This window comes from Zingiber officinale, chromosome 5B (assembly GCF_018446385.1).
Source record: "Zingiber officinale cultivar Zhangliang chromosome 5B, Zo_v1.1, whole genome shotgun sequence".
NCBI classification, from domain to species: domain Eukaryota; kingdom Viridiplantae; phylum Streptophyta; class Magnoliopsida; order Zingiberales; family Zingiberaceae; genus Zingiber; species Zingiber officinale.
Genome location: NC_055995.1, coordinates 125,176,694 through 125,248,782, shown reverse-complemented (window position 1 = coordinate 125,248,782; position 72,089 = coordinate 125,176,694). Strand labels below are relative to the sequence as shown.

Here is a 72,089-nt window from a genome sequence, read left to right as displayed (position 1 = left end):
ACGAGCTAGGGTTGAGAAATCGTTCGGGCCAGACTTCATGAGTTTTATGTCAGAAATAGACCCAAGAACATTAAGTGAAGCTCTCTCTAGTCCCGACACTCCAATGTGGAAAGAAGCCGTCAATAGTGAAATCGAGTCCATCATGAATAACCATACTTGGGAACTAGTAGACCTTCCTTCTGGTACCAAATCACTAGGTTGTAAGTGGATACTAAAACTCAAGTATAAAGCTGATGGATCAATTGACAAGTATAAGGTCAGACTTGTAGCCAAAGGGTACAAGCAAAAGGAATGCCTTGACTACTTTGATACCTACTCACCGGTGACAAGGATTACATCCATACGAGTGCTGATAGCTATCACAGCACTGTATGACCTTGAAATACACCAAATGTATGTTAAGACTGCGTTCTTAAATGGTGAGTTGAAAGAAGAAATATATATGGAGCAACCCGAGGGGTTCGTAGCTCTAGGAAAAGAGGAAAAGGTGTGTCGACTTGTTAAGTCGTTGTACCGACTTAAACAAGCGCCTAAACAATGGCACGAAAAATTTGACAAAATAATGCTGTCAAACGAATTCAAAATAAATGAATGTGACAAATGCATTTATGTCAAAAACACACCTGAAGGTCATGTAATGATCTGTCTATACGTAGACAACATGCTTATAATGGGCAGTAATCATGAGATAATCATGAGTACAAAGAAAATATTGACCAAGAATTTTGATATGAAAGACACGGGTCTAGCAGATGTTATATTGGGAATTAAAATTTTCAGGACATTCGATGGGATAGTTTTGGCACAATCCCATTATGTAGAGTCAGTATTGAAAATGTTCAATGCGAACGATCTCTCTACAGTAAAAACACCTATGGATCTAAGTCAACACTTAGAGAAAAACCATGGTGAGCCCATATCACAATTAGAATATTCTCTGATAATAGGCATCTTGATGTATCTCACAAATTGCACACGTTTGGATATTGCCTGTACGGTCAACAAGCTAAGTCGTTTTACAAGTAATCCAAACGACACTCATTAGAAAGCATTGATGCGAGTTCTTAGATATTTGAAATATACTATGAACTATGAATTACATTCCGGAAAGTATCCTGCTGTCTTAGAGGGATATTGTGATGCTAATTGGATATCAGATACAAAAGATTCCAAATCCACTAATGAGTATGTATTCACAATCGGTGGAGGAGCGGTATCTTGGAAATCCATAAAGCAGACATGCATATAGCTCGGTCAACTATGAAATCCGAGTTTATAGCATTAGACAAAGCAGCTGAAGAAGCTGAATGGCTGTGAAATTTCTTGGAAGATATTCCGAGCTGGACAAAACTTGTGCCCACCGTACTTATACACTGTGATAGTCAATCGGCGATTGGAAGGGCACAGAGTAGTATGTATAATGGTAAGTCTCGACATATACGTTGTAGACACAATACCATTAGACAGTTGATCTTGAACGGAGTGATTGCAATCAACTATGTCAAGTCCAAAGATAATTTGGCAGATCCTCTTACGAAGGAGCTAAGTCGAGATCGAGTATACTGCTCATCGAGAGGAATGAGATTAAAAATCTACAACTAAAAATGACTGTAGCGGTAACTCAACCTTGTTGTCTGGAGATCCCAAGATCTTGATTCAATGGGACAACGAAGTTACAGAAGTTGTGTTACAGCACACGAGATATATTATCATTATCTCTATCCCAATCCTAGGATGAACTTGTGTTGTCCTACAACATGTAGTGAGGATAAACTTATGCTTTTAATGACTTCTATACCTTTATAAGGTGGAGTATGGTAAGATACTCTTGATAGAAGTGTCACCTATGTGAGTGTGAAAACTGACCATTTCAATGAAACACTCATGAATCCAAGATGGTATCCATGGCTAAAATGGAACAAACAATGAGAACCCAAAGTAAGTGAGATAAATATTTGTGTGGGTGTTATTGTCTTAGTATATACAAACAGCTGAACAGTTCAAAACATCACGTTCACTGAGCAACCTAGTATGCTCGATATCATTCCACTATGAAAGGTTCAAAGCCACAAGCTACCTCTCCCGATGCATTGACTTATCGATTGAACTCTCCTTAGATGATAACATGCATGCATTATTTTTCATTTATATGGGGGATTGTTAGAAATTATAAATGGAAAAATAATCGAAAATGTTTAAATGCCTTTTGGATTATTAAAGGGTGCATCTAATGAAGAGGTAGCATGCCTCTTAGGAAAGGATGCGATCTACATCACCCATTTTGAAATGGATGGATAAGATCTAATTGAACTAAGAGGTTCTTATACCCTTTCATATGTATAAATAAAGTTCCTCACATACTCATTCATTCACTCACTTCCTTCCAAGCAAAGCAAGCATTGCATTCTTGCATTGGAGAGTTCAAGAAGCTTCCTCGGTTCGGAGGTCTTGCGATTTGCAGTGCTGCTATTGCAAGATAAAAGTCGTTGTATCTTGGGAGACGATTGCCGTATTCCGTGAACATCATGTGCGGGACAAATTCGTCTTAAAGAGATAGAGTATAACTCTAGCCTCGACTTAATCGAAAATGATGGTATACCATCATTATACCCGCACTCAGTTTACATCAGCAATAAAGAACCTAACAATTACTTATATGGGAGATAATACTTTCTGAATTTGCCACGGTGACCAACGAAAAACTTTTGTGAAACAAAATTAATGTGTGTGTATATATATAGCAAAATTATGCCGTGAACTTCCGCTATGCAACTTTGCTACGGATATGTGCATTTGAGTTTTAATTTTTTTTTTTTACTTATGGGTATGTCATTAGGATTTTATCTTTAAATTTAGAGGTTGAATTATAATATTAAATATAAAAAAAATTACATTAAAAAAAATTAGATGTACATAAGATGTGCGATGTAAGGTTCTAACATATCACACATATATATTTATAATTAGTAATTTACTTGGGATGAAAAGTGATCCGGCGGTAAGATTAGGGGATCCACTTCCTAAAGGGTCTCAGCTTGAAGACAGATGGAGGGCTGACTAAGCGGTTAATGGTCGCGCCGAGTGGTTGAGTAGGTCCGAGCGGAACCAAAGATAACCCAGCCATGGGCTTGGGTTTCCGACGCCAAGGCGGGAGAACCGAATGGCCGAGCGGGGCGTCTGCCCGGCTGGGACCGAAGGGCCGAGCGGGTGGTCCGTTCGGCCAGGATAAGGGCGAGGGTACGAGGGTTAGCCGAGTGGCCTATTCGTTTGGCTCAGGATATGAGATGTCAGCAAAGGCATGGTCCTTCTGACAGACCCATACCTGGGCATGGTCGAAAGCAGGTGATTGCTTTGATTGGCGCGCCCAGGCTCCTTCGAGAGGTCTATATAAGGTCTCCATTTCTTCACCGGAGGTACGCAGGTCTTCATCCTGAGGCCACCTTTTTGTTATTCCTCGCCTAACTTGAGCGTCGGAGGGCCGTCGCCGAGGCACCCCTCCCGGCTCGGTTTTGCTGCAGGTTCGCCGGAGCACTCGAGGATCCAGCAGGGAGCGCCACGTGCCCAGTGTCCGTTGACTCCTGGTTCGGACAGGATCAAATTGGCGCCGTCTGTGGGAACGCACCTGTATCCGAACGGAAACGATGGACGAGGCTGGACGACAACACACGGTGGCGCTTTCAACAGAAGAACTCGACGCTCTGGTCAAGATGAGGGCCGCCAAACTTGTGGAGCAAAAACAGAAAGCAGCGGCCGGAGCAACAAGCAACATCTGCGTCGGGTGGCCGAGCGGAAGCACCTCCAGCAACCGTCGCATTCCATCGGGCCTTATTTCGCACCCCTGAAGCCGTACCGACTCGAAGAGATAGAGGATCTTCTTCCGATGAAATGCCTAGGCGAGACGACAGAAAGGGGAAAGCTCCCCGAGCGGACTCATCTCCCGAGCGGATCAATCGCTAATTTTCGGAGGCTATTCTACGAGACCCTCTGCCCAAGCACTACGTGCCTCCGACGATCGACGAGTATAATGGAACAACAGACCCAGATGATCATCTGGGTAAGTTCGATAACACATCTACGCTCCATCAATATACAGATGGAGTAAAGTGCCGAGTCTTTCTTACCACTCTCTCGGGATCGGCTCAACGATGGTTTCGGAGGCTGCCGGATGGATCCATCACTAGCTTCAAGGACTTCCGAACGACCTTCCTCCACCACTTCGCCATCAGTCGGCGTTATCAGAAGACAAGCGTCAGCTTGTTCGCCATCAAGCAAGAGCCGAGAGAATCGCTTCGAGCTTACATCCAACGATTCAACCAAGTGGCGATGGATATTCCAACGGCCACATCAGAGACGATGATAAATGCCTTCACGCAAGGCCTTGTGGATGGGGACTTCTTCCGGTCACTCATCCGAAAGCCGCCCCGAGATTATGATCACATGCTACATCAGGCTAACGAATACATAAACGTGGAAGAAGCGCAAGCCGCCCGGAAAAAGGAAACTCCAACCGAGCGGGCACCTATGCATGCCGAACGGAAACAACACGCCGCTCAGCAGCCGCCTAGAGGACCAAAGGCCGAAGCAGTCCGCTCCCCTCGTGGGGGGTCCCAAGTTCAAGAAGTAGCTGCCGCTCGGCCCAAGCCAAAGAAGAGATGGACCCCTATGTTCTGCTCCTTCCACCGGACGGATACGCATAACACGAAGGATTGTCGAAGTCTTCCCTTCATGGCTAATCCCGTTCCTAGAAATGCCGAACGACGGTCTCCTCCCAGCGACAGGAGACAAAGGACCCATGAAGCCGACCGGACCCGCCCCGAGAGGCGACATCAACATACGCCCGATCGACATCGTTCTCCAAGGCAGGAGAATCGCCGAGTGTCCAGAGAACGGTCCCGACCGTCCGCTCGGGAAGAGGAAAACAGAGGCAATACTTCCCGAGGCGAGATCAATGTTATTACTGGTGGGCCAACCGGAGGAGACTCCAACCGAGCCAGAAAGGCGGGCGTCCGACAACTCCAAATCCACGCAGTCGATTGCAGCCAAGAGCAAGCATGTGGACCGAAGATCACTTTCGGGCCCGGGGACTTAGAAGGAGTTGAAGTGCCCCACGACGACGCTCTGCTCATTAAAGCGGTAATAGCAAATTACACTATTCATCGCATATTCGTTGACACAGGGAGCTCGGTCAACATCATGTTCAAGAAGGCGTTCGATCAGCTGCAAATTGATCGAGCCGAGTTGCTGCCCATGACGACCCCGCTCTACGGGTTTACGGGCAACGAAGTTCAGCCGGTCGGACAGATACGGCTGGCTACCTCGCTGGGAGAGGAGCCGCTCAGGAGGATCGACTCTCCCTCGTCCTACAACGTCATTTTGGGACGACCGGCGCTCAGCGAATTCCGAGCGATCGTCTCAACCTTCCATCAGAAGATCAAGTTCCCCGTGGAGGACAAAGTGGGAGAAGTACGAGGAGACCAGCTAGCAGCTCGGCGATGCTATATCGAGATGGTCCGAGCAGAATCCAACTCCGCTCGGAAGGCACCTCGAATCGAGGTAAATGCCATCACTGAAAAGCCACCCTCTTTAATTTATGAAGAAAAAGAGGAAGTACATATTCACCCGACCCGATCGGAGGCTACAACTTTTATTGCCTCTGATCTGGAGGAGAAGCAAAAGGAGGAGCTGATCCAATGCCTCCGACGAAATCATGATGTATTCGTCTGGTCGATACATGAGTTGCCCGGAATTTCGCCGAGCATAGCGCAGCATGAGTTGCATGTCCGACCGGACGCTCGGCCAGTGAAGCAGAGAAAAAGGGATTTCAGTGCCGAGCAGAATGCCATCATCCGGGCGGAAGTAGAAAAACTTCTGGAGGCCGGCCATATACGTGAGGTGCAGTTCCCGAGCTGGATTGGCTGGCGGCAAGTGGAGAGTTTGCATCGACTTTCGGGACTTAAACAAAGCATGCCCCAAAGATTTTTATCCCCTGCCCCGGATAGATCAGCTGGTGGACTCTACGGCCGGCTGCGAATTAATTTGCATGCTGGACGCCTACCAAGGATATCATCAAGTGCGGCTCGCCCGGGAAGATCAAGAAAAAGTAAGCTTCGTAACGGCCGACAGCACATATTGCTATAATGTGATGCCGTTCGGATTGAAGAATGCCGGGGCCACCTATCAACGCTTGATGAACAAAGTGTTCAGGGAGCAGATCGGGCGTAATCTGGAAGTCTATGTGGACGACATTTTTATCAAATTCGTCCGAGCGACCGATCTCTTCAAGGACATGGAAGAAACCTTCCAAACGCTTCGCAAATATGAAGTCAAGCTAAATCCCCAGAAGTGCCTGTTCGGAGCAAAAGGAGGGCGTTTCTTGGGGTACATAGTGACCGAGCGGGGAATCGAAGCAAATCCCAGTAAGGTGAAAGCTCTACAAGACATGCCGCCTCCAAGAAATACAAGGGAAGTACAACGGCTGACTGGTCGGATAACTGCATTGTCCAGATTCCTCTCCAAAACTGCCGACCGGAGCCTCCCTTTCTTCAAAATTTTGCGTAAGGCCACTAAATTTCATTGGGACGATGAGTGCGATCGGGCATTCGAAGAATTGAAGACGTATCTTAATTCCCTGCCTGTACTAGCCAAGCCGATCGGGGGTGAGTCACTTTATGTTTATCTGTCTTCAACTGAGCATGCTGTAGGCTCAGCACTTGTGAGGGCAAGCGGAGAAGAGCAGCCGGTGTATTTTCTAAGCCACATTTTAAAAGATGCTGAATCTCGTTACACCGGGCTCAAGAAGTTGGCCTTTGCTTTGGTTCTAGCCGCTCGGCGCCTTCGACCGTATTTCTTGGCTCACACCATCATTGTCCGGACGAACAGTCCACTAGGAAGAGTACTGTTGAATCCAGAAGCGTCCGGATGGCTCATCAAGTGTACGACAGAATTAAGTGAATTTGACATCCAATACCAGCCCCGCTCGGCGATCAAAGCGCAATCCTTGGCTGATTTTGTGACCGAAGTGCAAAGGCCAGAGCCGGAAGCTATGTGGAGAATATACGTGGATGGGTCCTCCACTCGGCTCGGAAGTGGGATTGGAATATTGCTGCTCTCACCTCAAGAAGAAAAGATGCACCTATCCGTCCGGCTGGATTACAAAGCTACCAACAATGAAGCAAAGTATGAGGCCCTCATAGCCGGATTGCAGGCAGCCCGGCATGTGGGTGCCGGTCGGGTGACTCTCTATTCGGATTCACAGTTGGCCGCTCAACAACTTTCTGGCACCTTTGAAATCAACAGTGTTCTGCTTAAACTCTACGTTGAGGCCTTTGAAAAACTCAAAGCTACTTTCCGAGAGGTTCTTATTCAGAAGATCCCCCAAACGGAGAACCAGGCAGCAGACGAGTTAGCTAAACTCGCGAGTTCAATAACGCCAGTTACCATTCAGCAACCAATTGAAAAAGTACTGCTGGTGGCGCACGTCGATCGGATGCAAGGCCTCACGTTTCCAAGCGACTGGAGGACACCTATTATAGAATTTCTCCGTTCGGGCACCACACCCTCCGATGAATATGCAGCCCGGCTCCTCAGAAGAAGAGCCGGTCGGTTTACACTCATCGGAGATCAGCTTTACAAGAAAACTTTCTCGCGCCCGTTGCTGAATAAGCTGGATCACACATCCTCCGTGAAGTACATCAAGGATCATGCGGGGTCATCCGGGAGGACGCGTTGGCAAGAAGATCCTCTTGGCCGGATACTTTGGCCAACTTTACAAACAGATGCCGCTCGGACACACCGCCTTTCATGCCGTATCACAACTTCTCCCACCGACCGTCGAAGAAATGAAGGCGTCAAGCGTTTCATGCCCGTTCGACCAATGGGGAATGGATATTGTCGGCCCATTTCCGATGGCGGCGGGCAGAGGAAATTCTTACTAGTGGCGGTAGACTATTTCTCCAAGTGGGTGGAGGCCGAGCCGCTAGCAAAGATCACTGAACAAATGGTTAAAAATTCATCCGCAACACATCATTTGTCGGTTCGGCATCCCTCGCCGACTCGACAACGGGCGGCAGTTCACAGGGAAGATGTTAGAGGATTGGTGCAAAAGCTACGGCATTGAGCAACATTTCACGTCCGTAGCCTATCCTCAGAGCAACGGTCAAGCTGAAGTGGCCAACCGGGAAATTCTCCGTATTCTGCGCGCTCGGCTCGACCATTTGGGAGGAAGTTGGCCGGATGAAGTGCCGAGCGTCTTGTGGGCCATCCGAACGGCGCCAAAAGAAGGGACAGGAGTCACACCGTTCCATTTGGTATATGGCGGCAAGGCCGTCATTCCGGTTGAAGTCGGCGTTGAGTCCGCCCGGATCCAGAGCTACGATGATGACAACGCCGAACGGAGAAACATGGAGCTGTATTTGGTAGAAGAGGAGAGGGCAAAGGCGTCCGTTCGGCTGATGGCATACCGTCAGCGGATGAAGCAAAACTACAACCGGCGCGTCATTCCCAGGTCATTCCAGGTTGGCGATCTTGTCTGGAAGAAAGTCAAGCCGGTCGGCGACGTCGGCAAGCTTAAAGCTCCGTGGGCAGGTCCCTTAAAAATCATCGAGAAGCTCCGCTCGGGTGCGTATTATTTGGAAGATGAGGAAGGTCGGCAGCTAGATAGGCCGTGGAGCGTGAACCACCTCCAGCCTTACCGGGCTGGGTGAAAGGTGTGCCTATGTAAATCATCCTGTGTACTTTTTTTGACTGAATACTTGAAATGCAGAAATGAAAAATCAAGAAAACAAATATAAGGCATCGTCAACAAGGATCAAAGGCCCCGAGCTGCTCAGCCGGAAGTATATTGTACGAGCCAAAAGCTCAATTCCGAAGACCCTGTGCCGTTCGGCCAGGTAAACGTTGTCCAAATTAGGCTTAAAAAGCCCGTCTAATCCAGACGTTAAACCGGAGAGCCGCGCCGACCGGCTATAAATATCCGCGCCGTCGAGCTCCGACGTTAAAAATCGAGAGACGAGCCGGCGTCTATAAACGTCCGAGCGGAAAGTCGACGAGCCCCGTCGTTAAAGATCGAGAGTCGCCGACCGGCTAAAATATCCGCGCCGTCGAGCTCCGACGTTAAAGATCGAGAGACGAGCCGGCGTCTATAAACGTCCGAGCGGAAAGTCGACGAGCCCCGTCGTTAAAGATCGAGAGCCGCGCCGACCGGCTATAAATATCCGTGCCGTCGAGGTCCGACGTTAAAGATCGAGAGACGAGCCGGCGTCTATAAACGTCCCAGCAGAAAGTCGACGAGCCCCGTCGTTAAAGATCGAGAGCCGCGCCGACCGGCTATAAATATCCGCGCCGTCGAGCTTCGACGTTAAAGATCGAGAGACGAGCCGGCGTCTATAAACGTCCGAGCGGAAAGTCGACCTCCCGCGTTAAAGATCGAGAGCCGCGCCGGCTATAAATATCCGCGCCGCCGAGCTCCGACGTTAAAGATCGAGAGACGAGCCGCGTCTATAAACGTCCGAGCCGACGAGCCCCCCGTTAAAGATCGAGAGCCACGCCGACCGGCTATAATATCCGCGCCGACCCCGACGTTAAAGATCGAGAGACGAGCGGCGCTATAAATGTCCGAGCGGAAGTCGACGAGCCCCGCCGTTAAAGATCGAGAGCCGCGCCGATCGGCTATAAATATCCGCGCTGTCGAGCTCCGACGTTAAAGATCGAGAGACGAGCCGGCGACTATAAACGTCCGAGCGGAAAGTCGACGAACCCCGTCGTTAAAGATCGAGAGCCGCGCCGACCGGCTATAAATATCCGTCGAGGCCCGACGTTAAAGATCGAGACGAGCCGGCGTCTATAAACGCCCGAGCGGAAGTCGATCATCGCCGTTAAAGATCGAGAGCCGCGCCGACCGCTATAAATATCCGCGCCGAGCTCCGACGTTAAAGATCGAGACGAGCCGCTTATAAACGCCCGAAGCGGAAAGTCGACGAGCCCGCTGTTAAAGATCGAGAGACGAGCCGCGTCTATAAACGTCCGAGCGTAAAGTCGACGAGCCCGCCGTTAAAGATCGAGAGCCGCGCCGACCGCTATAAATATCCGCGCCGCCGAGCTCCGACGTTAAAGATCGAGAGACGAGCCGGCGTCTATAAACGCGGGAGCGCACACGCCACGAGCCCCGTCGTTAAAGATCGAGAGCCGCGCCGACCGGCTATAAATATCCGCGCCGTCGAGCTCCGACGTTAAAGATCGAGAGACGAGCCGGCGTCTATAAATGTCCGAGCGGAAAGTCGACGAGCCCCGTCGTTAAAGATCGAGAGCCGCGCCGACCGGCTATAAATATCCGCGCCGTCGAGCTCCGACGTTAAAGATCGAGAGACGAGCCGGCGTCTATAAATGTCCGAGCGGAAAGTCGACGAGCCCCGTCGTTAAAGATCGAGAGCCGCGCCGACCGGCTATAATATCCCCGCCGAGCTTCGACGTTAAAGATCGAGCCGGCGTCTATAAATGTCCGAGCGGAAAGTCGACGAGCCCCGTCGTTAAAGATCGAGAGCCGCGCCGACCGGCTATAAATATCCGCGCCGTCGAGCTCCGACGTTAAAGATCGAGAGACGAGCCGGCGTCTATAAATGTCTGAGCGGAAAGCCGACGAGCTCCGTCAAAGATCGAGTGCCGAACCCGCGACTGTGAACTTCTTGGACGGAACTAAGGACGCCAAATAACGAGCGTTCGCAAGTACTAAATTGATTAAGGCCGATCGGCCGTCAGTTTGTCAATACTTCGTATTCGCTGAACGCAAACAGTATGGCCAAGCGCTAAACGATTTTGAGGAAAACGAGCCAATCGATTAACCTGACCGGTCGCCTAGGGAGAAACACGTGGAGCCTAATTGATTCTACGAATGAGCATCAAACAGAATAAGAAGGGGCAATGAAGGGCAAACAAAAATACAAGTAAAAGAACACAATTATGTCGAACGGCACGTACAAAAGTTTTATATTCGCAAAGCGGATGAAATACAGAAAGTACTTAGAAGAGCTCGCCTCACTCTGGGTCCTCAAAATTAAAAAAGGCGTCCGGGATATCATCTATCATGGCCGCCAGGTCGGAGGCGGGAATATGCATTCCCGTAGGAAGGTGGCCACCCTTCTTCAAGTACGCCATGGTGACCTTGACCGCCTCGGCGAAAGTTGAGGAGACGTTGTCGCCGAATTTTGCGCCGAACCGTTCCGAGCGGAGGTATTCTTGGCGCGCTGCTGCTAAGCGACTCGGCTCTCCCTCCTTATATTTTTTGAGCACCGCCCGGGAGGCGGTTAAGGAATCTTGGACTGCCTTCAAGTCCATCTCAGCCTTTGTGCGTTCAGCCGAACGGACCTCCCGCTCGGCGTTCAGCTGAGCCTCCAGATCCTGGGATCGCTGATCTAGCGCACGGACATCTACTTTCATCTTGTCCAGATCAGCTATCGCTCGCTTCTTCCGGGCAGTAGCGCGTTTGGCATCCGCCTCGCGCTTCTTGACTTGGCCCTCTAGCCGAGCCACCTCTGTAGACAGGTCGGCGGACTTCTTCTGTTCGGCCTCGAGGGCTTGTTTCTCCCGCTCGGCCGTTGGACCTCCCGACACTTGGAGTTTTTCCAGGAGATCCTCCAACTCGGCTAGCCGATGGCTAGTGGCGATTTGCTCAGCCCAACGCTATAAGGGAAATAATAAAATCAGGAGCCAAACGGTAGCATGGCACGGGAAGAAAAATGAACGTACCTGAGTGGCCTGCTGCATGTTGTTATCGCCCAGCTGCAGGGCCACCTGAATCTGGGCGTCCTCGAAGAGCTTGGCAAGCGGACCCGTCAGGGTTATTTCGTGAACGGGGCTCGATGGCCGATCGGGGGACAATAGATATTCCTCCGATGGGAATCGGAGGGTGGTCTTGATGATCGGGTGGCCGGCCGGCGCTTCCTCTGACACGAGGACTCCCCTATGGTGGAAGTTTTGCCCAACCGTCGTAAGCGACGACGAGTCCGTGGAGGAGAGCCGGAGGGTGCGGTGGGGAGGTCACCGTCCCGATCCGCGACGGCAGTGATCGCGGCGACCCGATCGGCGCGTGGCTCGCCTCCGGGTCGGCGGAAGGTGGAGTCTCTTCGACGCTACCGAACTTCCAGGTGGATCCCGACCGAGGACTCCCGGGGGGCCGAGGAACAGGATCCGCCTCAACCTCCGTTGAGGCGGATGGGACAGCTTCTGTTTCGCCCCCCCCTCTCCTGCATCTGCCGGGCGGCTGGGGATGAGACCCCGCTCGGCGAGCTCTTTTTTGGTAGCCGCCTCAATTTCCACGATCTTCAGTTTCAGATGAGCGGTAGCCTTGGAGCGCCACATGACTTCAGCTGCAGTGGAAGAAATTAAAATCAGTTAGACAAAAAAAGGCTAAGGTAGTAAAGAGTCCTTACCCATGCGGTAGGGGAGATTGGCCCGAACGGGAGATAACCCAAAAATATACAACACCCCCTTGAGAAGCAACTGGTCGATCTTGTACCGCTGACCAGACAACCAGTTAGCCGCATGAAGGTAGGCCGGATTGCTTCTGAATTTGCCGAGCTCCGGCTGGGTCGGCACGGCGGTCTGCCATTTGGTTCGGAAGGCTGGCCGCTCGGGAAGTCGGATATAGAAGAAAAACTCCTTCCAGTGCTTGTTGGAGGTCGGCATATTATCAAAAAATTTAAAGCCTATTCTACTTTGGAAAATAAAAGTGCCCAACTCAGATTGTTTGGGGTAGAAGAAGAAGTGGAATATTTTGGGGTCAAGAGGGATACTGTGCAGCTTAAAGAGGATGACCACCCCACTCAGCAGCCTAAAGGAATTCGGCACAAGCTGGCCGAGCGGGATGCGGAAATAATTACAAACCTCCAAAATAAATCGATGGGTAGGAAATCTAAGGCCGCCCTGGAATTGGTCTAAAAAGAAACAAACGGTGCCGATCGGCGGGTCATGGGGTCGGTCGGTCGGGTCGGCTATAATTATTTCATGGTCATTAGGGATCCCATACGTCCGAACAAGACGCCGAGCCCCCTCTTCATCAAATCGACTCTCCATGGTCTGATACCAAGGGCCATGAACGTCAACAGCGGGTTCGGAGGAGCTTGCCATCTCGGAGAAGCAAAAAGATAGCAAGAAACCGAAGGAATGGGAGCGAAAGAGGCAAAACGAGTTGGGAAGACCTTGTAAACGAAGGGAGAAGACTCACTGAGAAGGAAACGGGCGGAAAAGATCACCGGTGGGATGGTAGCCGCCGAAAAACAGGAACTGGATCGTCGGAGGTCGCGGCAGCAGAAGAGGCAGAGGGACAACGCGCAAGCAAGCATGCGGCGAAGGAAGGAGACGAAGGCTTTATACGGCTGAGGTCGGTCGGCCTCCGCCATTGGATGCAGGTCACGAGAGACGAGGTCATCATCTAACCGTCCATTTCAAAGTAATCGGCGTCCCATCGTACGGATCATCACCGCCACGCAAGGAGAGCCACGTGGCGCTCTGTCACCAGGCGCAATTAAGGCGCCCATACCGCGCATGCTTCGGCTTAATGAAGAGGATTTGCGTGATTTTCGAGAAGATTTAGACAAGCAAACGTCCCCGTTGAGCGACAAGACAACCAAAACGAAGAGTCGAGCGGCTAAATTTGGCATGAGGGCCGAACGACTCAAGGGATATTATAAGCGACGGTAAAGCGACGACCGCCCGCTCGGACACATAGTCCAGTCAGTCGGACTCACTGCCTCCTTCGACTAGACTTGAAGGGAAGGCAAGTGATCCGGTGGTAAGATTGGGGGATCCACTTCCTAAAGGGTCTCAACTTGAAGACAGATGGAGGGCTGACTAAGCGGTTAATGGTCGCGCCGAGTGGTTGAGTAGGTCCGAGCGGAACCAAAGATAACCCAGCCATGGGCTTGGGTTTCCGACGCCAAGGCGGGAGAACCGAATGGCCGAGCGGGGCGTCTGCCCGGCTGGGACCGAAGGGCCGAGCGAGTGGTCCGTTCGGCCAGGATAAGGGCGAGGGTACGAGGGTTAGCCGAGTGGCCTATTCGTTTGGCTCAGGATATGGGATGTTAGCAAAGGCATGTCTGATAATTACGCCGTACACAAGAGTGCACGATGGAGGATCTCACCGTCACATCATGGAGAGGTTGGTACAGTAGCGGTATAACCTTATGGACGTCTTTCTGACAGACCCATACCTGGGCATGGTCCTTCTGACAGACCCATACCTGGGCATGGTCGAAAGCAGGTGATTGCTTTGATTGGCGCGCCCAGGCTCCTTCGAGAGATCTATATAAGGTCTCCATTTCTTCACCGGAGGTACGCAAGTTTTCATCCTGAGGCCACCTTTTTGTTATTCCTCGCCTAACTTGAGCGTCGGAGGGTCGTCGCCAGGGCACCCCTCCCGGCTCGGTTTTGCTGCAGGTTCGCCGGAGCACTCGAGGATCCAGCAGAGAGCGCCATGTGCCCAGTGTCCGTTGATTCCGGGTTCGGACATGATCAAAAAGTAAAATTATTAAAAATTTGTGTGTTTTTTTTAAAATGGGCTAATAATTCTAGTACTGTTTAAAAACAGAACGAGCTTTCCTTTCGTAATTTTTTTTTTCAACGACAAGAGATAACTAAAGAGATAACTAGGCCACCCGACAGCCCTACTTGCCTTCTTGTCTTTTTCTATCTTAGCGGTATATAAGCCAAGTCGTGCCTAAGTCAAAGCTATTTAACTTTATTTACTAAAGTAATCAAGTCGAGTCAAGAGTTTTAAAATAATTATTTAAATTTAATTTTATTTATTTATAATAAATTTGCACTTGAGTTTGAACTTGAACAGCTTAATTTTAGATATTATTGAATTTATAATCCAAACTTAATTTAAATTTAATTTATTTAGATATTATCGATTTCTTAATTTAAATTTATTTGATTGATTATTGATTTTAATAATTTAAATTTATTTATTTATTTTAAATTTATTTATTTATTTAATATTTTGATAATTTTTTATTTATTCATAAATATTAATAAATTAAATATATATATTCAAATTTATTTATTTAATTTAATAAATTATTCAAATTTTGATTTAATAAATTTTATATATTAAACAAATATAAACATATTCTTACTTGCGTCAAACACTCGACTCAACTGTCTTTTCTTCATTTTTCTGTTCCTCTAGAATTTTTTTTTATATGTTTAATTTCTTTGCTTCTTCATCCTTCCACATCTTGAGTAAACGGAGCCTTGTAACTTTCATAATTTTCAAAAACATACTGATTTCCGAAACTATCATGTTTCTTAAGAGCATCTCCAATATCAACTTTTTAAAAAATTTGTAAAATTAGAAAAAGTTCAACAAAAAAAAAAATTCTAATAAGTGGAAAGATAAAATTTGAGATTTTTATTTTAAGAGTAGATTTGATTTTTTAAATCTATTTTTTTTTCTTTTAAAGATGGAGTCATTAATCATTGAAAAATTAATATTGTATGTTTGATTTTTTAAAATCATTAATTATTTTATTTAATAGTTAAATTATACATTTCTTTTGAAAATAAATATATTTGATAAATTAAAAAAATAAAATAACTATAATTAAATTAAAATTCATAAGTTAATTAAATATTAAATAAAAATTATAAATTAAATTAAATTAAAAATAATGAATTCATTAATTTATTAATTAAAAATTATAAATAAATTAAATTAAAGATGAGAATTAAATAAAATATTAAGTAAAAATTATATAGAAATATTAAATGAAAAAATAATAAATAAAGATATATCATTTATAATATATACTCTATGAGGTTTTTTTTATTATAAAAAGAATAATAAATTTTTTTATTTTTACGTGGCATCACATATTTTAAATAAAAAAAAATTATGATGAAATTTAACTTAATCTTAATTGTCCTATTCAATGACTACTGTACATAGTACAGACCTGACGTATCTGATCATTTAATGAAGTCTTAAACATTCTTGGGACTCGCGTCCGTTTAATACCTGCAGCAGCACTTTCCCTTGCAAGTTGCAACTCTGCCAGTCGCATTCTACTTCCCTCTCCCCTTGGTAACATCTGTCACAAATGAATAATCCCGATCCAGACTAGCGCTTGCCTATAGTCACAGTCGGTCACTTGTACATGTTTTTGGCTAGTGTACATCTCTACGCTCGCTTACGTGTTCATGTGCCTTAAATGACTTGTTTCTCTATACATCTCTGATCTCTGCTAGTGAATGCTGCATTTTTATTTATCTTGTTCTTGAAGGTCTTGCGTTTGCAGACTGTAGCCTGTGGGACCTCAGTCACGATGGGATCTCTCTGCCTCAACCTTGTGAGAAAAGTGGCCTTCGCCTGCCTTACTTGCACCTTCGCGTTGTGTAGGCCTCTCTCTCCCTGTCTCACTTTAATTATTCTCAGCTTAGTTGGCTTTCCAGTTTGAGCTTCATATTGTCTGCGTGCAGGCGGATCCATGGTCGGGTTGATTTCAGGTGCTTTCAAGGGCCAAACTACAGAGACAGGCATATTCCGAGGCGCAGGGATCGGCGCCATTGTTGGTGCATTCGTTTCTGTGGAGTTCTTGGAGGCCTGGCTTCAAGGAGAGGGCTTACCAAAGGTCAGGAATGAAGAATCACACATCCTTCTCTCTGATCCCCAGCTATTCATTTGCACGCAAAATCAAAATTATACATAAAAAAAATAATTAAACTTGCTGAAATAAAGTTCTATTTTCAGATCCATCTGATCAGGATCAGCCACTGAAACTGACTAATTAAATATAGTTACTTTCTCGATGTCATTCTCTGTTTGGAAGAGGGTATTAGTCAACATCAAAGATGATAAAATATGAAACGATAAAATAGAAAACACTGATGATGCTGTTGAATCAGACGGCCGGAGGATGAAAATGAGAATGTTGACGGAAAGAGGATCGGTATCTGAGATTTGAAGATATGTTGTAGACTTTTGACCTTCGAGTGTAGTAAGGGAGAGATGGTCGAAGCTACTACCCATGGATCTATGCACATCACAAATCAATCGAACTAAAGTGTTAGGATCAGAACTAAGGAAGGGATCCCTAGCGCAGGTATTTCGACGCCCAAATCAAAATTAAGACAGAGCCAAAAAGTACAAGAAACAGATGAACAGTAGTATTGTAGTAAATGCGTATGTGAGCACATACCTGGCCAATGAAGTAAATCTTCTTTTTATACTGCCTCTCATAATATTCGTAATGATAAGACATCAGAGAATGTCGGATGTCAGGGCATGTGAGGTGATGAAGGATCTACAATAGATTTTTATTGGGTAGAAAAAAGTTCCGTGACATGCATGCAGCAAAGTATCGAAATATTCTCTGACGAATAGTCGTTATTTTCTGACAGGTGTTTGTGATTCCTTGATAGTATTATTCTCTAGCGATAGTCTGATCGGCATGGAGGTCGATTGGGAGTAGAATGGGAGCGTGCCCATGAAAATTGAGAGACTGAGCGGGAGGGGGTGGGGGGTCTGACTGGGAGTCGTGCCCATGAGAAGTGAGGGACTGAGCCCGGAGGTTCAACTGATGTTGATGCCGATCGAGAGTAGACTGAGAGTTGTGTCCATGAGAAGTGAGTGACTGAGCCTCGATCAAGGGGTTTGACAGGCTCTAGAGCCGATCGGAAGTAGACTGGAGCCGTGCCCATTAGAAGTAAGGGATCAAGCCTTGTTCAGGGTGTTAGTAATTAGCCCCAAGAGCTAATCATGAGATGATTATGCCTTTTGGATTACTCATTGAGTTAAACTCAAATGAACTCACTCATTGGATTGAGTCCAATTCGAATGAGACACATTGAATTAATGAGTTAGACTCAATGGATTAGACTTATTAGGTTATTAGATTAATGGTTAATCTAATATAATAATCTAACCCATTAAGAGAAATATAAAGAGACAAAAATCCTTGGTATTGATGGGATGAATATAAATAGGTATTGCCATGAAATTTTCATTAAGAGTTGATAAGAAATGAAAAAGGGTGACTCTTGATCTTCTCTATTCTTCCTCCTTCCTTCTTGGGCGAATTTGCTCTTGGCCGAACCTCTATAAATGGCTAGCAGTATGAAGGTGGTTCTTCTCTGAAGGCTTCATTCGTGTGATGAATGAAGGATGTGTTCGTATGGATATCGTAGAAGCGCGGACACTTGATCACGCTGAGATTTGCATCCAAAGAAAAAGTTACTGTCGGGATTGTGAAGGGCACGCAACAAAGGTATAACTCCTTTTTCGTGTAGAAACTTAGTACTTAGTATATGGTTTCCTTTCGCATGGATCTTCTGGAAAGGAACTGGATGTTTTCACTGCGCTTTCGCGTGTTTAGCGCCCTAGTTTCTTACAATGGTATCAGAGCCACTTGCGAAGACATATATTAAGTTTTAGAATTTTATATGTGATATAGAACTTGCATGAGATGTCTACTATGATCTACATGATTATGGGTCTCAGCTAAATAAGGTTTTGGCCAAAGAGAGTTTCGGCCAAACTAGGTTTCAGCCAAAGATGTTATCAACAACAAGGTCTCGACCAAATAAGGTTTCGGCCAAACTATGTTTCAACCAAAACTATTGTGAACAACATGATTTTGGCCAAAGGTTATGTGGGTAGTAGGGTCTCGGGTATAGCATAAACTCATAAAATGAGTATCCAAAATAAAATTTGCCCCCCTTGACCCCCGCCCGCTAACCGGCTAATGGGACCGCTATGGCGTTGCGGCTCATAATTTGTTGTTGAAATCATAGTAAATGTTGTGTCATAAAATATTGTAAATGTTATATGACATGGTGCATGGTTATGACCTTTAACCCCAATGTGATTGGATGTGTGTGTATGTTATAATTCATAATACAGTCTGCGTGTCGTGCCTTCATCCTTTTATTCTTGTTGTAATTTAGACTACACTCGAATGTAACTCGAGTTTATTTAGATTTTGTAATGTACAAATCAGAAAGGAGTTAGTCTACTGGACAATGGGTGAAAAGGGAGAAGGACAACAACACACGATGACCAAGAAAACGTTTGGAGAAGTTGCTTTGACCTAGGTTGACTTATTACTCTTCTTATTGGCTTGAGAAGATCGTAGTGATGGGCCATAACTATGTCACGTTTAAATTAGCATATATGTTGATGTATGCCATGATATGCCATAAATGTATGTGATGCATGTGTAGCTATCGTAATTATGTCCTTTTCATATGCCTACCAATGTTTGGTACTCACTACTACTTCGATCATTTGTAGTCAGGTTTGCCAAAGCAAAGTGACTCGTTTTATCTTAGTAGAGTGCGACAAGACAATTGTGATGTCCGACTATTGGACTTTGGGTGTGACTTAACTAAGTTGAGAACTTAGAGGCATATCCCATATGATGAAATTCAAATTATACTAGTCTTGGGCGATTAGCTAAAGCTAACTCAAGATGAGTTATAATGTAGATTTCATAAGATAGGCAAACGAACAAATAGTCTTGTTCACCTAAAGATACAAGAGTTACATAGGATGTAATTGGTAAACGTTGTCTACCTAAGTTGTACTAAGTCTTGGGCGATTAGCCAAAGTAGCTCAAGATAAGGTATAATATGGATCTTGTTCAATTGGTATGCGTTGCCTACCTAATGTATACAAGTCTTGGGCAATTAGCCAAAGCTAACTCAAGATGAGGTATAATGTGGATCTTGTCCTACTTGAATGTCTTTGTATTTGGGTTTAGAGCTAGTAGTGACTTGCTCCTATCAAACTTTAGAATTCAGTGGGAGAATCATTTAATTAAAGGCATAATTAAATGATCTGAGTATGATACTTTTCTACATTTTATTGTTGTAAATCATCAAGTCGTCTAGTACATAGAAGACACTATCTCTGCGATCTGTCCTTAATAAGGACAAGCTCAATGGAGCTAATTTCCTAGATTGGTATAGAAACATAAGAATAGTTCTCAAGAAAGAAAGAAAACTGTACATCTTAGAGTAGCCTATTCCTGAAGTACCCCCTGCTACTGCCACCAGAGTTGATAGGGATGCTTACAAGAAGCATTAAGATGATGCATTAGATGTATCATACCTTATGCTCGCCACCATGAAATCTGAGCTTCAGAAGCAACATGAGAACATGGATGCTTATGATATGGTTGAACATCTTAGACAATTATATCAAGGACAAGCAAGACATGAGAGATTTGAGATCTCTGAAGCACTGTTTCAATGTAGAATATAAGAAGGAAGTCCTGTAGGGCCATATGTACTCAAAATAATTGGCCATATGTAGAAAACCTACAACGATTGGGATTTCCACTAGGCCAAGAATTGACCACTGATCTTATCTTGCAGTCATTGCCCGATAGCTATAGTCAATTTGTCATGAACTACAACATGAATGAAATTGACAAACCACTGCCTGATATGTTGAGCATGTTGAGAACTGCTGAACTCAACCTTAAAAAGACAAAGTCTAGTTCCTTTTTTATGGTGTCTAAGGGCAGAGGCAAGTGGAAGCCTAAAGGTAAGAGTAAGACCCAAGCCAAAGGAAAAGGCAAGACTCATATACTAAAACCCAAAGGTGGAGTTGCTAAGGAAAGAACCTGCTTCCACTGCAGTGAGATTAGACACTGGAAGAGGAACTGCAAGGTATACCTAGAGGAACTGAAACGAAAGAAAAGTGAGACTTCTGCCTCAGGTATATATGTTATAGAAGTCAATCTATCTATTTCTTATTTACAGGTATTAGATATCAAGTGTGCATCTCACATTTGTACTAATGTGTAGTGATAGAGAAATAATAGAATATTGACAAAGGGCAAAGTGGACCTACGAGTAGGCATTGACGTAAGAGTTGTTGTTATAGCTGTAGGAGGATATTTCTTATCTTTGCCCATTAGACTTGTTTTAGAACTTGAAGAGTGATGTTATGTGCCTACCTTGACTAAAAACATTATCTTTATTTCTTGTTTAGACAAGTAAATTCATTTGTAATAAAGGACAAATGTTGTTCTATTTATTTCAATAAAATGTTCTACTGTAGTGCACATCTTGTGAATGTATTCTATGTTCCAGACTTTGGCAACCCAATCTATAACATAAATACCAAGTGGTTCAAGTCTAATGATTTGAATCAAACATATCTCTAGCATTATCGCTTAGTTCACAAAATTGAGAGTTACATATCCCAACTCCATAAGAATGGACTTTTGGACTCATTTGATTTTGAATCATATGAGATATGCGAATCTTGTCTTCAAGGTGAGATGACAAAGACTCCATTTATTGGACGCAACGAAAGGGCTATTGATCTGTTAGAACTCATACATACTGATATATGTGGCCCTTTCAGAATAGCAGTTGGAGGAGGCTATTATTACTTCATTACCTTCATTGATGATTTCAGTAGATACGGCTATGTGTATCTGATGAGACACAAGTCAGAATCCTTTTGAAAAGTTCAAAGAATTCAAGAATGAAATACATAACCAACTTGATAAGAGTATTAAGATGCTTTGATCATATCGAGGTGGGGAATATCTTAGCCAAGAGTTTCATGACCATCTTGTTGAGTGTGGGATCATATCTCAACTCACTCCACATGGAACACCACAATATAATGATATATCATAAAGGAGGAACCGTACTTTATTAGATATGGTACGATCGATGATGAGTCAAACAAATCATTCTATTTCCTTCTGGGAGCATGCTCTAGAGGCGGCCGCTTTTACATTTAACCACGTTCCATCTAAGGCTATAATAAAGACACAATATACAATATGGACTGGGAAGAGTCCCAAGATGTCTTTTATGAAGATTTGGGGTTGCGAGGCTTACGTTAGACGACAAGTCTCATATAGACTAGGACCCAAATCAGACAAGTACTATTTTGTTGGATATCCCAAGGAAACAAAGGGATATTACTTCTATAATCCCACACAAGGCAAGATGTTTGTTGCCAAAACTGGTGTCTTTCTAGAAATAGAATTTATTTCTAGAAAAACTAGTGGGAGTGAAGTCGATCTCGAAGAAATTAAAGATACACAAACTAGCACCAACACCTTGATAGAAATTGAACAGGTACCACAAGATGTTGTGGATCAGAATTTTGTTACACCATAAGAAGTTGTGGAACAACAACCTGTTCAAGTAGCACTAGCTCTACGTAGGTCTGAGAGGACCCGTCGTCAACCTGAGAGATATTCTTTTCTCTTATCTAACAACGGTGATGTAGTGCTAGTTGGTCTCAACGAGCCCACATCTTATCAAGAAGCTGTATAGGGCCCAAATTTTGAGAAATGGCTAGAGTCCATGAGATCCAAAATGGAATCCATGTACACTAACCAAGTATGGACTTTGGTTGATCCACCTGAAGGGATCAAACTCATTGGGTGTAAGTGGGTTTTCAAGGTGAAGACTGACATGGATGGTTATATGCATACCTATAAAGGTAGATTGGTGGCTAAAGGATTCAAACAAATTCATAGTATAGACTATGATGAAACCTTTTTATTGGTTGCTACTCGAAATATTGTACCGGTTGCCCTGTATAAAAATTTGTACAAGTCCTGAACATTTCCTAACCACCTATTGTGTTCTTTAGAAATTAAATTAGGAATCGCAAACGCAACTTAACATTATTGATTCCAAATTTAACTTATCTATTCTTAGAGGTTTAGACTTGGATCGCAAACGATACTTAACATTATTGATCCAAATCCACCTATGTTACAAATTCGATTAAATATTTATTTCAGAGATCGGCTCCCAGGTCAAACATGGCGAGACACTTGACCTTTTTAAGTATGGGAACATCCACCACTGCCTTGACAAAATCTTTCAAAGAAATTCAATATTTAATCTCCTTATAGTAACCCTAGGTTTAACCTAAAAGAATAATCGAATCACAAGATCGAAAAAAAAAGAAACACAAATTCGAATTACAAATCTGAAACCTAGAATCACTAGCCGTTTGGGATTTCAAGATCTAAACAAAAAATATAAACTAGTTATGATGCGGAAACTAATAACTAGTTATACATTTTGTTGCTTATAGATCTCACGATCTTCTGCCGTATTTCTCTTCTTATCTCGGACGTCGTGTGGGAGACGATCTACCGAGACGAGAATCCACCCAAGCTTCCTTCTTCTCCAAGCAAGTTTCGGCCACAATCAATTAACTCCTAGAGATGAAGAACTTCAGCCACCAACCAAGCTCCAAGGGATGCAAAAAACAAAGACTCCTATCTCTTCTTCTTCCTTTAGCAAAATCCAGCCATCACCAAGCTCTTTGAGATGAAGATGCCGCCGGCCACAAAGGAAAAAGAATAGAAGAAGAGAAGGACGAGAGGGCCGACCACCAACCAAGGAATAGAAGAGATATTGTTGTGTAAGGTGAGGCACTTCTACCCTCTTTTTTATATTTCTTGGCCTTAGCAAATAAGGAAAGTTTAATAAATAAACCTTCCTTATATTCTTTGCCAATGTTTAAGAAGGAAAAAATTTATTTAAAATTTCCTTTTTAAACTCTTAATGGCCGACCACCTTATTCCCTCCAAATAAGGAACGTTTCAATCACAAAATTAGAACTCCTAATTTGTTTCCGGAAATTTTTAAAATAAAAATTTCTCTTTAAAAATTCCCTTCATGGTTGGTCATAAAAGGAAACTTTTATAATTTTAAATCTCTCTATTAAAACATGTGGATGATTTACAAAAAAGGAAAATTTTCTCTAAAATTAAAATCTTCCTTTCAATCTACAAATAAGGAAAGACATCAAATCTTTTCTTAATAAACTATAAAAGGAAATATTTAAATTTTAAAACTCTCTTTTAAAATTATGAGGATGGTTACAAAAAATGAAAGTTTTATCAAAAATTAAAATTTTCCTTTTAACTACAAATAAGGAAAGATATCAAACCTTTCTCTTAATCTTTTGTAGAAAACTATAAAATGAAATATTTAAATTTTAAACGCTCTTTTAAAACCACATAAGAAAGATTTAAAAAAAAATAAAATCCTTTTAATTTATTGTGGCTGGCCACACCAAGCTTGGGTTCAAGCTAGGGCCGGCCACCTCTCACCTTAGTTTGGTCGGCCCTAGCTTGGGCTCCAAGCTAGGCTTGGTCGACCACCTTAAGGTGGGTAAGAAGATGGGTATGGGTAGGTATAATACTTTATAAATAAGAGGCTACAATAGGGACAAGAGGATGAATTGGTTTTGGTCTCCCGATGAACTTGAGCTTCCCGTGTTCGTCCCGAACACACAACTCAAGTTCATCAATAATAACTCATACCACTAGTTATTATTGAACTACCGCACCAATCCCATATTACTATATGAGCTCCTTCTTATCATGAGTGTGTTAATCTCTCTGTGTTTAAGATATTGAATGTCCACTAATTAAATGAGTTACTGACAACTCACTTTAATTAATATCTTACTCCAAGAGTAGTACTACTCAACCTTATTGTCATGTCGGACTAAGTCCACCTGCAGGGTTTACATGACAATTCTTATGAGCTCCCCTTGGGTTGAATTGATAGTGAGATATTATAGAGAACGATACTCTAAACTATTCATAGTCAGACATTAATATACAAGGATAATATTAATGCGTTAAGACTAGTAGGTCAATGAATGACTTAATCTTACAAGTCATGGATATGAGATATCAGGTTGACACATTAGTATATATTAGAGAATATGTACTGAATTGTTCCGCCATGAGATGTTTCATGGATTGTTATATGTGTGTCATAAATATTCTCATGTGACTATTGGTATAAATAGTCCTTAAACCTAAAGTCACTACAGTTCCCTACATAAGGAGTTGTGTATTTTGGTATCGTCAAACATCACCTGTAACAGGGTGGACTATAAAGTCGATCACTGGGTATGCAATAAATTATGCGGAGGGATGTGAGCGATGTAGATGAGATTTATCCCTTCTATATGATGGAAGCGATATTTGTGGGCTCCTTGATTAGTAGGACACAAGAATGTATGACCATACTCAGATGAGTCAATATGTGATATTGAGCTTGTTTGTTTAATGTGCATACTTAGAGATCAAGAAACACAAAGATTGATAAGAGGATGATATAGTCTATATCTTATTGATCAATCTAGATATCAAGGATAGAAGGACCAAGTCATACAAGATAATAGCTACGGACAGGTTAGGTCCGATCTCGACTTTCTCGTCACTTGGGTAGCAATGATGCATTGCTAGATGTCACTCATTATTTATGTATCACAAATGTTGATTTGGATACATTGCCAATGTTATGAGAACCTATTGGGTCACACACAAAGAACATATTAGTTTGGAGATGGGTATTTTAGTTTGACTAAAAAACTAAGGATATTAAGAATAATGGGTAAATCCAAAGTGTTGGTGTAATCTTAGTGGTGATTGACACTAGTGCTAGTGGGAGATTATTATTAATTAGCCCTAAGAGCTAATCATGAGATGATTAGGCTTTTTGGGTTACTCATTGAGTTTGACTCAAATGAACCCACTCATTGGATTGAGTCCAATCCGAATGAGACACATTGGATTAATGGGTTAAACTCAATGGGTTAGACTTATTGGGTTATTGGATTAATGGTTAATCTAATATAATAATCCAACCCATTAAGAGGAATACAAAGAGATAAAAATCCTTGATATTCATGGGATGAATATAAATAGGTTTTGTCATGAATTTTTCATTAAGAGTTGATAAAAAATGAAATAGGGTGACTCTTGATCTTCTCTCTTCTTCCTCCTTCTTCCTTCTTAGGCGAATTTGCTCTTGGCCGAACCTCCATGAATGGCTAGCAGCATGAAGGTGGTTCTTCTCCGAAGGCTTCGTTTGTGTGACGAATGAAGGATGTGTTCGTGTGGATACCGTAGAGGCGTGGACGCTTGATCGCGCTGAGATTTGCATCCAAAGAAAAAGTTGTTGTAAGGATTGCGAAGGGCACGCAACAAATGTATAACTCCTTTTTCATATAGAAACTTAGTACTTAGTATATGGTTTCCTTTCGCATGGATCTTCTGGAAAGGAACTAAATGTTTTCCGCTACGCTTTCGTATGCTTAACGCCCTAATTCCTTACACAGGGACAACGACCCATTAGGACACGTATTCCCCAATCTTGACCACCAACTGTTTTTGACTCTTGACCGTTGATGTGCGTACATTATATATATATTTATATATTTTTTGACGCACATCTACTTATATTTTATGCGTATAATCTATGTTATATGGATCTACTTATATTTCATTGTTATGTCATACTTCCATCTTATTTTGTTCGGAGATATACTTTTTGCATGTTTTGATTGACAGGATACGATTTGGAGTAAAAACGGGCATAAACGGAGTCTAAAGCCTCCAAAAGGTTCGTGTCGTACTTATGAGACACAACCTTTGAAAATCAAGTTTTTCCCATGGCTTGGTCGTGCTTCTTAGGCACAGCTATGTCTAAAAAAAGTCACGATTGTATGGAATTTTTTTACTACAGATTGAAAGTAAAATGATCATAACTTTTTATTTGATTGGAGTTATGAGCTGTTTCAAATATTAAAATGTAGATAATTTCATGGTCTATAACTTTTCTTAAGACTTCAACTAGAGAAAACCTCATAAAGATGGTCAAAAAGACGTTTTCATGAGACATATCCATGCTAGGGTCATGCTAGGGCCAAGTTTTTTCCAAGGCCATGAGACATGGCCGTGTGAAACCATACGTTCGTGCATCTCACCAGCAAGCATCCAAGGCATGATTGTGTAAAACCATGCAACCATATCCCTTCACTAGAGTGCATTCCAGGGCAAGTCATGTGAAATCACAAGGCTGTGATCCCATTTAGAGCATATTCACACCCTAGTCGTGCCGATTTAAAATTGGCACGACCGTGTCTCTCCAACCATAACAATTCATGCCTAGGCTATGCCAAAAGGCACAACCATGGCAGAGAAAACAAGGGGGTCGTGCCCCTGCTATAAAAGGGGGGGGGGGTTTCTCTTATTTTTCAAAAATCTTTAGTTTGGGGCTCCATCCCATTCCTTGGAGAAGGGTTATCCCTCTTGGGGGAACCCTAAAAGTTTCACCTTCCGTCTACCTCCAGAGTAAGGATTACAAGCAAAAAGATTGATGACTCATAGATAAGCATTCCTCTCCTCTCTATCTTGTGTTTTGGATTGTAGGATGCTTAATTTCTTATCTCTTGTTTGTAAATCTTTTGCAATGGAGTAGATCTCTAGATCTATGATGTAAGAAGTAGTTGTAATGTGATGTAATGTATCAACGTATTTGGACATTTTCTTGTGCAATGATATGTTTATATCATGTTCTATGTGTGTTGTGCCTTGTATGTGTTTGATGAAATGTATGTGAGGTCAATTCATGTAGATGTAGGGTTTTGTTCATCGTGTAGAAGAGATACTCTAGTTTGTTTAACTGGAGACTCTGTAACAGAGGGCACCCCTTACTTTCTAGGGTATCATCATTGAAACGAAAGACAATTCCCTACAAAGGAAGTTAATTAGAGTTTAGAGGATTTTTCCTAAAATAATATTAGGAAGTGATCTATTATATATAGCAATTGTATGACAGGGGTCCTAGTGACAAGGGTATCTCTTTAACCGGACTTGATAGATTACCTCTTCTACTTAATTACATTAATCTATCATTATCCCTTTAATCGGACTTTTTACAGTTATTTCTTTACTTAATGGCGTTAAAACTTGGATAAAGTCTCTAGTACAACCTGCGCGGGGTTGTGTCAGATTTTAGTTAGAAGTCCTACATGAATGTAAGTATGGAGTTATGTAGATGAGCAATGCGTAGGGACATTAACTAGTATCATAATGTAATCAAAATCCTAGAATCTATCATCCTTCACTCACTTATGTTCTCTACTCTCTCTCTCTCTTTATCTCTTCCCTTCTCTTTCTCTTTTAAGTATTTATGAGCCAACATTCGATTGTCTAGATAACTTATCGTGTAAAGTTAACTAATGTTTAATGAACCGTCTCTGTGAGATCGATATTTTTATTACTTGGTTACAACCGTGCATTTGTGGATTGTACATATCAATCGCCACATCACCTTGATTATCGGCCTCACCCTATACCTGGGGCCTGCCACTATACATTGTATCATATCGACCGGGAGTAGACTGGGAGCCATGCCCATGAGAAGTGATGAACCAAGTCCCGTTTAGAGGGTCCGATTGACTTTGCGGTCGATTGAGAATAGACTGGGAGCCGTGCACATGAGAAGTGGGGAATCGAGCCCCGTTCAGGGGTCCAACCAACTCTGGGGCTGACTGGGAGTAGATTGGGAGTCGTGCCCATAAGAAGTGAGGGATCGAGCCCCGTTCAGGGGACAACAGTCCGTTAGGACACATATTCCTTGATCTTGACCATCACCTCTTTTTGACTCTTGACCGTTACATCATTTTGATTATTGGCCTCATCCTATCCTTGGTACCGGCCACTATACTGTTGGTGCCCTAAGGTAGTTTTAATGTGATCAAACAAGTTAAGTTAGGTCTTGTTGTGTTTAACCTTGTGTCTAAGTGTACAAGAACTTAGGAGCACAAGACATCGAGCAAAATACGTAGCTAGTGAGAAGGACGGTACGGGAGAGAGCCGATGGGCTCTGTGTGTCTGAGGAACAAGGTGTTGCGGAAGAGTACACCGATGGACGAGAAGGGAACGCACAATATTTTTGAGGGACGAGAAGCCGGAGCAGAAGATTGCTCGAGGAGGAAAAGACGTAGCTATCCGAGGGACGAAATGCTGTGGAAGAGTATGCTAGCGGACGAAAAGGTAGCAAGCAATCATTCCGAGGGACGAGAAGCTGGAGCGGAAGTTTGCTCGAGAAGGCCGGAAGTTGGGTTTGGGTGAGCCCTATTCCGGATGATCGAAATCACTCAAGTGAGTGGAGCCTGAGCGGAAGACCCGGACCGATGCGAGCAGAACCCGAGTAGGAGACCGGGAAAAAAAATCAGCAAAAGTTGATTTTTGGCCTCGGGGCACCCAGACCAAACCAAGGCGCTCGAACTTGGTCAGGGCGCCCAGAACCCAATTCTTATCCAATTCGACGTGACGTTTGAACGTTACATCGAGGATAGAATTCTATCCCATTCCAAGCACTTGAAATCCTTCCAGGCGCCCAGAACAGGGTTATATAAGCAGCCATGCTCCCAGAAGTTAACAACAAGAATTACAAAGTAACAACACTTGTGCTTGAGTTTGTATGAGTTTAGCTTTGTTTTGTGAGCTTTGAATGCTGTAAGAGGCTTCTTCACCCAGAGGAGATTTTTAGTGCGCTTTTTCATCTGCATTAGATTAACAACTTCCCCGGTTGTAACCAAGTAAATCTGTTGAGCCTCGCCTTTTTAGTTTATTATTATTTTTATATTTATGCAAGCGTTTTAATTAAGTTATAAGTTCGAGAAAGGTCTTTTTATTTTATTTTTGTGCAGGGGCTATTCACCCCATCTAGTCGACCACCGAGGGTTCTAATAAGTGGTATCAGAGCCAGGACACTTCAGGAGGACTAACCGTCGATCAAAGCAAAGACGATGGCCAGAGCTAGCATCTACCTACCAGTATTCGAGGGGGAGTTCACTTTTTGGAGACGTCGAATAGAGGTTTATTTTAAAACCAATTTTAATATTTATCTAACAATTGAATATGATTTTGATATGCCCAAAAGCAAAGAAGAGTGTTGTGATTAAAGGATGTCCACATATCTCCACAATGGCATGATATTGTCCACTTTGGGCTTAGGCCCTCATGCTCTTGGGCTCTCCCCAAAAGGCCTCATGCCAATGGAGATATCATGCATCATTTTAACCCCATGATCTTGACCAAATCTTTCCAATGTGGGACTTTGATTGAACCATAATAATCCTCCCCTCAAATGAAGGACCACAATTACTCTTATAGTCCGGGCCTCCCAGCGAGCATCTGGTCACTTTGATCTGCTTCGGACCTCACTGCGAGCATCCGGTCACCCTGACCTACTAGCCTATCTGCGAGCATCTTGGTCACCTTGACCTGTTCCAGGCCTCCCCGCAAGCATCCAGTCATCCTGACCTACTCCGGGCTCCCCCGCGAGTATCCGGTCACCCTGACCTGCTTCAGGCCTCCCTGTGAGTATCTGGTCACCCTGACCTACTTGCTTTCGCACAAGTATCCGATCACCCTGACCTGCTCCAGGCCTTCCCGCATGCTTCTAGTCACCTTGACCTACTCCGGGCCCACTGCGAGCATCCGGTCACCCTGACCTACTTGCTTCTGCACAAGTATCCGATCACCCTGACCTGCTCCAGGCTTCCCGCGAACATCCGGTCACCCTGACCTGCTTCGGGCCTCCCTGCGAGCATCTAGTCACCCTGACCTACTTGCTTCCGCACAAGTATCCGATCACCCTGACCTGTTCCAGGCTTCCCGCGAACATCCGGTCACCCTGACCTACTCCAGGCCCACCCTCAACTTCGTTCAAGGCCGTCTCACTTGGCATCTGATCCGGACCATGACTCTGATACCATTTGTTGTGCCAAAGGATGTCCACATATCTCCACAATGACATGATATTGTCCACTTTGGGCCTATGCCCTCATAACTTTGCTCTTGGGCTCTCCCCAAAAGGCCTCATGCCAATGGAGATATCATGTATCCTTTTAACCCCGTGATCTTTACTAAATCTTTCCAATGTGAGACTTTGATTGAACCCCAACAAAGAGGAAGAAGAACTTGAGGAGCATCAATGGACTGAGGAATAACGTAATGATTTTAAGGCAAATGGTAAGGTTGAGTCCCGCCAAGACCTCGACAGAGTCGGAAAATACAAGAGTGCAAAAGAACTTTGGGAAAAAATTTTAAAGCTCTACGAAGAACCAAAAGTAGCCGAATCCAACTTCTCGATGAACTCCGAGTTGTCATCAGAAGCAGAAAACGAGGAAATTGCCGAAACTGCTCTTATAACCGAGTACCTACCTGAAGATAAAGAAAGTTCTTCAGAAATGAGCATTGAGAACATCAATGAAGGGGGAGCAACGTCGGAGGAAAACAGCTCGACAAGGGGAGCATCAGAAGTCGACAAGGTAAGTCAGATACGGTCTCTACCTCCTGACCAATTATTTAATTTGATAAAATATTGTCGAAAGATTCTTGTAAATTAGAAACGGAAAATAAAAAGTTATCAACAAAGAATAATGAGTTAAAAGGAACTCTAGCAACAACTTGTCGATTAGAAGATTTCGACAAACTAAAAATAGAAAATGAAATGTTAAAGGAACATATACAAACTTTAAAAATTTCTGCATGTTCAAAATTCTCTGCTTAGAATTTTAGAAATTATTATAGACTAAAATAGAAATTTAAATATCACAATGGACAAATTAGAAAATTATTAAAAATCTAAAAATATTCTTGTTAATACGATAGAAAGGAATCTATTTTGGATTCCAAGATTGATCTTGTATTTTTTTTTTTGCAAATTAAAATTTTTAAACTACAAAATTCTTTTTGAGTTTAATTATTATTCGAAATTAACTTGATCCCCATTTTTTTAAGAAAGAGAAATTCAATATTCATCCATAGAAAAATCTCAATAGTTGAATTTTGTTTTTCAAAATGTTCAAGACTCAAGAGTTATCCCTACTAATTAAGAAATTTTTTTTGAATTTTTTTTGAGTTATTTATCTAAATATAAATTTTTTAAGAATTTTTAAAATTATAAATCTTGAAAATGTATTTTCTTTTGTCAAAATGCAGATTCTATATATTTTTAATAAAATATTTCAAGATTTCTAAATTTGTTTTAAGGCTTTCAATTTCGATTTATCTTCTCTTAGACTTGTGTATAAAATTGATCAAATTTTTTAAGTTATTTTAACCTTATTCAGAATTTTGTTTGTTAAATGACATAAAATTCTTGACAAGTTACCCTTAGACTTTTGAAAGTACCCCACTTTTTTATGTGATCAAAGGGGAAGAAGAGAATATTAAGTCTAGGGGGAGGTAGTTTAAAACTTTTTTCAAGTTTTGCATGTTATTGCTTTTACTTTATGTTGGTTTACCCTAACTTAACTTGCGTTGCTCACATCAAAAGGGGGTGATTGTTGGTACCCTAAGGTAGTTTTGATATGATCAAACAAGTTAAGTCAGGTCCTGTTATATTTAATTTTGTGTCTAAGTGTACATGAACTTAGGAGCACAGGACGTTGAACAAAAGATGCAACTAGCGAGAAGGACGACACGGGAGAGAGCCAACGGACTCGGTACGTCTGAGGGATGAGGTGCTGCCGAAGCGTACATTGGCGGACGAGAAGGGAGCGTGCGGTGTTTCCGAGGGACAAGAAGTGAGAGCGGAAGATTGCTCGAAGAGCAAAAGACGCAGTTGTCCATGTGATGAAAAGCTATGGAAGAGTACGCTGGCGGACAAGAAGGAAGGAAGCAGCGATTTCGAGGGACGAGAAGCCAGAGCGGAAGTTTGCTCGAGAAGGTCGAAAGTTCGGTTCGAGTGAGCCCTATTCCGGATGACCGAAATCACCCAAGCGAGCGATGCCAGAGCGGAAGAGCAACTATTATGATAAGTGTCGAGCAGAGAGACTATTGTGATGAGTGCCGGGTAGAGCGGCGATGGAGATTAATGTCGAGATGAGCGGCTGTTATGATGAGTGTCGAGCAGAGAGATGTGCAGAGCGACGATTGTTATGAATGCCGGTCAGAGCGGCAATTGTTATGAGTGTCAGGCAGAGCGGCGATTGAAAGGAGTACCCAACTAGGGATTGAGCCTGACCGATTGATCATTGGGGTGCATGAGCTGTGCATGATTCTAACTCATCGCTTGCACGCTTATAATTCATCGCTGGGATAAGTGTTTCGGTGGTGCGTAATCTGTGCACCCTTATAACTCACACTAGGCCCCGCTTTGTGGTGTTGATCCACCTTCGCTCGGATAATTTTATTCTTAGCGGTCGAGAAGTCTCTTTCTCTGCTTGATGATGTCGGCCTTTTTGCATGTCACTTGGCACATCAAATTAATTAAGATTGAAACTCATTAAAATTAATACAAGCGTTGTAGCAACGAGTCCCAAGTCGTCTTTTTTTCCAAGGGTTACTAGCAAAATAAATGTGTGAGTACTCTAGAATTAATTCACATTGTTTTCTCACATAAACAAAGTTTATTAGGCATTCTCATCTATCAAGCATCATGGAATTAATTTCTTGAACTAACCATTGTTGGAGCAATCTAGGTGCCCTAGGTTTTGATGTTTGGGCAAAGGTTTAAGTTAGGTTTATTGTTGTATTTGATATGCATTGTGAGTGTGCAGGATACAAGTACAACAAGAAAAGTCCAAGTGTGATCTTGGCAAAGGAGGAAAGTCCAAGAATGAGTCTTGGCGGTGTAAGTCCAAGCATGTAGTCTTGGCAACGTAAGTCCAAGTGTGACTTGGCAATGGATGAAGCCCCGGAGGTGAGGAGCCTCTTGGCAAAGGAAGACCCGACAATATGGACAAGGCCGAAGGAAGCTCCAGAAGGCAAGACGTGAAGGATGGGGAGACATCCGAGGGACGCGAGGCTGATGGAGGAGGCTAGAAGGCTAGGTCTAGGTTGGTAGGGAGAGAACGAGTGCTGAGTGAATGTACTCGAGGCAAAATTCCAAAATTAGGGTTTACTGTAGCGGTACTATAGCAGTACTGTAGCGTACTGTAGCAGTACTGTAGCAGTCGACTGATGATTGTAGCAGTCGACTGATGCACTGTAGCAGAGAGTCGTTGAGATAGCCGTTGGCACCAGTCGACTGGTGCATTGACCAGTCGACTGGTAACGGGCAAATCAGCTTTCTGATTTGCTCCAAGCTCTATAAGAAGGAGCTTGGGATGGCCGGCCAAGGTGACGAAATTAGACTTGGTTAAAGCCTAATTAGTAGTCACCAAAGTGCTCAAGAGATCTTTGTGTGCCAAGAGGTCTTGGTTGGAGTTGTGGTGAGGTTTCTCCACCCACAAGGAGGTTGAGCTAGCCGGAGTTTGCCGGGGACTAATCCACCGACGGATTGAGGGATCGTCCACCTTACGGACACGCCGTGGAGTAGGAGCAAGTTATCTCCGAACCACGTACACGCCTTGTGTTAGGGTTTGTGTTTGGTTTGTTGTCTTCTTCCTTCTTGTTTTAGGTTAACTTTCGTATTTGTTAGTTTGCTTTTGTATTCCGCTGTGCACTAACATTATAGGAAGTAAAGTTTTGGGTGAGACGCTATTCACCCCCCCTCTAGCGGACGTCAAGGTCCCAACAACCATTACAGCAACAATTAACCTCAAAGCTTTATCACTACTTGATAAACCAAACTACATACAATCTTCAATTACAATCACTTCAACAGTCAACTTCAAGAATTCAGTCAAAATAGCATTGTTCAGAGGAAACAATCTATATATCAGAATAAGCATCCAACATTTAGGCATGATCACAGACTTAACATATCCAATGAACCAAACAAAAGCTTTGCTAACTAAACAACCAAAACTAACAAATTCATGCTAATCAGAACATCTAGTTTAAATCACAAACTAGTTAAACAACTAATCCAGAAGTTAGACAAGATTTAGATTGTATTAACTCAGAGAAATCAGAACTGCACACTAGAAATCAGAACCAGGGTTTGTTAAGCAGTAAATCAACAAAATCAGAACATGAAAGAAACAAAATGCAGAAACAATAAACTGTAAAATCAAAATCTAAACCATCTCTACTCAAATCTACTCTTCTAATGAGTCTTTCCTTGCCGTCACACAAGGAACATGAATGAAGAAGCTCTCAAACACTTAACTCAGTTCAGAATTCCCCAGCACCGAAGAAAATCTTCTCGGAAAAGCTGGTGAAGAATGAATCTGCCAAGCTCGAAATTCTGCAGATCTGAAGAATGCAACCTCTGAATCGATGCTCTCTGATGGAGGGCAAGCCACTGTCACCGAAGAATTCCTCCGATGATGGCTGAAGCAGAGGAAACTCACGGACAGATCTGAGCTCCGGAGAGATGTTCGCCGATGCGTGCAGATGATCAAGACTTGGAAGCCAACGGATGGAAGCTCCTACACCAATGAGACTCACTGAGAAGTAGATCTGGAAGAGGATGGTGGTCGGAATCCACTGGAAATCTCGCGGGATGCGGCGCTGTGCGCGGAGGAGTCAACGAAGGAAGCTGGGTACTGTAGCTTCTGTTTTGAATCAGATCTGGATCTGAACGGATGGCTAGGATTGATTTGGAGCTAAATCAACGGTGAAAGTTTGCCCAAAATCTGATCTGAAGGTACTGATCTTGCTCTAGGGTCTGGATCTACTCTCCCTTAAGTCGGATCGATCAGATCATCACTGAATGGCCCGGATCTGTACAGTATTCAATGAACGGCCCAGATTAAGTCGGGCTGGATCAATAGCTAGATGAACTCAGATCTGCATCAAAACTTCTAGATCTTCGTCAATGGCTCAGATCTGCTCCCCATTAGGTTGGATCGGCCAGATCTTCAACGGATGGGTCAGATCTACTCATTCTTGGATGAACGGCTTATAATGCTCCGAGGCTTGATCGACTTGATTAGCCCTTGATTTGAGCCCAAGTGTGGTCTGATTTGATCGGGTCCATGACCCTTTTGATGCCTACAAAATAAGAATCAAATATTAGCACCAAATACCATGAAAATTAGCTAATTTGTAATTAGGTCCAAAATCAAACGCAATATTGAGATATGATGCTAATGTGAGATTAAGCTATGAATAAACTAATAAAAACATGCATTATGATTCAAAATAAAATATCCAAAATCATGGTTATCACTTGACCAACCGAGAGTCAGGCATAATGTGGATCTTGTGTTCTGCTATGGTCGAGGCTACTCCTGTCAATTCCTTTGGAGACCAGGCAAAGCCATCCCGGTTCCATACTTGACAATCCACCAAACTCTTCTTAATCTCAGGTGGTAGGTCGACCGCTATCTTTGTAATGCTCTCAGGACGGTTAGGATATTACTGTACTTCCTTTTGTTGGACTGGCTCCTCGACTAGAGGCAAAGGCTCCTCTTGAATGGCGTGCATCCCCTCCATTCTGGATTTTTTGGGCCTTGCACGCTTTGATTTTTATTATATCTACGTAGCACTTTCGCGTGGTTAGCTACTCTCCTCTTACCTCGCCGACCTGGTTTTCCACCGAAAATTTTATTTTTTGGTGGAAAGTAGATACATCCGCTCGGAACTCATGAAGGGCGGGCCTCCCCAACATGACGTTGTAGGAGGATGGAGAATCTACCACTATGAAGGCACTTCTCTGTGTCCTTGCTAGGGGTTCGGTGCCTAGGAAGTTGGCTAGTTTGATCTGGTCAATCAGTTGAACCTCATTCCCTGTGAATCCATATAGGGCAATGGTCACTGGTTGAAGCTTGCTTTCATCAAGCTGCATATTGTTGAACACACTTTTAAACAGCTTGTTGACATATTTTTCGGTATCAACGAAAACTTTGGCCACTTGGCTGTTAGTGATGATCGCTTAAATGATGAACATGTCGTCGTGCGAGAGCTCCGCTCCTTTTAGGTCTTGAGGTTCAAAGCAGATTTGGGGCCTCGTTGCTCACTTCTGGCTGCAGCTAGAGCTGTTAGATGGGCTAACCCATGGCGGGGCAGGTTGGCTCATGGCGGCCAGTCATTGGTGGGGTGGGGTGGGCCAACCCGTCATCTTGGCAGGTTGGGAAATCTCCAACCCAATCCAAGGCGGATTGCGGGTTGGACGGGTCAATCTGCGGGCCGATTACAAATTTAAAAAAAGTTTCATTTCTTCAATATTTTACTTCAGAAAGATTTCATCAATCAAATATTTTCAGAAATAGATATTTTAAAAGTAAATGAACACAAATAAATACATATATTTGATAAAAGTACTATTTTATTTTAAAATTATGACAAATAAAGATTATAAATTGATATAAAATTTAGTTTGCATGTGTTTCTCAACCCGCGGGACAAACAAGATCGTCCGGGCCTAGGCGGATCGGCTCTCAACGAGCTTGGGTTGATAAATTTCCAACATAATCTGCTTAAATTGTTTAGCGAGATGGGTCATCCCAAATTGAAGGCTCTAGCTGTAGCCGACCGCATGGATTTCCAGTCGGTGTCCATGAGCTTTTCTGGCTCTGGTAGAATCCCCATCCATATGGCCTCCTAAAATCATGTTGATGCCCCATACTGTGGTATTTCCCTAATTTTTTTCTTCCCAGGTCTTCATTGTCTCCTTTCCTCTGCTAGCTAATTGACCATCCTAATTGTCTCTTCCTAGAGGCAGGTTGGCTAGGCGGCTCGAGGTACCAGGGTTATTGGCCTATTACCTCAGGAGTTAAGTCGTGATTTGGAGCAAAGGTAGACTTAGTTCAGCTGCTCGACAGGCGTTCCTAGCAAACTGGAAGCAATTTTCCGTGTCGTGGGTATGAGACCAGTGGTAAGTGTACTACCCGACTTCCCACGAGGGAGGCTTGCTAACAGGGGTCCAAACGACTTTAACCCACTGCGTCGCTTTCGTTTCTCTGACTGGTAGAAGGTTGGGCCAGGGCTCTTCAGACTGGAGGTGGTGGTGACCTCCAATCGGCTTGCTCGGTCAGAGCTGGTGCCTTCAGTTCCTTTTTCTAGGCTACCTAAGCCTCTTCTACATTAATGTATTTGATTACTTTCCCCAACAGGTCGTCAAATTTCTTTGCGGGCTTCCTGATGAGGGCTCGGAAGAAATCACCTCCCAATAGTCCTTGAGAGAAGACACTTATTAATATATTAGAGGTGGCGGATGGGAAGTCCAGCTCCACCTGGTTGAAATGCTTGATGTATGTTCTCAAGGACTCCGTGGCTCCTTGTTTGAGTGCGAACAGACTATGATTAGTCTTCTGGTATCTCCTTCTGTTGGCAAAATGGTGTAGAAAAGTGTTTTTGAACTCTTTGAAACAAGTAATAGATCCGACCGACAGTTTGTCGAACCATCTTTGCGTCAAACCCGAGAGTGGTTAGAAACACTCGACATTTTATTGTGTCATTGTACCGGTGCAACAGAGCAGTGTTCTGAAATTTTAGGAGGTGATCCTCCGGGTCATTGTTACCTCGGTCCTCTCTAATAGACGGGGGCTTAAAACCCTTGGGTAGTTTTTCATGCAGCACCTCCTGCGAGAAGAGCATGATGGGTTGTTTAGGTGTCTCCCGAATGGCCGGAGCCTTCCCTCTCTTCGGGTCCCTCGGGGGCGAATTGTCGGCCAAGCGTGTGATCCTTTTCCTGGCATTCGGAAAAGTGCCCGGGGGAGCCATACGACGGCTTCCTCTTAGATCTTCCTTCCAAGGCAGGGAGCCTGTTCATTGAGACCGTAGGTGTTCAGTGCGGGTGAGAATTTGTGGTTTGTCTTTCCAATGTGGCCTGTGCCTTGGCGACCTTAAACAACTCATATTCCTTTGGCATCATGGTCACATTGATTTAGCTAGTATCCTCTATCTTCATATTCTAGATTAGTTGGAGAAGTTTTCATAGATAACGTCAAATTTGATCTTGTCTGGAAACTGAGTCAGACCGGAGGAGGGGGGGGGGTGAGAACATTGATGTAGAGAGGACTGGAGTTTGGGACCTGAAGATGCGCCCCAGGCTTTTGGCCTTCGAGCGGAGCAGGTGAGAGATGGTCAAAGTTGGTACCCACAGACTTATGCACACCATAAACCAATCATACATGAGCATTAGGACCAGAAACAAGGAAGGAGGTTCCTGACACAGACACTCTGACGCCCAAGTAAGAATCAAGACAGAGCCAAAAAGTATGGGAAGTAGATGAACAGTGGTATTGTAGTAGATGCGTGTGTGCACACATACCTAGCCAACAGAGAGGATCCCACTTTTTATACCGTCTTTTATAACTTTCGCAATGATGAGGCATCAGAGAATGTCGGGTGTCAGGGCATGTCGGGTGATGAAGGATGTACTATGGATTTTCATTGGGTAGGGGACAGTTCCGTGGCATGCATGCAGAATATCAGAATATTCCTTGACGAATAACAATTATTCTTTGATAGGTGGTTGCGATTCCTTGGCAATATTGTTCCTTGGTGATAGTCCGACCACCATGGAGGCCGACCGGGAGTAGACTAAGAGCCGTGCCTATGAGAAATGAGGGATTGAGCTCTAGGGTCCGATCAACGTTGAGGCCGATCGAGAGTAGACTAGGAGCTGTGCCCATGAAAAATAAGGGGTTGAGTCCTAGGGGTCCTACAGGCGCTGGTGCCAACTAGGAGTAGACTTGGAGCCATGCTCATGAGAAGTAAGGGACTGAGCCCCATTCAGGAGGTTCAACTGGCTCTAGGGCCAATCGCGAGTAGACTGAGAGCCGTGCCCATGAGAAGTTAGAGATCAAGTCTAATTCATGGGTCCGACTGACTCTAGGGCTGATCGGGAGTAGACTGGGAGTCGTGCCCATAAGAAGTGCGGGATCAAGCCCCGTTTAGGGGACAACGGCTTGTTAGGCATGTATTCCTCGATCTTGATCGCCACCTCTTTTTGATTTTTAACCGCCACATCACCTTGACTATTGGCCTCACTCTATCCCTAGGGCCAGCCACTATACACTGTATCACTCCAATCAGGAGTAAATTAAGAGTCATGCTCATGAGAAATGAGGGACTAAACGCCTTTCAGGCGGTACGACTGGCTCTAGGGCCAATTGAGAGTAGATTGAGAGTCGTGCCTATCAGAAGTTCTAGGAGCCATGCTCATGATAAGTGAGAGATCGAGCTCTATTCAGGGGTCCGACTAGCTTTGGGGTCGACCGGTGTAGACTAGGAGCCGTGCCTATGAGAAGTGAGGGATTGAGCCTCGTTCAGGGGACAACGACCCGTTAGGACACGTATTCTCCGATCTTGACCGCCACCTCTTTTTGACTCTTGACCGCCACATTACCTTAACTATTGGCCTCACCCTATCCCTGGGGCCAACCACTATACACTGTATCAACTGAGAACAACCTTAAACCAATAGTAATGATCTTGTCTGAAAGCTGTAGAAATGACACGTTGGGCAAGTGGCTATGCTGTTGTCTGGGAGAAGACTTTGAACTAGAGAAAAAGTTGATGACCTGAAGCAAAGAAAGGACTCTGAGTGCCTCCCTCCTCCGGAAAAACAAGCCAATAGAATGTTAGAGTGAGAACCAGGAAAGAGGTCCTTAGCGTAGGCACTCCGACGCTCAAGTCAGTACGGTGATCGAGTGAAAATTAGAACAAAAGATGAACAATAGTTTTAGAGCGTGTCCAAGCGTAAGACTGTTGTAAAGCGTGTACATGTCCAGTAGAAAGGACTCCCTTTATATACCACCTTTCATAACCTCTATAATTATGAGGTGGCAGAGAATGTCGGGTGTCAGACGCTGTCTAGTAAGGGGAAGACGTACAACCTGGGAGATGTACAATCACTGCCTGAGAAATTTTCCATTAACTGTATGTGCATCCCTTTTGTAACTTACACCATAACGAGGTAATTAAGAGAATATGCGGTCATAATGTATTGGATGATGGAAGGTGTATAGTCACTTTCGAAGAAGGTTCCATTGAATGTTCATGTTATAATAGAAGAATATTCTCTAATAAATAGTTGTTACTCTTTGACAAGTTGTTGTGATTTTCTAACAATGTTGTTCCCTGAAAATATTCTGACAGGGTATTTGACCGACAAAATGTATATTATACAGGCAGATCGATACATAGGAGGCAGGGAACTGAGTCCCTTAAGGTCCTCCGACCCTTGGACCGCTTGGCTATATATTGTGGGTTTCTAGGATCTGATATTGAAGCAATAGAGAGCCAAGTCCTGTACGCCTGGTTGGTTCTATGACTAACCGGTTATATGCTGGGGTACTTGTCTTTGAAGAATAGGGAATTAAACCCTGAGAGATCCGATCAAGACTTTTAGTTGATTGTCCATATGTTGAGAGGCTCGTCCTTGAAATGATAACCTGAGATCTAGAAGTCCGGTCGGGTCCACACTGAGAGTTGCTTTGCATATTTACTTTGATCTGACCAACACTATAATTGACCAGCTATATGAAGGAGGATGGGCACATGAGAAATGAAGACCTGCAGATACAATCAGCTGTTGGATCGACCAACATGCTGAGATTCTTGTACTCTAAGAATGTTAAGTTAGGTCTCCTGAACCCGACCGAATATATGACCAATTAACCTTGTGGTGGATGTTGGTTAGTCCTAGGAAAACGTACTGGTTCCACTGTACAAATTTTTTTTTAACAAGTGTCGAACCTTTCCTTAAATAACCTATTGTGTTCTTTAGAAGTTAAATTAGGAATCACAGACGGAACTTAACATCATTGTTTCCAAATTTAACTTATCTGTTCTTAATGGTTTAGATTTGAATCGCAAGCGGAACTTAACACTATTGATTCAAATCCACCTATGTTATTAATTCCATTAAATATTAATTTCCAAAATTGGCTTCTAGGACTGCATGGCGAGGCACATGGCCTTCTTGGATATGGGAGCAACCACCACCGCCTAGACAAAGTCTTTTAAAGAAAGCTAATATTTAATTTCCTTAAATAACTCTAGGTTTAACCAAAAAGAACAATCGAATCACAAATTCGAAAAATAAAACAAAAGAAACACAAATTCGAAATAAATCCGAAAACTCTAGAATCATATGCCTCTTGTGTTTGTTATTTTCAAAAATAACTATACAAAGGAAACTGGTATGATGCTGAAAATAATTACTAGTTATATTTTTCTTTGTAAGCAAATAACCTCTTGATCTTCTACCATATTCCTTTTCTAACCTCGGACGTTGTGTGGGCAACGATCTTCCGAGATGATAACCACCAAACACCTTCTTCTTCCTTCTAGGTTTCGGCTACCACAATTCTCCAAGAGAAGTAGAGGTCCGACCACCATCACCAAGCTCCAAGGGATGCATGAAACAAAACCTCCTTTCTCTCATTCTTCTCCTAGCTAGAACCGGCCACCATCAATAGCTCCAAGAGGGGTTGCCGCCGGCCACAAGAAGAAGAGAAGAGGGAGAAGCTAGGGCCGGCCACCAAGGAGGAAAAGAGAGGAAGAATAGAATAGAGTCGTTAGTCATGAAGACATCTCTACCCCCTCTTTTATATTCCTTGGTCTTGGCAAATAAGGAAATTTTAATAAAAACTTCCTTAATTCTTTTGTCATGAAAAGGGAAAAAAATTTTAATTAAAAAATAATTTCCTCCTCATAAACATCTTGGCCGACCACTTCTAATTCCAAAACAAGGAAAGTTTAATTCACACAAGAATTAAAACTTCCTAATTTATTTCCAGAAATTTATAAAAATATCTTCAATAATTTTTATCCCTTCATAATTGGTTAGTAAAAAGGAAATTTTATAAATTAAAATCTTTCTTTTAAACATGTGGATAATTTTAAAAAAGGAAAGTTATCTCTAAAAATTAAAATCTCCTTTCGATCTACAAATAAGGAAAGATATCAAATCTTTTCTTAATCTTTTGTAGAAATTAATAAAAGAGAATATTTAATTTTTAAACTCTCTTTTAAATCATGAACATGGTTAAAAAGGAAAGTTTTCTCAAAATTAAAATTTCCTTTCAATCTACAAATAAGGAAAGATTTCAAATCTTTTCTTAATATTTTATAGAAAGCTATAAAAGGAAAGATTTAAATTTTAAACTCTCTTTTAAAACCATGATATCCACATAAGAAATAATTTTAATTAAAAATAAATTCCCTTTTAATATGGTCGACCAATCAAGCTTGGGCTCCAAGCTATGGCCGACCAATTAACTTGGCTCAACCTTTGGGTCTTGGTCGGCCCTAAGCTTGAGCTTCAAGCTTGGCTTGGCCAGCCCCTATAGGTTGGGTAAGAAGGTGGGTATGTGGTGGGTATAAATCTCTATATACAAGAGACTACGATAGGGACCGAGAGGAGGAATTGGTTTTGGTCTCCCGATGAAATTAAGCTTCCCGTATTCGCCTCGAACACACAACTTAACTTCATCAATAATAATTCATACCACTAAAGAATTATTATTGAACTACCGCATCAATCCCAAATTACATTTTGGGCTCCTTTTTATTATGAGTGTGTTAGTCTCCCTGTGTTTAAGATGTCGAATGTCCACTAATTAAATGAGTTACTGACAACTCACTTAATTAATATCTTAGTTCCAAGAGTAGTACCACTCAACCTTATCGTCATGTCGGACTAAGTCCACCTGCAGGGTTTAACATGACAATCCTTATGAGCTCCTCTTGGGGACATTATCAACCTAGATCACTAGGACACAGTTTCCTTCTATAATCAACAACACACACTATAAGTGATATCATTTCCCAACTTATCGGACTTATTGATTTATCGAACTAAATCTCACCCATTGATAAATTAAAGAAATAAATATCAAATATATGTGCTTGTTATTATATTATGATTAAGAGCACACACTTCTATAATAACTAAGGTCTTTGTTCCTTTATAAAGTCAGTATAAAAGAAATGACCTTTAATGGTCCTACTTAATACACTCTAAGTGTACTAGTGTAATTATATAGTTAAGATAAACTAATACCTAATTACACTACGACCTTCCAATGATTTGTTTCTTTCTATCTTGGTCGTGAGCTACTGTTTATAATTTATAAGGTACTGATAACATGATCCTCTGTGTGTGACACCACACACCATGTTATCTACAATATAAATTAATTGAACAACTATATTTATCATAAATGTAGACATTTGACCAATGTGATTCTTATTTCTAGATAAATGTTTATACCAAAAGCTAGGTTTTTAGTATACATCCTAACAGTGGACCGGTCACCTCTTAAACCCGGTCGGCTCATGGATGACCAAATATGTAGTAGGTGTCAAAGTGCAGGAGTGAAGCACTAGGTCCATCGAGTACGACCAGCTCTAGGTCCGGTCGTCCTCCTATTGAAGACCTTAGTGCTGGATGAGGAGCGAAGCCTTGCTGAAAGTGACACTTTGGCCATCTCCTCTCCTTGATTTTGACTGTCAACTCATCTTGACTTTGACTATCACGTTATATCTGGATCCGCTTGTAACATCTCATATCAGTCAAGATTGCTGCCTTTTTTTTTCTTAATAGTAATTAAGCTGATCTGATGAAAAGTCTTGGGATTTATTCTTCCTTGCAATAATGTTTGCAGTTGGTCATCTTCCATAGCCTCATTGACGGGAAGATATTTAGAGAATGGGTTAGCCTAGCATTGCTGAAAGCATACCAATGGCAAGTAAGTAGCTGGGATATATAAACAAGTCGTTGAGAGCATTACGATCATTAAAACCCAAGAAACATGTTCTGAGCTTGCATTTACACACAAGAGTGACTACTAACCGATTCTTAAACTCAGATTAATGCAGCTGAAGTGAGGAGCTACAGAGAGAGCTCAGATATGTTTGATGTCAATAGGGACAAAGGCTTACTACCTAATGTAATCAAGAGGTTGCCCATGTTTAAGATAAGTTGTGATGAGATCATCGATTCATGTGGGAGGAACGTATGTTGTGTCGTCTGCTTGCAGGTACTCTTTTTTTTAGTTTAGAATTTCTTCTTTTTTCATGATCCTGTTTGTTTTCGCAGGATTTCATTGATGGAGATACAGCAAGAATGATGCCGATGTGTAGCCACATTTTCCATGTGGTGTGCATTGATGTGTGGCTTGTGAAGCATGCTTCCTGCCCTACTTGTAGACAAAAGGTTCTGCAATTTGAGATTTCTTGAGTGGATGATCTCTCTCTCTTCTAAGTAACACTTTACATAATCTTGAGAAAGAAAAATATACTTTAAAGGATCTATCAATCATGTTAAAAGATCTTTCAAGTTGAATGGGTGGATGAATGAAGATTAATAGATGGATGAACAAATAATATTATTTAGTTTATGTTTTTGCTTATTGATTTGGGTAGATGGATAGAATGGTTCCTTCATTTGTTTGTGTAGTTATTTATAGTGATAAGTCAATAAAAGATGAATAATAAATACTATTAAATATTATGCTTCTTTATAACTCCTTTGATCTTTTATATCTCATTCCACAAGTCAATCAATCCTTTGCAATCTATCTTCATAGTGATGATTAACTATGAAGAGCAACAATCCAGAGGTTTACAACAATTAGACTGAAGAATGCAAGAAATTTCTATCAAAATATGAAACTCCAAAGGTCTTCTCCTATCTGCATCTACTATACAAGATGAACCAACTTCTGTTACTCCTTCGTAAACTATTTCACTAGAACTTGTTCAACAACTTATAAAAGCAAATCATACATCTAGTTTCATACATCTAGTTTTAGTAAGGGCAATCTCGCCGGAGTGTGACCGATCATATGTTTGAAACGTACACTTTTTACTAGGGTTTGTTCACTAAGAATAAGCATTCTAAAGTCCCTTTCACTAACTTTTGTTAATGTTGTGGGGGACCTCCACGAAGGTCTCAGAGAAGGGGCGCCAGCTGACCACCGCCTCCTGCGCGCGCCGGCCGGCCGGCGGCACCTTGGCGGCCTCCACTAGCTTATTTATGAGCAGTGAACGTTTGATTGTTGTATCAGCTTATTTGATACACGAATATCTGATTAGATTCTGTCTTATTAGTTTTTGTCATGCAGCTCTTTTCCTGCTTATCCAGTGACTGAGCGAAACAGACCCGATCAAGATAAGGCCAGGAATTTAGTGGCTCCAGTTGGGCACCGATTTTTGGCCTTGCCACCGGCAGCTCCGCCACTCCTGTCCTCGTCCCCCATGGCTTCCATCTTGGGATCGCCAGCTTTCCTCATTCGCCCATTCACAAAGCCACAGCTCGCGTGCTCGCAACCACCCCGCTCTCAGTCTCAGTCTCAGCCGCCTCCGGTCGAATCCCAATCCCAACCCCAACCGCTGGCGCAGCCTTCGACGGCTACTCCACCCCCTCCGGCCCCTCAGCAGAAGCCCAAGTTGGGCTCCGACTCTACCGACTGGATCACCTCGAGCTTGACCAGGCGGTTCGGCCTCGGTGCCGGCCTCGCGTGGGTCGGATTCCTCGCCGCTGGCGTCGTCTCCGAGCAGATCAAGACGCGCTTCGAGGTCTCTCAAGAGCAATCCAACACCAAGTAGTTATTACTCCTCCGATTCCTCCGTTTCCCATGCTACTTTAATTTACAATCAAATTTACTAACTTCGACTTGTTCCATGAGAACAGAGTCCTGGACAAGGAGGAGGAAGTGGTGCTACCAAATGGCATCAGGTATACTGAACTGAGAGTGGGCGGCGGCGGTTCGCCGAGGCCAGGGGATCTGGTGGTGATTGACCTCCAGGGTAAGGTGGTCGGCGCCGTCGAAGCGTTCGTGGATACATTTGGAGAAGGGAAGAGGCCCCTGGCATTGGTCATGGGCTCCAGGCCTTACACCAAGGGGATGTGCGAGGGCGTCGAGTACGTGCTGAGGTCGATGAAGGCCGGGGGGCAGCGGAGAGTGACTGTGCCGCCGGCACTGGGCTTCGGGGACGAAGGCGCCGACTTGGGCTCCGGAGTAACAATCCCTCCCGCCGCCACGCTTGAGTTCGTCGTGCAGGTGGATAAGGTCTCCATTGCGCCTTCTTGAGCTCGATATGGCTCCATCCATAGCATTGCGCCTTCGTCAATGTGGCTTGCGACTGTTTAAATCGCGCTCATAGATTAATGAGAAGCGAAAACTTAATGCATTATCAGAAATTACTATCGAATATGAATTGCTTGTCTATTATGTTAACAAGCAAGATTGTTCTATGAAATGTCATGGAAAGATCGTTTAAGGCACTTAAAAAAACATTGTTATTTAGTGGAAGTGGAACTAAAGTTTTATTGGTGCAGATTAGTGTTGTACTAATAATTTAATTTTTAAATTAATATATGATAAATAGATTAAAATTATATATGTTGTTTATCTAATCTTTCTACTAAGTGTGTAAGAGTTGACTGATTTTGAGGACCTGACATTATCCTGAAATTCAGTTAGGTCTGTACGACCCGATAGTTGATGCGAAGTCCAGATAGATTTGCGGGGTTTGATATCTGATAGGAAATTCGGTTGGGTCCACGGGACTTGACAATCGGCCAAAGTCCAGTTGGGTCTATGAACCTGACAACTGACAAAAAGACCTGGTGGGTTGGTAAGTGAAGGTAAACAACTGGAGGAGAGATCCAGTGAGGACACGTTCCTCATTGAGAGAACTGTGGACGTCGGTCCAGCTTAGGTCTATTTGAAAAACCTAAGTTGAGACCTTGACTAGATCCTAGTCTCGAGGAGACAGGATCTAATTACTACCATTATTTTATTATGTTATGTTGACTCTATTTTGCAGGGTAAAATATATTTTTTATTGCTTGGACTAACATTTTTGTAGGGAAGAAGTTGTTGAAGAAAAGGAGAATCCGTGCGCCCGGGCCAGGCTCGTCCGGGCGAGGCCACGGGCACCCAGGTGGTCCAGGCATTTGGAGTCGATCCAAGTGTCCAGATTCGAAAATCCATCCAAAAGCTGATGTGGAGCGCGTTGACTAACTGAGCCACGTGGTCTAGGGGCCCGGAATGAACTTATTGAAAGGCCTTCGATCAGGAGTTTCAGAATAACAACTACTACAATTTTTTCTCTTGCGTGTGGCTTTGAAAAGTTTCGATGACACTAAAAGACTGCTCCAAAGTTCAAACAACGAAGAGTCCTTCAGATTTTCTTTCTGTGTTGATAACATTATATTTTCGGTTCTTGTAACTAATTCCTGTAATATATTTACGAACTGATAGTGGATTGTCCAACGAAAACACTCGACGAGTACGGATCTTGGAGTAGGAGTCGTCGAAGGTTCCGAACTAAGAAAAAAATTTAATCATGTTAGTATTGTTTTTTTACTTCCATTTTCTATTGCATAACTTATTTTTAAATCGAATTTTTTTAAAGATCATTATTCACCTCCCTTAACATTTGTCCGATTCTACAAATTTCACTATTATTAATGTAGTATATCTTGCACAACTTTTTTTTAAAGTATCACTCAAATGATGATTGTTTATTTATGCATGCACATTTATTTAATTTTTTAAATTAACTCATATATTTAATTTATATTAATTAATTTTGGGTAATGGCTCCATGAAAATTTTCTCATATTAATCTAGTAATCATCTATTAAAATTAATTTATCCATGAATTTATTAAAATTGAGATCCAAATTTTTTAGATGTTTCAAAAATTAAGGACTACGGTAGCGTGTGTTCTTAAATGAGGAGCCAAGCCCAAAAAAAGCACTCCCAAGTTGCCCTAGATCACGATGATCTAACTGTGATACACTCATAGTCAGCCAGTTAAAACGAGCTACATATATATTCATGTGTTTTATTCCAGTTGCACTGGAAGCTTAAATTCGAGAAATCTATCAAATTAACTGCCTGCCCAAAACGATCATTTAAGCTTTTATATTAACTAATTGGAACACTTATACCATCTATTACAATTCCAAAACTGAAAAATATCTCCGCTTGGTCGTCGTAGCATGAAACCTCTCCCGTGACTATAAAATTGCATGCGGCTGCCATGATTTTACGGTTAGACTGCAAAGGCCGCGAGCTCATGTCTTTGAAATCACTGCCTGAGATTTTTTATTTAAATATAATACTTTTATACGTTTTCTATGTTACTGAAAAAAGTATTGATAAAAATACTAGTGTTAAAAGTCCTTTTACAATAACGTATAAACAATGCTATCAGTTTTTTATAAAGATAATATTTTTACCAGCTTAAAAAAGAGTATTATTTTTTTACTAAAGATAAAAATTAGTATTTCTTCTATCTATAAAATTATTATCTATTATACAAGATAAATTACTTTATTAGATCCTTATAAATAATACCAATTAAAATACTATAAAATATAATTGATCAATCTAACTATTGAAATAGAAATATATCATATAATTTAAACAAAAAATTTATAAACATAATCTATAAATTTTGTATCCATGTTAAGTCCGTATAAAAGTAAAAAACACTACTCACTACATATGATAGGTCTAGTGGCTAGCGCATGAGGTGTTACTATCATGAGGTCTGGGGTGTGAATCAAGGTAAAGCCGAGGTAAATGTCTCCCTTATGTACTAGTCACTATTTCAAATGCTAATAGCCGCTCGTGATTTACCTCATCCGTGTTGATATTGAGATGGGTTGGCGGGGGTACTGGGGGTGAACATATTCGTCTTCTGCCATCATATTAGTTGCAACATATATTACTTCTTGATTGAATATTTCTGATAATATTACATTCTTTTTGAAAATATGTGAGTATCCATTTTGATAAAATAAAAACTCCACTTTTAGTTTTCCACATTCATCTGCGAGAAAGAAAATTATTACATTATAATTAAGATGAACCGGCTCACATAATCAATACATTAAAAACCCCATATCTTCTTGTCAGTTGTTAGGTCCGTAGACCCAACTAGTCTTCAGCCAGCTGTCAAGTCCCATAGATCCAGCTGGACTTCTTGCTAGATATCCTGTCACTCCTTAACCTATCTAGATTTCGTGTCAGTTATCAGATCTTCAGACCTAACTAGCCTTCAGCTTGGTGTAAGGTCCTCTAGACCCGCAAATTTCTATGCACTCGATAAATAGGTTAGATAATATAATATCTAACTTTAAACCATTTATTATTAATCAAAATCTAAGTTTGACCATCGGTACTAACTGCACCAATAGTCATGATACAGATAAAACGAGCGGACGCGGGATATGACGTGACAGTCAAAGTCATGATAATATGACGGTCAAAGTTAAGATGATGTGGCGGTCAGGGGCAGGGGAAGAGGGCATGCCCCACCTGACTTTGGCACTCACCTAGCATTAAGTCTATCGGTCCAGCCCGGCCGGATTATGAGACAGGCAGTTAGAGGTCGGCTGGTCAATTATAAGAAGCCTAGTACTTTACTGAAAAGGTAACACGTTTGGTTATTCAATAGCTGACTGGTTTTGAGGAGGCCGCCAGAATGTCTGACCCATCTCACGATCGACCAACCATAAGTATGGTCAAGGTACAAGTCAACCTCCTCGAGGCTCACAAATCTCTTTATGTATGCCCGGCCAGTTAAAAGGTCGGTCGGGCTCAGGGCACTCGAGGCTCACAAAGCTCTATATGCGTGCTCGGCCAGATAAAAGGTCAGTCGGGCTTTAGACACTTAACCTTATATTGCTACCTGGATGAATTTCTAGCAAGCACAAGGTATCAAGTGGGTTTCCAGGGCACATAGGTCATCATATTATTCCTTAAATGGATTTCTAACATAAGACATAACAAAGCAGACTATATAGAACGTAACTGGCTGCTCAAAGCAGAGACAGACATAAAGGTGGCAGCCGAGATATACGTTGCAGACAATATCCTAACAACTTGTCAGAATAACAATTATGTGTTAGAGAATATTCTTCATGAACCTTCTTTAAGAATTATTGTGTCTCCCATTAGCTAATCATTTATGACAGCATATTCCTTCAACAATCCCAGCAATGACATAAACTATTAACGACAAAAGAGGTATACATATGGGTAAGTGAAAGATTCCTTAGACAATTATTGCATATTACCTAGGTTGTGTACTTTCCTTTCCTTAACAACCTTTGATACACATGACCACCTTATAATTGTGGAGGTTATGTGAGGTAGTATATAAAGGGGGAGTTCTCTCTAGGGCAAGGGGGCGTTCTTTGGACATCTACAATTTACTCTCACGCACGTTCTTACTATTCTTCATTCACCCGCTGGAATTGTACTAACTTGAGCGTCGAAGGGCCTTCGCTAGGGACTCCCCCCTGATTTCAAGGCGCTGACATTTTGTTAGCTCATCTCCATGTGTGCAAGTTCAAAAGGAGGTTCTTCTGTGGAGTGAAAGGTCTTCTCTTAGTCAACCATCAATTCACCGTGCCCAACGTTCCATCTTCACAATTTTTAGACAGGATCAAATTTGGCGTCATCTATAGGAACTTTTACCTAAATCTATGGATCAGAGATGGAAGAAGCTAGAAGACTCATTATCGTTCCCTTAACACAAGAATATCTTGATCTGCTCATCAACACTCAAGCGCTGAAACTATTGCAATAGAAACAACAATAACCATTAGCTACTGGTGGTACTCTGCCACCACCCAATCCTGTCGCATCAACAATAACCCATGAGAGAGAGAGAGAGAGAGAGGAGTTGGGGAGGAAGGCATAGTTCATTTGCCGCAGGCATTCCACTCACCGATTTCACGCCATAAAGCACCCTTTCGCATGTTGCCCAAGCACTTGGGCTAAGAGGGAATACACCAAGAATCCTCTGGAGAAGCACCTATCCGAGAAAGACGCAGGGGAAAAGCTCCAACAATTTACAGCTCTCCTGAGCATGTTAGCACATTGTTTTCTCAGAGGGTGTTAGAAGATAAGTTGCCAAAGCATTATCAAACTTTGGTGATAGGGGAATACTCAAGGTTAACTGACCCTAAGGATCATTTTCTTATATTTGAGCATGCTGCCCTTCTTCATCAATTTACCAATGAGGTAAAGTGCAGGGTGTTCCTAGCTCACCACACTTGGAGGCTCGGTGCAAAGGTGGTTTAAGTGACTACCGGTTGAATCCATTCATAGTTTTAAGGATCTTGGTAAAGTTTTCCTCCATCACTTTGCCAATAGATGGCGCTACCAAAAAACTCCCCTGAGCCTTTTCTCGCTCAAACAAGGGCCCAAGGAATCACTGAGGGCTTATATTAAAAAGTTCAATCAAGTGGCCATGGATGTCCCTACAGCAACTACTAAAATTTTGATGAGCACCTTTTCCCAAGGGTTGGCTATTAATGACTTCTTCGTGTCCTTGGTTAGGAGACCTCCAAGGAACTTCGATCATCTACTTGATTAGGCGACCAAATTTATCAATGTCAAAGAGATGCAGGTCTCCTAAAGGAAGGAAGTCACTGCACCAACTGCAAATCCAACTCCCGAATATTGAGCATTACCAACTCCTCCACCTAGGGGACCCTGAGTAGGTCCTCAACATCATCATCCAGAACCACGGCCTCAGGCCATGCAGCATGTGGAGGTCGAGCAAGAGAGGTACCCCGAGCCCCCTCGAGGAGCTCCACGACGGTGGTGCAGCTTCCACCAATCAACTACTCATGATACACAGGATTGCTATTCTTTGGCTAATCGCCAGGGGGCAATCAAAGACTTTCGCCCAATCATCACCCCTATCGATGACAAAATGGCTCCCGTAGAAGAGATAAGCAGGATATTGAGCAGCACCAAAGAACACCACCACTCTCAGCAGCCCGTGCACAAGCCCCTGCCCAAATCCAACCAAAGCTACCAACCAAGCAAGAGGAAAACCACGATAATGCCGCCCAGGGTAACATTAACATGATAGCCGGGGGACCGACTAATGGAGACTCCAACCGAGAGAGAAAGTCACATGCTCGGCGTTTGGAGATTCACGTGATTGGTTGCAGTACGGAGCAAGCATCCGGACTTAAAATTAGCTTTGAGCCTAAACATTTGGAGGGGGTGAAAATACCCCATGATGATACTTTAATAATTAAGGTTGTCATAACTAATTATAACATTTATCGCACTTTTGTTGATACGGATAGCTCAGTCAACATCATTTTCAAACAAGCGTTTGAGCAGTTGCAGATAGACTCGAGCGAGCTTCAACCCATGGCGACTCCTTTGTTAGGTTCACGGGTAATGAGGTCTACTCACTCGGCCAAATAAAGTTGGTCATATCCTTAAGAGAGGAGTCTCTAGTGAGGACACGCCTATCAACCTTCATAGTCATGGACACACCCTCAGCCTACAATGTCATATTGGGTCGACTGGCCCTAAATGAGTTCCAAGAAGTAGTCTCCACCTTCTGCCAGAAAATAAAATTTTCTGTTGATAATCAAGTTAGGAAAGTTAAAGGAGACCAACAAGCAACACACAAGTGCTATGTTGATATAATAAAAACTGAGGCAAACTCTACACGAAAGATGCAATGTATGGAGGTCAACACCATCTAGGAGGCACGACCCACCCCGGTCTATGAGGAGAAAGGGGAAGTTTAGATTTGATTAGGCCAGCCTGAAGCTACTACCCAGATAGCAACCGACCTACCTCCGAAATTCAAAGAAGAGCTTGTTGCGGGTTTCACACGTAACAACGATGCTTTTGTTTGGGAGCCCAAGGAGATCAGGGGTGTCTCTCTCATAGTCATGAAACACGTATTCTATGTCTTCCTTGAAGTCAGGCCAGTCAAGCAGAGTAAAAGAGACTTCGGGATATATCAAAATAAAATCATTAGAGTAAAAGTGGATAAGCTGTTGGAGGTGAGCTACATCCGAGAGGTGCAGTTCCCGAGTTAGTTAGCCAATGTAGTCCAAATGGAGGGTATATATTGACTTTGGGGACCTCAACAAATCTTATCTTAAGGACTACTACCCCTACCGAGGATTAGGTGGTAGATTCGACTTTTGAATACTAGTTGATTTGCATGTTGGATGCTTCTCAAGGTTACCATCAAGTACCGCTCGTCAAGGATAATCAAGAGAAGGTTAGTTTCATAACTGCCCAGGGCACTTATTGTTACAATGTTATGTCATTCGGACTTAAAAATACAAGTGCTATTCACCAACGGCTTATGAATAAGGTGTTCCGAAAGTAGATCGTGCGAAACATGGAAGTTTATGTGGATGACATCCTTATCAAGTCCCTACGAAGGACCGACCTATGTGCTAATGTGGAAGAAATCTATCAAACTTTAAGATAGTATGGGTTGAAGCTCAATCCTAGCAAATGTCTGTTCGGAGTTAAGAGCGGATAGTTCCTGAGACACATTGTGACAGAGCAAGGGATAGAAGTCAATCTGAGCAAAGTTCAAGCCCTCCGAGACATGGCCCCCCCCCCCCCCCCCCAAACTTGAAGGAAGCGCAAAGACTGACTGACTGGATCACACCTCTATCTTGTTTCATCTCCCGATCGGCTGACTGATGCTTGCCATTTTTCAAGATCCTCTGCTGAACAACCAAATTCCAATGGGATGCTGATTGTGATAAAGCTTTTGAGGAGCCAAAGAATTACTTGTCTGCTCTGTAAGTACTCTGTGGTAGTTTTGATATGATCAATCAAGTCAAATTAGGTCCTGTTATATTTTGATGTCCTGCGTCTAAGTGTGTACGAACTTAGGAGCGCAGGAAGTCGAGCAAAAGACGCAGCTAGTGAGAAAGACGACACGGGAGAGAGTCGACGGGCTCAGTACGTCCAAGGAACAAGGTGTTGCGGAAGAGTACGCTGGCAGATGAGAAGGAAGTGTTACAGTTCCGAGGGACGAGAAGCTGGAGCGGAAGGTTGCTCCAATAGGCCGAAAAATGAATTTGGGTGAGCTCTATTCCAGATGGATGAAATCACCCAAGCAAGCGGAGCTAGAGCGAGAGCCTGGATCAAAAGTCAACAAGGAAGTTGACTTCGGTCTGGGCACCCTCGGGGTGCCTCACCCAGTGGGGGTCGTATAGACACCATTTGGGCATCCAGACCAAAAAGTTTATCAAAACTCAATGTGTCACAATTCGTTGCAACTTGGATAAAATTTTATCTATGTCTAGGCACTTGGAACCCTTCCAGGTGTTCCGATCAATGTTATAAATACAACCCTGACCCTAGAAGCTAAATACAACACTTGTAATCAATTCTTTTTCTGTTTAGCTTTGTAATTCAGTGCTTCAATTGCTATAAGAGATTTCTCCGTCCAAAGGAGACTTTAGTGAGCTTTTAACGTCTTGGATTATCAATCTCCTGATTGCAAACTAAGTAAACCTCAGTGCATCTTTCTCTCTTTAAATAATTGTTTAAATTCTATTTATGCAAGTGTTAGTTTTAATCAAGTTGTAAAGATCGAGAAGGGTGTTCATTTTTTATGTAGGGCAATTCACCTCATCTTTTCGGCCTCCAAGGGACTAACAAGTGGTATCAGAGACAAGACATTCAGAAGAACTAACCATCGACCGAAGCACAAGAGATGGCCAAACTAGGTATCTACCCACCGAAGTTCGAGGGGGAGTTCATGATTTGGAAAAGAAAGATGGAGGTATTCTTCAAAACATATTTTGATTTATTACTAATATTAAAATATGATTTTATAGCTCTAAAATACAAAGAAAAATATTAATGGACCAAGAATGAGCAAGCAAATTTCATAGCAAATGGGTGAGTCGAATTCCGTCCACTAAGCGTTCTACCTCCGCAAGAAGTCAACAGAATCGGTGCCTATGAATAAGCAAAGGAGCTTTGGGAGAAATTCCTGGAGCTACACGAAGGTACGTCCGAAGCCAAACTCGCGAGCTGAGACTTACTTCAGAACCAGATCAATAACCTTCAGCTAGAAGAGGGTGAAACTGTCACACAACTTCATTCAAGGATCAAGGAACTCATCACCGGACTCGCAAATCTCATAGAAAAGGTAACCAACCGAGATTCGCTAAGGTACGCGCTTAACGTATTTCCTAGGAATCCTGAATGGTAAACCTTAGTAGATGCTTATTATATCTCTAAGGATCTAGAAGTAAGTATATTAGAAGAATTATTTTCTACACTTGAAGTGCATGAAACTAGATGTGCAGATATGAAAAAGAAGCCCAAGCACAACATTATCTTAAGGGCAAAAATGGATAAATCAGAATCTGAAACGACTCTCGATGATGATAAAATAGTCTTTACGATAAGAAAAATCAAAAAAATTATTAAAACTAATAAGTTTAATCAAGTGTAGGGTAGTAGAAGGAAAAGAAAGGTAAGATGCTACCATTGCAATAAAGAAGGACACATCAAGGACAACTGCCCAAAACTGAAGAACAAGAACGAGGACAAGGAAAAAGACAAAAAAAAAAAGCTACCTAGAAAAGGCACAAGAACCTAAAGGCGACATGGGAGAAATTTCATCAGAATTAGAAATTGAAGCTTATGCTGAACTTGCACTAATGGTAAGTTATGAAGAAGGTGATAAAGCAAGCTCATAAGAAAAGAGTATCGAGAGTAATGATGAAGGGGGAGCAACGTCAGAGAAAAGTAGCTCTTCAGGGGGAGCGTATGATATCGACAAGATAAGTCAGGTACGATCTACCTCCTGATAAATTGTTTAAATTTATAAAAATATTGTCAAAAAGTTCATGTAAATTAGAAATACAAATAAAAAATTATTAAAAGAAAATAATGAGTTGAAAGGAACTTTAGCAGCGCCTTGTCGATTAGAGGATTTCGACAAGATAAAAATGGAAAACAAAAAATTGAAAATAAAAAATCTTACATGCTCACATGTTCAACAAGCTCGAATTTATAATAGATTAAATTGACATTTTAGATATCATCAGAGTCATATTAGAAAATTATCAAAAAAGTATATTCCAAAATTTTTTTTAATTAATCCGGTTGGAAGGAACCTATTTTAGGTTCCAAAATCATGCATAAATTAATTTTTGTTGCATATCGTACTTTTTATTTGCTTAGAATTATCAAATAAATTTCTTTGCATGATTTCGATTAGAAATTAATTAGAATTTAATTTTTTCAACAAAGAAAATTTCATTACTCATCTATGGAAAATTTTAAAATTTTTTGACCATTATATTATTTTTCTATGAATTTTTAACAAAATTTATATTTTTAATTTAAAAATATTTTTGCAGTGCTATTTTTTTGTAAAATTTATTTTTCTATGAAATTTTATCATTTTCTCTATCTAAGCAAATATTTTCGAAATTTTTTGACCGTTGATGAATTTTCTATGAATTATTTATCCAAATACAAATTTTTAATATTAAAAAGTCTTTAAAATTAAATTTTTGAAAGTTTACTTTTTGTAAAATACTTCCTCTATTCCATTATCAAAAAATTTCTTATGACGTTTTGAGCTCAGAAATTATTTTTAATAAAATTTTAGCGAAAATGAATCTTTATATAGAAAATAATTTATTATAGCATAAATTTAATTCAATTTTTCTTGAAAATTTTTTAGCTTTGATATTTAAGCTTAGTAGTTAGCAAAATTCTGAGAATTTTAGAATAATTAAAAATTATTTTAAAATTATATTTTATAAATGGTTTATAAATTGAAAAAAAAATCTAGATTTTTGAAATTTAAAAGTTCGTGATTTTTCTAGGTAATAATCACCTTATTTTTATCCCTTAGACTCTGATTTAAATTTGTTTTAAAGTTATTTTTATAGAAAATCTTATTTTTAATGTGATCAAAGGGCAGAACTAAAGGTTAAGTCTAGGGAGATATATTAATTTTTACATATTTTTTTCTTAAATGCAAAATATGTACTTGTCATTTCTATTAGTATTTATTTTTGATTTACCCTAACTCACATCAAAAAGGGAGAGATTATAAATACCCCATGGTAGTTTTGAAAGTCAAGTTACGTCCTATTATGTTTTGATGTCCTATGATCCTGTCTGAGAAGCTTGACAAAACGAAAAGCTGGGAGAAAAAACCTACTTCCTTGATGAAGAATAATACCTGACTGAATACCAATCCGAGAAACCCAAAGCGGATTGGGGAGAGTAGAATCACAGAATACCTTCCTGGTGCAAAGCCCCAATGGCGAGAAAGAAATCCAACCGAAGAAAATCCAGATCCAGAGCTTCCAAGGTTTCCTGCGCACAAAAGACCAACCAACACTATCGTCAGTGACCTAAGACCGGGGTGGGAATCCCTGGCTAGGCCCTTCGACGTTCAAGTCAGTGATCTCTCTCGGTGTGGAAGAAGGAAGAAGAAGAAGAAGATGAGCAGTAGTTGAGAATTAGGGTTATGAATGTGCGCAATGATGTGAACTTACCTGGCCAACGGAGAGGATTCCCCTTTTTATACCACTTCATATAACCTCCGTAGTCATGAAGTGGACCCCGATTTGTTAGAGTTTGTTATGAGATGACGTAAGCTGTGTACTTATGGAAAAATAGTTTTTAAGGAATCTTTTTTGTACCCCAGATATACCTTCTTTGTCGTCTAGTACCTACAGAAAAATCCAGAAGCCTTTCTCCCGCCACATTAGCAAACCTGTTATACAATCACACACTGCAAATATCTTCATTAAACTACTTTATTTGAAATATTTACTTCTGTCCTGTTTCATAAGTTATTTCAGAGTGTATCTATCGTTCCTACTTGCCCTTCCGATTTTTGCTATATCATAGATAGCCTAATATAACATTGTTCCTGGTATCGGTCGAAACTGGACTTAAACTAGGTCTAGTCAATTATTATTACCTCTCATGATGCTTCTTGGGCAATACCTGTCTGTACCCCTTTATTATCCTAGCTAGTACTGGGCTATATTTTATCAAGTATGTAATCTTAATCAATATTGGTATATCCTTTTCAAGGTATTATCCAGCGTAGATTGGCATACCTCTTTCAAGGTATGTCTCAGTCGATGTTGCCCTACTTACTTGGAAGTATATTTCGGTCGATATTGGCCTTCCTCCTTGAAGGTATATCTCGATCGATATTGGCCTACCTCCCTGGAGGTATATACCGGCCGATATTGGTCTGCCTCCCTGGAGGTATATACCGACCGATATTGGCCTGCCTCCCTGGATGTATATCTCGGTCAGTATTGGCTTACCTCATTTGAGGTATATCCCGTCCGATATTAGTCTATCTCCTTGAAGGTATATCTTGGTCGATATTGGTCTGCCTCCCTGGAGGTATATACTGGCCGATATTGGCCTGCATCCCTGGAGGTATATCCCGGTCAGTATTGGCCTACCTCATTTAAGGTATATCCCATCCGATATTAGCCTACCTCTTTGGAGGTATATCTTGGTCGATATTGGTCTGCCTCCTTGGGGGCATATACCGGCCGATATTGGCCTGCCTCCCTGGAGGTATATTCCGATTGATATTGGCCTACCTTTTTTGAGGTATATCCCGACCGATATTATCCTACCTCCTTGGAGGTATATCCTGATCGATATTGGCCTACCTTCTTTGAGATATATCCCGGCCGATATTAGCCTACCTCCTTGGAGGTATATCTTGATCGATACTAGCTTATCTACTTGGAAGTATATCTCAGCCTATATTGGCCTTCCTCTCCGGAAGTATATCCTGACCGGTATTGGCTTTCCTCCCCGGAGGTATATCTCGGTTGATATTGATCTATCTTCTCAACTCGACTATCTCCTTTCCCTTCCTCACCGGGGATTCATGAAACATAACCCATATCATCCTGTGTCTAAGTGTGTAGGAACTTAGGAGCACAAAAAGTCAAGCGAAAGACGCAACTAGCGAGAAGGACGTCACGGGAGAGAGTCGATGGGCTCAGTGCGTCCGAGGAACTAGGTGCTGCAAAAGAGTATGTTGGCGAATGAGAAGGAAGCGCTGCAGATCCAAGGAATGGGAAACCGAAGCAGAATGTTTCTCGAGAATGTTGAAAAATGGGTTCGGGTGAGTTCTATTCCGGATGGTTGAAATCACCCAAGTGAGCGAAGCCAGAGCGAGAGCCCAGATCGAAAAGTTAGTAGGAAAGTTGACTTCAGTCTGGGCGCTTGGACCAAGTCCAGGCGCCCAGACGGTCCAGACGCCCGAATCACCTTGGCACCGCGAGGCACCTCGCCCAGCGAGGGTCGTATCAACACTGTCTGGGCACTCGAGAAATTAACGTATGGATTGGTCTTAGCTGCATAAAGGTTACGTCCTTAATTTATTTCTTACCCCGATCATAGTACTTACCAATAGCTCTTTGCGCTGAATACTTGTCATCCAGAAGTCTCAGGAAGGTTGATTAAGTGGACCACTAAGCTTAGTGAATATATATATAGTATCAACCCCAAGTAACCATCAAGGCTTAGGCCTTAGTTGACTTTATCATTGAGGTGCAAAACCTAGAACATGAAGAAGCTTGGAAAATATATCTAGATAGATCCTTAACTTAGTAGGGCAGCGGGGTAGGTATTCTCATGATATCACCCAGGGAAGATAGGATGCAATTATTTTTTTGGCTGAATTATCGGGCTACTAACAATGAAGCAGAACACGAAGCATTGATAGCTAACTTGCAGGCTATCCAACTCATAGGAGCTGCCTGGGTTTTGATTTATTCTGAATCTCAACTAGCCGCATAGTAGTTGTCAAGTAACTTCAAAATTAATAACGAGCGACTCAAGCTCTAAGTAGAAGCATTCAAAAAAATTAAAGCTGAATTTCAGGAGGTAACTGTTGGTCCGGGTTGGTCGGCTGGAGAGGGTTGAGTTGTCTGAAACACAAAACCTAAACACCTTTTCAATCTCTTAACTCAAGTTAGCAGCAATAGTAAATAAAATAATCCAGAAATAACAACTTAAATAAAATCAGTAAGACACCAGAATTTACATGGTTACAACCTAGATGGTTGTTAATCCAAGCCAAATGAAAGCTCTTAAGAATCTCCTTCGGTGAAGGTGGAGAAGCCTCTTACACTCGTTAACAGCTCAGACTATTGTTAGGAAATCAATACAAAAGTTGTTACAACTTTTCTAGGTCCAGGGGTCTTTTTATAACCCCTAGAAAAACTTATCCTCAGGCTGAAGGCGCCTACCATAGGGCTGGAAGACGCCTCCAGCGAGGAAAAGGATAAAACTTTATCCTTTCTGCTAATGGCCAGATTGCCTGGTCGAAGGCGCCTTTTCATAGCCATGGAAGGCGCCTTCCATGGCTGGTTGAAGGTGTCTTCTGCCTGAAGGTCATGGAGGCACCTTCAACTCCTGTTGAAGGCGCCTCTAGCAGCTCCATAGCTCCACTCTAGCTCTTCCGTTGCTCCGATCGCCTGGTGATTTCGGCTAACCGAAATAAGGCTCACCCGACCCTAATTTTGGCCTTCTCCTCAAGCATGCTTCCGCTCTGGCTTCTCATCCCTTTAACGTCGTGCACGTTCTTCTCGTCCACCGGCGTACTCTAATGTCGTGTCTCGTCCCTTGGACGCACCGATATTGTAAGTAAAATTATTTCGATCAATGCTAGTTTATGCTTTATAATGACATTAATTTGGACCATGCTTTATGCATAAATAACTTTCCTTATTTTTTCTTGTCCTTAACCTGGATTTTGTCAAACTCAATCCCTCTTCCTTTATTACGCCTAGTAAACTATGTCTCCTCTTCAGAATTTCCTTGCTTGTGATTGGCTTTTCAATGGTAAGAGAATGTTGGAGGCGTCTGACGAGGTGTTACCAACCCCAGCATGATTCGATTTGTTGCGCCCAACATAAATGCTCCTTTATGATTATGTAACACATATCTTTTCTCTCTGCTACATCACACGAGCATTTGCCCCTTTTCTATAATCCTCCACGTCTATTGAGAGAAAAGTGTTTTTGATCTAACGACGGTTGTGTATTTTCCAAACCCTAAACCCTTCGTCTTCTAATCAACTTTGTCTCTTTATTTCTTGCCTTAGCGTTCTTTTCTCGTTGCATTCTTTGATCAAACCTCGCGCTCACTGCTTTCCAGCGATCTCCTTTCTTGCTTCCAGTAAGTAGCTTGCTGTTCCTCTAACCTTTACTTTTGTCTATGGTTGAAGAAACGATTGCTCCTTGGTATGTCCAAATTTCTTCTTCCTTTGATAAAAATGCTAGGCTCGCCATCCGTCATCAATATGAAATCCCCAGGGAATATAGCATCTTAATCTTGAAACCAGATGATCATCCTCATCGTCCCCTCGCTAATTGCGTGACTTTTTTCAAGGATCAATTGATAGAGGGTTTAAGGTTTCCCATTCCTCCTTTCCTAATCGAAGTGAGCCAGTATTTTGATATTCCTTTGCAGCAATTTGCACCTAACGCATTTCATTACCTGTGTGGTGCCTACATGCTATTTCGTCTGTTGGATATCCCTCCTACTCCCCAAAATTTTTTCATGTTTTCTTATCCAAAGTGTTCGGAGCCCGGTGTTTTCCTGTTCCAATCTCGGACTAAGACGGTCCTTTTTGAGGATATGACCTCATCTCTTCAAGCTTGGAAATCTCGTTTCTTCTTTATAAAGTTTCCAAGACTCATTCCTTGGTCTCATGCCTGGAGATCTTCCTTACCTCCCTTGCCCAACGTCAGGGAGTTTCATCTTCATCCTTCTTTTCCTATTTATTGTGAAAAATTGTTATGTCGTCTGCTTTCTATCCCTAAGTGGCTGAGGGTCGATCTTCTATACTTATTTGGTCTAAGCCCCGTCAAGCCTGCTACACAAGGCTCTTTAGGTAAAATCATGCTTCTTCCTTATTGATTTTTACTAACTAAAACATTTTTTCTTTCTCTGTAGTGGACAATTTTTATTCTGCTTTAATCGATGAAGAACTGTGTCTGAAAGAGGACACAATTCGTGCAAAAGAACAAGAGCTTCTTACTGCCGTTACTCCGCCGCCTCCAGTTGAAGATCTGACTCCTCTAGTTGAGGTATCCAGCTCTCAGGTGGTTCCTGAAGCTCCCGAAGGCCTTCCTGCAGAAATCCCTGTTGTTTCTTTGCCAACTATTTCTTCACCAGTGGCTGCTTCTCCCTCATCAGTCACTCCCCTTCCTATCATTGAGCTTACGTCTCCTGTGAGCTCCGATAAATCAACAGCTGAAGTTGCTCCTGGCAAACGCTCGGGGCGCAAACTCACTAGAGCTCCTCCTCCCAAAAGGAGACTCATCCTTTCCACCGAAGAATTGTTCTCAGAAGACTTTACTTCTACTAACCTTCCTTCTGATGAACTTACTTTGGCTGACCTTTATCCTTCTCTCGTTTTCTCTACTCCACCTTCCTCTAGTACCACTGCTCCTGGTTGTAAGGGATCGGTGGTTGGCTTGAAGGGGGGTTGGATAGACGGCACCCCCAAATTGATTGCTTCCTACACTCGTTAGTATGCACAGCGGAAATACAAACTAACTACAAATATGAAAGCTAAACACTAAAAGAAAGAAAAACAAGCAAATCACTAACATGTTCGTTTAACGTGGTTCGGAGATTAGGGCTCCTACTCCACGGCGTGTCCTTGAGATGGACGATCTCGATCCGTCGGTGGATTAGCCCCCGGCAAACTCCGGCTATCTCAAGTAGCTCCTTATGGGTGGAGAAACCTCACCACAACACCAACTAAGACTCTTGAGACTAGTAGACTACTAATTAGGGTTTACCACCACTAATTTCGTCAGGAATAACCAAGCTTCCAAGCCTTGGTTATATAGGTCGCGGTTGGAAAACCCCACCTACCAGTCGACTGCTAAAACATGTAGTCGACTGCCCTCTATGGAAATTCGACCGTTGCATCCCAATGGCTCGATTCCACACTAACCGAGCGAACAGAGACATTCTGTTCACTGCCAGTCGACTGCCCCAGTCGACTACACCAGTCGACTGCTAAAATATGCAGTCGACTGCTACAGTAACGCTACAGTACTGCTGCAGTAAAACCCTAAAACTAAGATTTTACTCCGAGTACAATCTCTCATGCACTCGTACCCTCACCCTTATGACTCATTTGACGCTTCATTTGCAGCTTTAACTTCTTGCCTTCAAGCCTACTTCCTTTGTCTCTCGTCCCTCGGATGCATTCAAGCCCGCGGCTCGTCCCCAATGTCATCCTTCGCGTATGCCTCGAAGTCGCTTCCCTCGGCCCTTATCCTCGCTGCCTTGTCCACGGTCCCTCAGATGCTCCATCCTTCACCGGACTCGAAGCCATCAACCTGAGTCACATGTGTATCCTGCAAACCTGCACAACTCAAATACACATATCAAATACAAGGGTGAACCTAACTTAAAACTCTTTGCCCAAACACCAAAACACATGGTCGCACGGACCATTGGGATTGCTCTGACACTGGTGGCCCTTCTTATCTAGTTTTTGTCCTCCCTCTTCTATTCCAACTTCTTCTTTTTCTATAGGCTCTTCTGTCATTCCCGATCTCCTTATCTTACTGGGAGGTTCTTTTGCTGATGCATGGGAAAAAATTCAATCTCTTTTTGGGGAGCTTTCTCCTCTTGAGGCAATTGACCGATTTTCTAACAAGGAAACCCAGGTATGTTAGTCAAAATTTATTTATTATCTATCTTTTACTATTTTATGATCCTTTATCATGTTCCCAGCGATGGCTAGAGAATATGGGTTTATCTCGGTTGATGCACAACTTATACGATGAGAACAAGAAGTTGAAGCAACAAATTGCTGAGATGTCTTCTGCTAGAGTTTCAGGAGAGTCCAAAAGGCAATATGAAGCTCAAATTGAGAGTCTTCCATCGCAATTTAAATCAGCTACAGACCTTAACAAAGAATTAACTTCCAATTTAGAGAAACAGACGGTTGAGCTCAACAAGTTAAAGTCTGATTACGAGTCGGCATTGGCTGATAAACTTAAGGCCTTGCAGTTGAAGGATGGCGAAATAACTTCCTTCAATACTTCCCTAAATTCAGCTAAAACTGAGGTCTCCATCAAAGAAGCCGAACTGAAAACTTCCCAAACGACTTTGGTCGTCTACAAGGCTAATGAAGACACCCGCTTCAAGGATAGGGCCACCATCATGATTAACTCTACTAAGTTCAACAGGCCAATCGTGAAGTCAATCTTGGTAGCCTTCACTGCTAGAGCTGAAGGGGCGGTGCAACAATTGTGAGAAGAAGGCTTCTTATCTCGCGATCCTCCTCCCAACTTCTTGAACCGTCGCAAACTTCTCGATAACAGGCCTACTGATCTATTTCCCCAGTTGACGATAGAATGATTTCTTACTTGAATTCAAATCATTGTAAGGTGGACCAGGATTTGTGGTGACAGCCTGGTTAATTTATGTAAAGTAGAACTTCTATCTTTATTATTAAATCTGTTCCTCTTCATGGTGGTTGTTTGTTTTGTCTAAGTATGTTGAATGTCGCCTGGCTCGCCGCCATAAAACTTCACTCAATATATCATAATATCCTCCATTTCGACCGATCTATCGTGACCGATCGATACATACTAGTGATGACAAATATCGTCCGGTATTTTGTAGTTAATTAAGTCTCGTTCGATTTAGTACAGCCTATCGCAATATTCTCAATATCGGTCGGTTTATTATACTCGATTGATTTATACTTGTATTTATGAATCTCGTCCGATAGTTTCTAACCAAGTCCCATTTGCTATGCCAATTTCGATATCAATTGGTTTACTATACCTGGTCGATATATCCTTATGCGGGAACATATCGACTAATGCCTTAAACTCAACTAAATTTCGTCCGGTCTATTATGCTTGTCCGAGTTTATTGTTTTACTCAAACAGATAATCTAGACTTATAGCACCCGACCGATTTTCCCCATATTTGCTTGATTCTCTTAAGAATCAAGCCTATATCGAGAGAAACTTGGTTGCATTTTCCGAGGAAGATTACCCAACTTAACATCTTTTTCTTGGGATTTATTCTTCTTTTTGAATTCGATTTTATCCTTCGATGACATTACCTATTTATGACGGTTAGGATTCCGAGTACTCTTCCTTTTTATACTTCTTCTGCTATCTTTATTTGGGGGTTTTATCATAGGATCGAAAGGAGAAGCAAGGGTTTAAGACGTTCTCTTTTGCTTCCCGACTTTTTTCTTGCTTCCCTCGATTCACCTTCTTTTTACTGTTCCACCATGGCTGATTCTCCTCCTGCGTGGTTTCTTTCGTGTGTCTCTGACCTCACCGAGACAGAGGAAGTGGATTTACGACTGAGCTATGGTTTTCCTTCCTTTATTGTTCGTCCCAATCCTCAGGATAGTCCTCATCTTCCTTCTCTAGGGTGTATATCTATCTTTCAGGATCAAGTTCTACAAGATTTCTGATTCCCTCTTCATCCATTTTTTTTTTCTGATGTTAGTATCTACTTTAATATTCTCCTTAATCAGTTTATCCCTCAGTCTTTTTCTATCCTCATGGGTTTCGTTGGAGTGTCAAAACTGCTAGATTTTCCTTTATCCCCTCGTCTTTTTCATCGCTTCTTCCTTCTGCGCCAAGTAGACATAGGTGTCTTCAAATTTTAGTCTCGCACCAAGGCTATTTTGTTCAACCGGATTCCCCCTCAAGGGGAATGACGTCACAAATTTTTCTTCATTCATCTTCCTTCTCCTCCCCCTTTTCCTATCCAATGGATATATGATCTACCTCCTGTTCCTAGTTCCAACAATCTCCTCAATGATCCCTCTGTTACTTTTGCTTTATCTAAACTAAAGGGGGCAAAATTCAGCTTACCACATTTGATTGTGGAGGGTTTGATGTTCACTTTTGGAATAAGCAACATTGACACTTCCCTAGATGGCTCTTTTGGTATGTATAAACATTTTGGACTACATTTGTTGATTGGTATATCTCCTCTATAATGATGCCCCATTCTTGTGTTTCAGCTGATGCTCTTCTTCCAGCTTTCATGTATAAGAACACTACTATGACTAAGTCTTTTGTGAATAATCTCGAAGAAGAATGGCTGCAAACTTGCCGAGCTAATCCTAATTCCTCTACCTTGGGTCTGCTGTCTAAAGAAGAGCAAAAAAGCAGAAGCTGTTGCAGCCATGGAAGAGGAAGAAGAACAACCTTTCATTGCCTTAGTCAAAAAACCAAAGCTTACTGAGGATGTTCCTTTTAGCGACCTTTTTGGTACTTTTGTGCAAGCTCCTCTCGTTCCGGCGCCTATTTCTTTTGAGAGAGGTAAGGCACCAATGTCCCCTACCCATATTATCTCCAATCCTACTCTTAGGATGATGAGACCTGCTCTACTCATTCCCGCTTCTTCTGCTATTGTTTCATCTCCTTCTGCTTCTGCTTCTGAGATGACTGTTATCCCCTCTGTACCTTCTCAACCTCTTGCACTGGCCTTACCTCCTTTGGCTTCTGGGTCGCGAGCAAAACGAACACCTTGCCGGAGATCTTCTCCAAGTGCAGGGCCCTCAGCGATTCATGCTTCGATGACTGAATCAGCACCCCTTGCATTACCACCTTCCATCCCCTCTAGCTCTTCTTCTGCTGCTCTTGTTTCTACTATTTCTTTCCCTTCTATTACGTCTTCTTCCTCCCTACCTCCTTCTTCTTCAGTTCCCTCACCTTTATTCAAACAAGCTCTGGGTCTACCTTCCCAAATGGGGCAGACTTCTGATCCCCCTAGTTATGGTTCTCTCCAGTTACAAGGCCTATTGGCTGAATCGTGGCTACATAGCCAAGAGCAATTAAGGGGCATCAATATTTCAAATCGGGTTGACAATAACAGTCGCCAAGATATTGCTGTACGTATTCTTAGTTATAGGTTACTACCTACCTGTCACTTTTCCTAATCCTCATTATTGTTCTGTTTAGTTTCTTGCTTCAAGTATTCACATAGACCAGCTACTTATGGCTCGGGACCGGGAGAACAGTAAGCTAAAAGCTCAAATAGAAACAGTGAAAGCTACTCTCCCTCCTTCTCACAATGACATGACTTAGCTGCAAGAGAAAGTAGTCTCGAAAGATCAACAACTAAGGGTACTGAGGCAGGAATTACAGGAATCGCAACAATTATTGAAAGACAAAGAGCTCGAAAGGAGAACTTTGGAGCTACAGGTGGTTCGACTGGAAATTGCTTTGAAGGAAAAAGTTCTCTCAGATGTTTCTCATAAAAACCTTGTTTTAGATAAAGTAGAGAGACTTCATAATATCTTTCTTTCTGAGCAGACTCAAGATTCAGCCTCACATGACTTTGCTATTCTACAGGAACAAGAACAAAGAAAGGCTCAAGATGTCGAGTTATCACTGCTCCAAAAGGAACTGGAACAACTTAAATTGGAGAAAGACACTCTCAAAGATCAAGCTGCTAAAATACAGGCTGAATTTCAAGGTTATAAGGAGCAGGAGGAAAACCGATGGGAAGAGAGACGCCTAGCTTACCTAAAATCTCCGGCGTTTGTTAAAGAATATGTTCGTCGAATTGTAGGAGCTTTAAATCATTCTGTGTCAAGAATTCTTCAACAACTGAGAGATGGTGGTTATCTACCTAGGGAACCTCCTTCTTCATTCATAAGCCGTCGCAGACTCAACAAAGAATTACCCGAAGATTTGACGAGTCATTTTAAGTAAGCATGGCTATGTATTCAAAAAGATTGGTAAAGAAAAAACTTGCAATGAAAAGACTTGTAATGAAAGGAATTGTAACTGAACAATCTGTAATTAAGTGATTGCAATATCAGGAGAAAGTTTGATACTTACCTGTTTCTTTTTCCAGTTTGTGTTAGCTTGAGATTGCTTCCTTTGAAATACTTCCGGAAACTGAGCATAAGTGCTACTTTATTCAAGAATTCCTGGTCTAATCCTCGGAATTAAATCTTGTTTTAAGAAACTCCTTTGTCGATAATGTCTTCCTTGACCATATAATTTTGAGCAGTAAAATTTCCCACAATCTCCCTGAATTTCACTCAGGTAGGCATGTGCCAAATATCATTCATACTTCAGAAAAATGGGTAATTCTGAGCGAATTTATGTGAGGAACTTCATGGGATTTCTGAGTTCTTAACTGAGTATAATACTTTGGGTGATTTTAAAAGAGCTCCATATGATCGGGCCTCCAGATAGGAAATGTAATGTATATATATGGAATTCCCCTCGAACCTTGGCTTTTGATTCAACATGGACTACCAAATGATTTTTGTGAAGAGATCTGTATAAATTTGAATTTACCTCGACAATATAATCCCGATCGATTATGCTTTTATGACAGTTTAAAGTCTTCGGTTCCCCCTATGAAAACCCGTCTGGGCTGTTTCATGAGATTTCTCGATCGACTACGTTCTGTGATAGTTTAAAGTCTCCGGTTCCTCCCATGAAGACCCGTCCGAGTTACTTCATGAGATTTCTCGATCGACCATGTTCTGTGATAGTTTAAAGTTTCCGGTTCCTCCCATGAAGACCTGTCCGAGTTACTTTATGAGATTTCCCGATCGACTACGTTCTGTGATAGTTTAAAGTCTCCAGTTCCTCCCATGAAGACCCGTCCGAGTTACTTCATGAGATTTCCCGATCGACCATGTTCTGTGATACTTTAAAGTCTCCGATTCCTCCCATGAAGACCCGTCCGAGTTAATTCATGTGATTTCCCAATCGACCATGTTCGGTGATAGTTTAAAGTCTCTGGTTCCTCCCATGAAGACCCGTCCGAGTTACTTCATAAGATTTCCTGATCGACCATGTTCTGTGATAGTTTAAAGTCTCCGGTTCCTCCCATGAAGACCCGTCCAAGTTACTTCATGAGATTTCCCGATCGACTATGTTCTGTGATAGTTTAAAGTCTCCGGTTCCTCCCATGAAGACCCGTCCGAGTTACTTCATGAGATTTCCCGATCGACCATGTTCTGTGATAGTTTAAAGTCTCCAGTTCCTCCCATGAAGACCCGTCTGAGTTACTTCATGAGATTTCCCGATCGACCATGTTCTGTGATAGTTTAAATGTTGGTGCGGGAAGCATCTGACGATCGAACCCGAGTTTTGATAATGGCAAAGGGATTCAAAGTTAAGATTACTTATTTTCTAACATGCTTGAATGAGGTTTCAAGAAAGTCCTAACTGCGGTTAGGCAGGTGGAAAATCCTAAGGGGTGGTAACCTTAGGTCCTAGGGGCGGCAACCCTAGGTGGAGGAAAATCCTAAGGCGGGTAACCTTAGGTCCTAGGGGGTGGTAACCTTAGGAGGAGGAAAATCATAAGGGGGGTAACCTTAGGTCCTAGGGGGTGGTAACCCTAGGTGGAGAAAAACCCTAGGGGGCGGTAACCCTAGGTCGTAGGGGGTGGTAACCCTATGCGCAAAGTCCAGTCGGTCTGGAGGACCGGACTGGCATCAGGTAAATCTCCTGAGAGGAGTAGGTAAGAGCGCGTTCCCCACGGAGGGAACAGTAGGCGTCGGGTCGACCTAGGGTTTCCGGTCGGAAATCCAAAGTCAGACCCGGACAGTCCGATGACTGTCAAATCACTTAATTTGTCATATTTTTTATGTGCTAACTATGTCTTGCAGGGTATGTGTATGTTGGGTGAACTAACATGCTTTGCCGTGACAAATAAGCAAGGCAAGCCTCGGATGAACAGTGTCCGAGGCGCCTCCATAGAGTTTGGAGGCGCCTCGGGTGCAGAATGTGAGCAGGCCGCGAAGCAGTGCTGGAGGCGCCTCGGAGGGAGCTGGAGGCGCCTTGGACCAGAGGTTGGAGGCACCTTGGATTGACTTGAAGGTGCCTTCAAGTGGATGAGGTGTGACCAGTTCTGTGTTGATCCACGCGGGCGACTCGGGAGGCCTAGAGGCGCCTCGGATAGACTTGGAGGTGCCTCCAGCAGTGTATAAAAGGGGACCTCGAGGAAGCAGTTAGTACAACACAAGAAAAGCAATCCTTACGCAACCAGCTGCCAGCGAGAAGTTCCGACGAAGCTATAACTTGACGCCGACGACCCTAGAGCTCTGAATCTACTATTAATCTTGTCGTTGGTATATTTCATTATTAATTGTACTTGAAATTTGTAACTATCTTTACGAGATTATAGTTGTTACCCAACGTAAACGCTCAACGAGCGTGGGCCTTGGAGTAGGAGTCGACACAAGCTCCAAACCAAGTAACTACTTGTGTTTGCGTGTGCTCTTTTCTTTACTCAATTCCGCTACGTATTTTCGACTCTGTTTTAAATCGAACGAAATAGCCACGAGCGCTATTCACCCCCCCTCTAGCGCTTCTCGATCCAACAATTGGTATCAGAGCGGGGTTGCTCTGAATTGGTACAACTACCGTTCGAGCATTTTTTTTTCGTCGCTTTCTCGTTCGTATAGGGTAAAAATTCAGAGCGGGGTTGCTCTGAATTACGCCTTTCGTTTTTTCCCTCCAAAATTATTTTTGAAAAATTCATTTTCATCTCTTCACGGTTTATTAGTATTGATAAAATATCGAATTTGGCAAAATTTAAAATAATATTTTTTTAATAATATTTTATTAATTTTTTCTCAAAATTCGTAAATTTCAATTTCTATCCTTTCCCACACTACTGATCCAAGACCAAGTCTTAGAACAAGTTTTATTGTGTTTATTTTGCGAGATTCCTTCTTAATGGCCTACGAAGATGGATACAACTTCACATGCCTACCACTTTTGTCCGGCGAAAATTTTAGATACTGGAAAGACCAGATGGAGCACCAATTGAAGACCGAAGCAGAAATATGGACCATAGTCCATATTGGATTTATTCTCCCCACCGAAAAAGGAGTACCCATCACCTGTGACAAGTGGGATGCACAAACAATAAGAATATTCGAGGCAAATGCAAAAGCAACATGGATTCTCCTATGCGGACTAACAAATTCAGATCTTGATCGAGTTGGAAAGTTCAACAATGCTAAGGAGCTTTGGAAGAAAGGGCTCAAGCTTTATGCGATCCCTTCAGAGCCAGAAGATCGAATAGAACCTGAGTCCGAATCTGAAATTGAATCCCCAGAGTCAACCTCCGAACCAGACTCAGAAGAATCAGAGCAATCCGATTTCATAGCACTGATGGCAAAGACAAGATATCTGAATCTGAGTCAGAATTTGAAATGGCAACAGTCAAGGGGGAGGATCCTATCACGGATCTAAAAGGTAAAATTGTAAATTCAAATTGTAAATCTCTCATAACCTGTTTTAAGTGTAGGGAGAGAGGGCACTATAGAAATGAATGCCCCACTCGTAAGACTCAACCGGCACAATCGGAGGAGAAGGAGAAAATGATTAGGAGAGGGAAGAAACACATTAAATGCTCCAAATGCAAACTAATGGGTCACTGTAAAAGACAATGCCCAGAAAAAAGACCCAAGAATCCAGAGGAAGAAATCAAAGTTAGTACATTTATATTATATGAAAATCCAGTTTTTGCAACACATGATTGCACTAGTTTAACTAATCATGCTTGCTCTAGTATAGATTTCTCTTCAAAATTAGATATGCATGCTAATAATGTAATGAATAAAATTAATTCAAATAAAATAAAAAAT

The 72,089-nt window shown here is 42.3% G+C and overlaps 2 protein-coding genes across 4 annotated transcripts; both read left to right on the top strand.

The window, feature by feature from the left end:
• The first annotated feature begins 16,042 nt into the window (after positions 1 to 16,042).
• On the top strand, positions 16,043 to 44,969 carry LOC121987843 (NEP1-interacting protein 1-like). Of its 3 annotated transcripts, none has more exons than XM_042541563.1 (5): positions 16,043 to 16,386; positions 16,471 to 16,622; positions 44,264 to 44,347; positions 44,468 to 44,614; positions 44,698 to 44,969. In XM_042541563.1, exons 1-5 carry the CDS (start codon positions 16,317 to 16,319, stop codon positions 44,836 to 44,838), a joined length of 594 nt encoding a protein of 197 aa, XP_042397497.1. In that variant the 5' UTR covers positions 16,043 to 16,316; the 3' UTR covers positions 44,839 to 44,969. The 3 variants fall into 3 exon arrangements, with proteins under 3 accessions (XP_042397497.1, XP_042397496.1, XP_042397498.1); XM_042541562.1 differs by having other exon boundaries at positions 44,468 to 44,638; XM_042541564.1 differs by lacking the exon at positions 44,264 to 44,347 and having other exon boundaries at positions 44,468 to 44,638.
• A 692-nt stretch (positions 44,970 to 45,661) lies between these two features.
• Positions 45,662 to 46,945, top strand: LOC121985805 (peptidyl-prolyl cis-trans isomerase FKBP17-2, chloroplastic-like). The gene is made up of 2 exons (XM_042539465.1): positions 45,662 to 46,204; positions 46,294 to 46,945. The coding sequence occupies exons 1-2, from the start codon at positions 45,858 to 45,860 to the stop codon at positions 46,691 to 46,693; spliced, it is 747 nt and encodes a 248-aa protein (XP_042395399.1). The 5' UTR covers positions 45,662 to 45,857; the 3' UTR covers positions 46,694 to 46,945.
• Positions 46,946 to 72,089: the final 25,144 nt, after the last annotated feature.

Bases quoted from the DNA above. Each gene is read 5' to 3' on its own strand.
- LOC121987843 (XM_042541562.1), top strand. From the start codon at position 16,317: ATGGGATCTCTCTGCCTCAACCTTGTGAGAAAAGTGGCCTTCGCCTGC. The intron at 16,387-16,470 runs GTAGGCCTCTCT...GTCTGCGTGCAG, and splicing joins TACTTGCACCTTCGCGTTGT to GCGGATCCATGGTCGGGTTG. The intron at 44,639-44,697 runs GTACTCTTTTTT...TTGTTTTCGCAG, and splicing joins GTTGTGTCGTCTGCTTGCAG to GATTTCATTGATGGAGATAC.
- LOC121985805 (XM_042539465.1), top strand. From the start codon at position 45,858: ATGGCTTCCATCTTGGGATCGCCAGCTTTCCTCATTCGCCCATTCACA. The intron at 46,205-46,293 runs GTAGTTATTACT...CCATGAGAACAG, and splicing joins CAAGAGCAATCCAACACCAA to AGTCCTGGACAAGGAGGAGG.